Source organism: Pagrus major, chromosome 12 (assembly GCF_040436345.1).
Source record: "Pagrus major chromosome 12, Pma_NU_1.0".
In the NCBI taxonomy this organism is placed as follows: Eukaryota; Metazoa; Chordata; class Actinopteri; order Spariformes; family Sparidae; genus Pagrus; species Pagrus major.
This window is the reverse complement of record NC_133226.1, coordinates 18592505-18664593: the sequence shown is the minus strand read 5'-3', so window position 1 is coordinate 18664593 and position 72089 is coordinate 18592505. Positions and strand designations below refer to the sequence as shown.

The 72089-nt window shown below is 40.7% G+C and overlaps 4 protein-coding genes across 17 annotated transcripts in view; 1 reads left to right on the top strand and 3 right to left on the bottom strand.

The window, feature by feature from the left end:
* prrc2b (proline-rich coiled-coil 2B) overlaps positions 1-179 on the bottom strand; it is a 22918-nt gene extending 22739 nt beyond the window's left edge. The window contains 1 exon segment of the mRNA XM_073477372.1: positions 44-179. The gene's annotated coding sequence lies outside the window, so the exon portion shown is untranslated.
* Positions 180-4609: 4430 nt separating this feature from the next.
* On the bottom strand, positions 4610-11665 carry LOC141005519 (inactive phospholipid phosphatase 7). The gene is made up of 3 exons (XM_073477373.1): positions 11558-11665; positions 10633-11421; positions 4610-6076 (listed from the first exon to the last, which is right to left on the bottom strand). The coding sequence occupies exons 2-3, from the start codon at positions 11150-11152 to the stop codon at positions 5688-5690; spliced, it is 909 nt and encodes a 302-aa protein (XP_073333474.1). The 5' UTR covers positions 11153-11421; positions 11558-11665; the 3' UTR covers positions 4610-5687.
* A 1521-nt stretch (positions 11666-13186) lies between these two features.
* On the top strand, positions 13187-23085 carry fam78ab (family with sequence similarity 78 member Ab). 2 transcript variants are annotated; one of them, XM_073478304.1, is made up of 3 exons: positions 13187-13693; positions 14520-14823; positions 22392-23085. In XM_073478304.1, the coding sequence occupies exons 2-3, from the start codon at positions 14561-14563 to the stop codon at positions 22915-22917; spliced, it is 789 nt and encodes a 262-aa protein (XP_073334405.1). In that variant the 5' UTR covers positions 13187-13693; positions 14520-14560; the 3' UTR covers positions 22918-23085. The 2 variants fall into 2 exon arrangements, with proteins under 2 accessions (XP_073334405.1, XP_073334404.1); XM_073478303.1 differs by lacking the exon at positions 13187-13693 and having other exon boundaries at positions 14498-14823.
* A 15918-nt stretch (positions 23086-39003) lies between these two features.
* Positions 39004-71859, bottom strand: nup214 (nucleoporin 214). 13 transcript variants are annotated; one of them, XM_073477611.1, is made up of 37 exons: positions 71696-71859; positions 71006-71201; positions 70764-70918; positions 69988-70186; positions 69825-69895; positions 69655-69718; positions 69371-69474; positions 68515-68621; positions 68289-68355; positions 67641-67764; positions 64396-64554; positions 63008-63446; positions 62771-62892; positions 62526-62632; positions 62078-62161; positions 61033-61182; positions 60266-60424; positions 60052-60155; positions 59787-59966; positions 59279-59367; positions 59097-59183; positions 58487-58795; positions 58188-58355; positions 57681-57792; positions 54891-54954; positions 53504-53573; positions 53262-53346; positions 52779-52831; positions 51132-52670; positions 48899-48966; positions 48596-48791; positions 48361-48513; positions 46437-46472; positions 46061-46232; positions 43645-43790; positions 42421-42463; positions 39004-39821 (listed from the first exon to the last, which is right to left on the bottom strand). In XM_073477611.1, exons 1-36 carry the CDS (start codon positions 71735-71737, stop codon positions 42426-42428), a joined length of 6018 nt encoding a protein of 2005 aa, XP_073333712.1. In that variant the 5' UTR covers positions 71738-71859; the 3' UTR covers positions 39004-39821; positions 42421-42425. The 13 variants fall into 13 exon arrangements, with proteins under 13 accessions (XP_073333712.1, XP_073333706.1, XP_073333711.1 ...); XM_073477605.1 differs by having other exon boundaries at positions 42430-42463; XM_073477610.1 differs by having other exon boundaries at positions 42430-42463; positions 48614-48791.
* Between the last annotated feature and the right edge of the window lie 230 nt (positions 71860-72089).

The window sequence follows — 72089 nt, the reverse complement described above, 5'->3', positions numbered from 1 at the left end:
CAAAACTGGAGGTTTGACACAACCATCCGCGTCCATAACTCACCGATTCAACGTCTTAGTGTACCTTCTGATCAGTGACAGTGATATATTTCCACAAAATGTTGTCTAATCAAAGGATGGATGGCGATTGTAAAGCCCAATCTTCATAGGTTGAACCGATCGCAGTGTTTTTGCTGGGGTCCTACCCGGCCTGGAAATGAACGGGGCTGTGTGTAGGCTGGATCGGCTCGCCTCAACGTCATACGTCACAGAACGACGTCGGCTGGAAAAACGTGCCGAGCGCCCCCTGCCGGTTGATTTGAGCACTTACACAAACACTTTAATTATTTTAAACTATATTCATTAGTTGTTTTTTATGAATAGAAGATTGTAGAAAGTGTCACTGCAATAAAACACAAAAGGACACTGACATTTAATTAATACAAGCTGATTAGACTAAAACATACTTCAGTATCCACATTCTCAGAGAGTTGGACCGCATGCGTTGCTTTTTTCTTTGATTTATCCAATGTTAACATTTACATTTCCCGTGTGTAAGACATGGTTAAATTCAGGAATCATATTCAGAGAGGAATCTGTAATCTCAGTGGCCACATTTTCAATCCACTGGCTCCTTGTTGTATCCTCTTAAAAACATTTATTTTGTTTTCCATTAAGTTCATTTCTGTACAAAAAGGCACAAATTGTCAATTATTTTGTGACACTTAGCTCAAGTTTAAAAATAGAAGTGTCCATGTATATGAATCCTAAAGACTACATTTTATCAGTAGTTCACAAACTGTTGTTTTTTTTTTTTTTATCAAGATATAAGAGAGATTACAATCTTTTACTGACTCTAACCAAAGTCAATCCTATAGATTCAATTTCATGACTGTTTCAGAAAGTGAAAATATTATTTGCTAACCTAAACCAAAGTGCTTTTGTTGCCTAAACCTAACAACAAACCGGATGCAAACCCTGGATTCTAGTATGACAGTTTTGGTATGGTTGCCATCCACTGTAACCACCTCCCTGCAACTCCAGTGCAGTTCATAAATGTCATGTTTCATTCAGTGAAAGAAATGTGCCATTGGCAAGAGAGCTAGTCCTGCTGAGTCATGAAAACAGTTCAAACTTGGCGTCCATGTACACAAATCCTGTAGATTATGTTTCGTGACAATTTCACAAACTGCCTTGATACTAAATTATGTTAAGCGTTTTGTATATGACAAAATAATTATTTTCTTATTATGATTTATTCGTTTCATACAGTATGTCTGATTCACCAGCAGTCTCTGGTGCCAGAATAACAAAACCTCATAAAAACATTATTAAAAGTTTTGAATGTACACTCGTACATACCCTGCAGACTACAGCATACGATATGCGCTGGATACTTTCCATCTCCTGATACTACAGAGCTCAACCATGAACGTCAGTGAGTATGTGTACAATCACATTAGTAACCCGGTTTTTAGTCATATCCTGGCTTTAATCCCATTCTGGGTATGACTGAATCTGCTACTGGTATGATCGATCTCTTACTGAAAATGTGTCTCTTATTCAATTAATCTGTAACAACATCTGTGGAATTACGTAAAAATACATGACATGGTATTCATTCCTCTCACATTAAATCAATAATGGATTTCCCCCCCTTTGTTCTCAAAAAAAAAAAAGATTTTATTGCACTGGAAAATGAAAAAGGAAAAAGAATCAGTTCTTGCTTCTAGTTTTACAATTATCTACGTATTTACTGATTCACTCTTGTTTTTTCTATTTCTAAAATTCTCAAAATCTAAAACAAAAAAAGGCATCTACGTGTTTTTTATCAACAGCACATCTGTTTAACTTCACAAGTCTGTACAAGGAGCAACGTCTGCTGCAGGAGCTCTTTGATGTAGATAGGATAGGACAAAATTACATACAACAAATTAAAGGGATTGAATTAGGTAATCAGCCTGAAACAGAGATGCAGAACATTTAAATGTAGGACAATAATGACTAAAATCTAAATGTTATCCCACTGGTGTGACTGTTTTGTCTTTTTGCATTCTACATTTTTTAGATTAATCTGCTGCTTTTCACAAGGTTGCATCATCAGGTTTTTGCTCTGGTTTCTTTTTCGAGTTGCAAGTAAACTAATGGAAGGCAACATATACCAAAATCAATACTAGCCAAATCAAATCAGGACACAGCCAGTCAGATAAGACTGGTTCCTGGAGATTTCCTCTAGAGGGAGCACTTGTCTTACCCTTCTTCAACCATTCATAGCAAAAGATTGCAATCTATTCTTCCATTGATTCACCAGCTGGTATGTGCTTCTTTAAAATGACAAAAAGTCAGTCAAATTGGTGCTGCTTCAAAGTCACATTTATACTGCACAGATATAAACTACAAACGAAAAAGAATGGTAGTATTTTATTTATTTTTAATCCCAGTGAATAATCATTTCTAAATATACTAAAATGGAAATGTGCCTGACCTTGTAACTCGCTCAGAGCAAATACCTGCAGCCTGCACAGAGGTCAGTAGTGGCGCCTGGAAGGTTGTGGTGTCTATCTATTGTATATGTAACTCAGAGCACAGAGCATGAAGACACAACAGTAGGGCGTGTGATGTCTGTTGAGTCAGTGCATGTGGACCCTGCAGAATCAGGCCTGCGAGCACTATCAGCACTTACTCACAGGGATATTTTGGGTACATGCTGCACAGGGCTGGGGTGGCCTGGAATTTGGCGCAAAATCAAACAGACCACTGGGACAAACTGTAATTTGGTGATGCTGCTCGTGTTTTAACGCAACATTAATTCAACCTTTATTTAACCTCGAGAAACTTCATACAACATGGTGTCAAGTCAGACTGCAGATTCATAAATATCACTTCCTCTTTTAGTAAAATATCCTCTATGTCTTTGTGTGCATACAGATTGATATCGACTGTGTTCATGTGGAAAGTCTATCCGGGTGGTGGCATCGATAAACATGAACAATCATACTCTGGGAACCAAGAACATCCACAGAAAATCTCATTTGATTTTTCAAGCTGTATTAGTCAAATGTTGTCATTATATCTTTGCTGTGTACTGAATTGAAATTGAGAATGACTAACCAACCAGTCAACTGATAAGATACAGTGTGTGTGTCAGTGTTTGCAGCAGTGGTACTTAATAAAAAAAAAAAAAAACTCCTTCTTCGTTCCACTTTGAACGGTTTTCATATTTGTGTCTGTCTTGTCTGCACTCTTCAGTTTCTGTCTCTGCTGCTCTACACATCAAATGTTTTTGTTTTTTAAAATGAGGAGTTACTTGGTCCGAATGTCCTCCAGATGTTTGGCAACTTTTACGAAAAACTATCAATGCACGCATAACCAGGTAACACATAAGAACGTAAACTCGTACCCTCAGACTCTTTGTGCCAGAGAGTATCTTTTTAAAAGCAGTTTCGGTTCCTGCTGTGCGAACTGTGTCAGAGCACACACCACTGCATATCCTGTCAGATACTGTGACAGGAAGCTAGAGTCAGTGGCTGTGAAGACACGTAGCTTTAATGACAGTCACAATCATTGCTGCATCAATACATGAATGTTTGCTCTCTCATACAAGTAAATAATGTGGTCCACAATGATATTAATGCAGCTACAGGCGACCCTAATAATACTGACATCTGTTGATGACAAACCACTGGAGAGTTATGTGGGGTACACCCCTGCTCTGCATACTGCACAGAAGAAGAAGAAGTGTAGTTGCACTGCAGCTGCTCTGATGCAATCAGTGATTGAATAACTAAGTACATTTAATCAAGTACTGTACTTAAGTACAATTTTGAGGTATTTGTACTTTACTTGAGTGTTTCCATTTTCTGCTTCCTTATACTTCCACTCCACTACTATTGTACTTTTTACTCCACTACTTTTGTTTGACAAATTTAGTTGCTAGTTAGTTTGCAGATTACACACAAAAGTAGTGTAATCTGCAAAGTTTTTAGATTACATGCAAAAGTATATAGTATAGAGTATTTACAAACATATATGTTAATATATGTATAACTTTTTTTTTTCTTTTACTTGTACTCTTGATACTCAAGTAGATTAACTGCCATATACTGACCTTTGGTACTCAAGTACATTTATTGCCAGAAAATAACTGATACAGTAACTACATTTAATATCAGATACTATAAGACTATAAGACACCATAAATTACTTTTTTCCTAAAATGTTCAGCTGTCATCATCTTCACTTTAAGTTTCAACAAACCACACTTATTCATTCTTTAGCTGACCAAGTTGTGCCCCATCTGATGATTGGAGCAATTTGTTTCGCTTTCTAAACAGGCAGTTAAGCTTCCTCTCGGAGTCAGCTGCTACATGAATTATTGAATCACGTCCAACGGTATTTTTGGACGACGCATTCTGGTCGGCAACACACCCACATTTAATTTTTTAAAAATTGCAAAAATGTTTGCAAATCTTTGTTTTGTAGATGATCCGATTCACATTCACAGCTACGTTTACAAGCAACCATTATTCATCCTAAAAATCAATATAAAAACTTACACTTTTTGACTATTATTGACATTTTTGCATTCACACATACGAATAAGAAAAAACAAAGGCATTCGATATTTACTGACAGCCCACCTCGTTTTATTCATGAGATGGAGAAACAAAGTAAAAACATGGTATACAGATCCCTGTACAGAACAAAGCAAACTAATGTACACAAAACTGTATTTACACACCAAACCAAAAAAAACCCAACAGGTTTTATTTAAAGGTCCATAAAAAACACATTCAGAAAAGAAAGGTGTAATTGGTTAAAAATTGATATTTCAAACGGATATTTTTATTTTGTATGCCAACATTCACACCACACACACGCCACACACACACACAGCCACACGCTTCAGTTGTTTTGTAGGGCACTGAATCAAAATCACTGGCAAACCGTAAACATCTGTTAATGTGCAGACTGCAGCAGCCTGAAATAAAAGAGCTGATGAGAAATATCTGCTATAAAACAAGATTTAAACTCATAACAGCATAAATGGCACGCTGAAAGAAATTGTATTTGACCCCTTAAGAAAAATATTAAATGTCTTAAAAAGACGTCAAAGTAAGTAATCCCATCAGAAATGTACAAACATTATTAGTCACGCCAGTTAGGAACAATCACTTTAAATATTTCAGTGTTACATCCAATATTACACCAAACTCTATTCAGTGTTCAACCCCAAACTAAAAACACAGATATTTTAAAAGAAAAATGAGAAAAGAGGAAGAGGTGACAGAGAGGAAGGAAGTGAAAGGAGGAAACGAGAAAGAGGCACACAATGTCGAGAGAGAATTTGTCATATAGAAAGAAATCTAAGTAGAGTAAAATGTTTTTAAAATGACCTTAATCCTACACGTTCATTTTCACCAAATCATTGTCAGTGTGCAGTTGTCTTGAGATGATTTAAATCAAGAAGCAGTGGAGGTGTGTGTTAGAAGATTTGACTTACTAGCATTATGATGGTCTTGTAATGTCTTGTGACCTGCCTGTTTTGGGCGTTACATGCAAGCCAACACCTGATTCCCAAATGTTAATGCTTTTCTGTTCAAACCCTGCGATAAGAACTTCAGACCCTTGCAAAAATAACTTCACAAGACCCTGACGCTGCGAGGTTAGTGTATCAAATAAGCCTGACGGAGTCTTCTATCAAAAGCTCAGAAAAAGGGGCTCCAGCTGAGCGTGCTTATGGAAATAAGAGTCTGACAGGTGCTTGACGAGAGCCATACCGACTCCATCAAGCTAAAGTGGAGCAGGCCCAGCGCAAAGCCACACACCATGTCAGTTAGGTGGTGTCTCCCCAGCAGCACCCGGGACATGCCCACCAGGAATGCCCACAGCACCAGTAGGATGCGGAGCGGCACAGCCAGGACCAGGTGGGACAGCAGGAACTTGGAGACCATAGCGGCCCGGCTGGCGTGAGCGGCCGGGAAGGAGTAGATGTCCATGGCGACGCAGTCCAGGAAGCCCGGCGTCATCTCCCAGGGTCCCCTGCGCTTCACCAGTCTCTGGACTCCAGCCACAGTCATGACGTCAAGAAGGAGGGCTGTCGTGGAAAAAGGCAAGATCCTTTACTTTAAACTGCCACCAATACAATTTAAGTTAACAGAAGTATTATTAGCAAAGTGTGAATTTTGAATTAAAGTTTTCTGGCGAGTGAGGCTTTAGAGTAATGTCTGTTTGTGACCCCTGATGGAAGTTCAACCAAAGAGTGATTGTTCCTCCTTAGATTGTCTCATCTGAAGGATTTTTAGAGGCTCAAAGAGGGGGAAGTATTCACTATTTCATTAGGAAAAAGCAAAAAATAGGAAAAAAAGAAAGCTCATGGGAAAAGGAAATGGACAAATGGGTGCCCACATCTTTACAGAGACCTGTTTCCACCACAGCATCCTAGATCAAGCTGTTTCGAGCCGACAGAGCGCAGGACTACAGCGGGACGAGGAGAGGCGGACTCTGTGTTCACGTCATCGATGCTTGGTGCTCACACACAGTCAAAGTGGATGGATGTTGAAAGAATGCACTAAAACATGCACTATATTTATATTGTACAATTTGTGAATGTTTCTTAATGACAGTGTTCCTTTTAAAAACAAACTGTCTCAGTGGAAGTGTAGTTTTATCTGTTAGTCTTCAAATAAAGCAGACAACGACTTTAGCGCGTATGTAAACAGATACCCAAGTGACCAAGAATAACCAATAAGGCATACAATACGAGTAACATTTGCTTTGAGTCAGGATGCCAGACATTTACGGATGCCTTTTATAGCTCCATAGCCCTCCCAAAAATATCTCCTCCATTGCCATCTTTAACTTCTGTTCAAGTCTGCCATCTTCAGACACACTCAGCCGGCCCCGTGCTAAGTAACTGTCAGTTTTCTGACATACTGGTTACACTGCCCTACTTCTAATTCCAGTCGCCCACTCCCTGTCCTAATGGGGCCATTATTTTAATACCTGCTCCTTAAAGGCAGGGTACTGAGGTGGTGTTACATTCATGTTTACCAAAATAAAAGTCTGAATGCTGAAGGAAGCTATGAAGAAAGAGAAGAGAGAAAAGACAGGAGCTCAATGAAATGAAAATGTGAGTGAGGACATGTGGTGGTTTCCCCTCTGGCAGTCTCAAAAGTACTGACAGGAGGAAGAAGGTGAGCCAAGAGATGATGTATCAGATTATCAGCTGGAAGGACGAGCCTGTTTGTTGTGTCCATCTGCTGAGTAATGTTACAGTGACAATCATCAAGACATCAAATGACCCAACTCATCAGGAATGTGTGGATAATTGCGCACAATTATGGTTTTATTTGTTATAATTTATGTTTTTTCCTGAATATCTCAACTTCCTCCAATAGAATTTTGTGCTGGCTGAATGTGTGACTCCTTCTTCCCAGTCAGGATTTTTGTTCTGCAGTGCTCTTACTGCGGACAGTTTTACAGCATGCTTGGCTGTGAAACATTGTCAGGACTGACAGCACAACTGCAGTCAGTGCAGTGTCATAACATGTTTGAAGTCAGCCCCCAGTCAGCCGGCAGACAGTTATTGATCACGCAAAAACTGTTTTGAGAGGCCGAACACTCTCCATCAGCGAGTCAGATTCTGGGTGCCGCACACAGATATGCTGTTGAAGGAGAAACTGCTATAATGAGAGTGGAAACTCCAACCCTGAGATTTGGAACAGGTGTGTGATAATTGGTCAGGCTGGTGCAGATCAACTTGCATTGTGAGGAAATCCCACAAGGCCCACTGTATAAATACCTGAACAACATTGTGTACCTCGCTTCTCCTGAGTTTCTTCTTTCCAGTGTCGACTGTGTATTAACACATCCAGCAGACAATGAGCAACATTAGCTTTCATGCAGAGTTGTGTTTGTGTGTAATCGCTCTCCCTTTATCTTTGTTTTGGTCTCAACCAACTCCTGAGAAAATATATGTGTCTTTAGCCGCAAAACAGGGGCATAATCAGGAATCTGTCTTCTTGAATTTGTCCTAAACTAACGACTGGGTATCTGCCTGGTCAGAGTTGTGACCCGAAGCAACTGTTTGGACTTTTCTTTCCTTTATAAAACACTTTAAAACCTGTACAAGTGTTTGCAAACCAACACAAGAATGGACAAATTTAACCATCTGAAATGTCCAGGATGATTGTTATCAACAAATGTAAATGGGCTGTGTTGCAAGAGGCACATTGCAGCCATTTTTTTTCCTAATAGTTGAAATTGTTCTGGTATTTCACTCTCAACCAAGAACACAATAGAACTGAATCCACAATATAAAGCATGGTCTTTTAGTGTGGGAATGTTTTCTGTAAGGACCTTGCTCATGCATAAATCAATGAATTGGTGCAAACAGCACCTTGTCATTTTAGCTTGTATCTTTCCTATTTGAACAAATGTTTAAATAAGCGTGCATGATATGAGGTAAACATGGATTCTTTGAGAAAAGGAGTCACTAGGTCAATGGAGCAACTACAGTACACAGAAGAAGAAACCAGAAAACACCGAAGCAGAACTTCACTGAAGTCGATAAGGATGGGAACATCCTCTGCACCGTCAAGGTCTGCTCAGTATTTTAGACAGCCGCAGTCAGTGCGTGACTAACAATGTTTTCAAAACACTTTATGGGAAATATTCCTGCACTGCACCGTTCATACGCTCATGACAGTGTTCTGAATTAAACCACTCCTGACAGGCCAGTCTTGGCTGATTACTTTCCTGGGTCAGGTGAAAGAAAACAAAACAGAATTTCAGCGAGCATTTAATATTAATTCCTCACCCACTGTTCAGGGTGTTCGTAGATTTCCTCCTGACAGACCTAAACTGACTAGAAATTATCCTGGACCAGCAAATAATAAACAAGCTGAACAATGTCCCCAACACAATACAGCAGTGTCCCAAATCCAGAGATTTACTGGCCTCCAATCAGAGCTCAGTGTAGCTCCAGCCAGGAGATTTGTACTTTCTACTGGTCGATAATCTGTGTTTGGGTCCAGACTGCACATGTGCATTTGCCTGCACACACACACACACACACACACACACACACACACACACACACACACACACACACACACACACACTTATTCATTATGAAAAATTGACCTCTTGTAGTCTGCTCTTTGTTGCATAAACATGTTGAAATAAAATATATATAACACTACTGCTTAACACTTCTCTAACATAGAGACAAATGAACAGTTCGGAACTGACAACACAAAAAAAGAAGAAAGAAACTAAATGAAGGCGAGGATATATTTAGGGGATCTTCACGTATAAATGCTTGAGAATGCATGAGCAGGCTGTATTAGATTGTATTGTATTGTTATATTAAATACTGGTAAGGTGTAACTCATAACAATAAGTTAAACCAACACCTCTCTGACATAATATCGACAGCAACTGAACATAAGCTCATGAGAAGATGATGATTAAGATTCATAAAGGTGTCTTTGATGGGGCTATTATTATTATTATTATTATTATATTAGACTATTTAAATTTTTTTATTTTGTACATCCATTATTTGAAAAGCTCCTGCCATTAATGCAGCATCTGTTGGATACATAGCATATCTAAACTTCATGAAAAGTTTAACACTTTGTGATTAATCTCATTAATTGTCACCTGAATGAGGCCATTCAACGCGTTTGTAAATGCCTCCTTCTTCTGGAAACTGTCTTCTGATGCAGCCCAGTCACCAGAATAAAAGACACGTCCACATTTATACGGGTCGTAGGCTATGTACCATACTGACATTTATACTATATGTGTCATATCACGTTCGCGTTACATGTTTATGACCTCACTTTCATATCAGGAAGTGGAGGGGTTTGGTGGTGGAGGTGAGTGAGAAAGCTGCCAAGCCAGTGACCACAGTTCAAGACTGTGTTTCAACATTTGCAAGTGTGAAACTTCTGGATATTTTTAAAGAGAGCTCGGGAAACTTTCCATCAGTGAAGTCTGAATTCGCTGCCTTTTCCTCTGCTGTTGAGGGTCAGTCAACACAATATATAATGTGTCACTCAAAACAATGTAAAACAAGGGCCGTGCTGTGTAATAAAGTGTCTGTTACCACTTTCTAGTAAGTCATCTTATGAAGTATTTATAGGTTTTAGCTACTGGCAACGGTGAGGGAGTATTCAGATCCCTTACTTAAGTAAAAGTAGTTATACAATACTATAAATACTCTGTTACAAGTTAAAGAAATGATACTTAAGCACAAGCACATCAGTATAATCAGGAAAATGTACTTAAAGTTTTAAAAGTAAAATAACTTAAAGCAGAAAATGGCCCTTGTGACTTTTAGACTATTATTAGATTATTATTACTTGTGCATTAATGTCATAGGAGGATTTTAATGTTGTAGTTGATTTGAGCTTATTTTGAATTATTTTGTATAAACTACAAGAAATGATTATTGTCAGTCTGGATTCATGCAGAAAATGGAAATACTCAAGTACAAGTACCTCAAAATTGTACTTGAAGATAGTACTTGAGTGAATTGACTTAGTCAGACTCCATCCCTGGTCATTAATGGCCTGCTTCTCCTGCCTGGTGCATTCTGGGTATTACTGAACAGCTGGTTGGTGAGTGTGGTGTGGCATTTACCCAGCAGCAGGTTGACCAGGACCTCTTGCCCGGCCAGAGTGTTACTCCTCGTGAGACACACAATGGTGCCAATGATCCACGTGATGCCGTGGCCTGTGAGCGCCAGCAGGGCCACCATGGAGCGGCAGCCTCCCCATGGGGACGACGTGTAGGCGCACACCCCCATGCGCTTGGACAGACAGATGTCAATGGCGAGGAGGGAGTTGATCGCTATCCCCTTGAATGAAGGGTTCAGCTGCATGCAGTCCTCCTCTGGCATCTTGCCGGGCTCTCTCTTGTCCTTGCTGCCACTGTCGATAGGTTCCTCACTCGGTTGGCTTGTTTGGTGCTTGACTTGACCCTGTCTCCTTGCGCTGCCTCGGCTCTCCGAGGGGCCGCCGCCGGCGCTGCCTCCTCCTCCGCCGCCGCCACCGCCGCTGTTGCTGCGGACGGGCTGATGGTTCAGTGACATGAACTCAGGTCTGCTCAGGACGCTGTTCCTCTCCCGCGCCCTGGCTCTCACATTGTAACTAGAGGGCATGTTTTGGATTGGGCCGAGTCCTCCTTTTGTGGGTGCAACAACCGATTGTCAATCTCCGGAAGATAATTCAAGTGGTGCGAGTCCACCACCACGGTGAAATGTCCCAGGATAAACCCCCTCCAGCAGCCGTCCTCCCCCTCCTGTGGCCTTAATAGATATATTTAGACCCACTGGAATGTGCGATGGCCATGCTGTTTATACCTCGACCCATGCACGCTGGGAGAGTGTATTGAATGGCATCTGCCTCGGCCAATCCAGCGAAACGAGATCTGCAGCATGGAGATAAAATAACAACATGAGCATCTCGTTACGCCACAGACACACAGCTAACAGGTGATGTGCTGCTGCTGCTGATAAAAACAGGCTCAGTGTGGAGAAACGCAAGACGCGGTGTTGTCTTCTTACCAGGCGAAGGATGGGTACGAAGCATCGCTCCAAATCTGCCCTGCAGCCTCCATCACACCTCTGATGGGGAAACAGCGAAACCGTCAGCCAGTCACATCAACAAAGGGTGACGACAAGAAGGCAGCAGCAGCCAGTGCAGCATTTGGTGCTTCTTCCGGATGCGACGTAGTTTACGCACGGTGTCGATTCAACATCTGCGGTGCGCTGCGCTGCGGAGCGGAGTTCTCCAAGGTGCTTAAACAGACAGCGCACATGATGTCAGGCTGTCAGCTGCACACAGACACAGCCAAGATTTATTTAAAGTGCTACTCAATAAAAATAAATTGTGATAAAAGGAAGCGAGAAAGTAGATAAGTGAATAAATATATTATGGTTGTTTTGTGGCGTGGCCTACAATAGACTGATCACCACACAGACTTTTAACTTAAACTTTCACTTTCATATGACACCACAGATCAACATATGATAGACCAGATTACTGATTACCAGTGCAGCTTCCCCGAAAAACCCTTTATAAAATCAGTTCAAATAAACTTTATTGTCAGGAATGTTGATGTTATGTCATATTTTTGAAGCTAAATTGGTTGAATATTGACAGGGACAGAGTAGAGCTTCTTAGTTGTACCAGCTTATCTTAGCAATAAGTTAACTTAAGTAAGCCCTGTGCAGGAACATCTCTGTTAAGAAAACCAGAGTTACCAGAGTTAAGTGTTGGATTAGGTTCATTTCCTCTAAATAATAACTTATAACTCAATATTATCATTATTAAAGTGTCATTAACTAACCTCCAGGTTAAAAGCTGAAGGCTATAAGGAATATGATCCAGCCTGTAGGCTATGCTGCTTAACAATAAGCAATAACAATTATTAATATTTTTAGTATATTTGTCCTTGAATACGCATAAACATGACAGGTCAATGGACAAAATACCACAAAATATCCTCTTCAACACTGGCAGGCTCTGATAACGTAATAATCATACTAGGAATGACGTCATACAAAAGGAAGTGAGCACGTAAATAAACAAATAGATAAATAAATAAGTGTGTTTTGGTTGTTTTGTGGAGAATAACCTCCAAAATATGATTGATCGATAAGAAAAGAAAAACCTTTTGATAGCCATGACAGCTATAGCAACAACACATGATCGACCATATTGATAACTGATTACTGATAGGCTACTGATCACTAATTACTATTGTCATGGATTTTGATGTTGTGTTGTATTTTAAAAGCTAAATTACAGTTGAATGTTACATATTAGTAAGTCTAAACAAAAAAGAATAGTTAAATAATCACAAGTTAATATAATTATTGAGTTATCATCAATTTATCTCCAAGTTATAACCTGTCAGGAGTGTGATAGTCAGTAAAAAACACCTCCTAACTCACTCTTATTATTATTACTATTATTATTATTATTGACTGCGCATGCGTATAAAAGGTCAACGCGCAAAACGCCACTAAACATCCTCTTTAACATCACCACAGAGGCTCTCGATCTCTCATATCAGCCCGTTCGTTTCCAGCGGACATCGCCCTGCCTACATTTCCCAGCATGCCTGCCCGCTCAGAGCGGAAGTGTCGTCTCAGAGACACTTATAAAGCTGCTTCCCAGGCGGCTGAGATAGACCAATGCGCAGCGGGGTGAACCTGCCGTGGCAGCGATGGGACGAGCACGGAGAAATGACAGCCCGTGCTGGAATCTAGGCTGAAGAAGTGCATCCCATCCCAGACAGACAGGACTGTCGGCTCGGTCGAAGTATGTGACGGCTGGCAGCCCTCCCCTCCAGAGTGGTGATTTTTATTTTTTATTTTTTATTTATTTTTTTTAAAAATCCGAGAATGGATCCGGTGAAATGGGTGCTAAAGTTGACCCGGCGGTGTCCTCTGGATGTTGCGGCGCTCCGTCTCCAACTCGACTAGACCTCCCCGCTGCCTCTCTTCTCTGTGGGACGGGGAAATGATTTGCGGCTCTGAAGGGGGAGAAATAACGGGAGCCGGTGCGTGCGGGAGATAACGGAATTACCTCTCTGACCGAAGAACTGTGCGAGCCGCCGTCCACTCTGAATTTCTTCCAGGATTTCGCCCCTTTGCCGAGGACACTGGAGACTTCCCAGTGAATTTGTTTTATAGGTAGACTCCTTTCTTTTTCTTTTTTTTGTGCATGTTGTTTTTGTCGGCTAAAAATAGACCCCAATTCGCGCAATTGCACCGCATGAGCCGTTAATCCGCACATGTGTGTGTGTGTAAACGTCCAGCTTCACGCTCATAAATCGCTAAATTACACTTTTTATGACAGAGAATTGAGGTGGCTGCGGATTAAATGGACAGCGGGCTGCTTCACACAGTGTGAGCGTCACCTCTGAGCTGCCATTTGTCATTTATATGTCCGCCTGCACTGTCCAGCACATTTTCTTTTCTTTTTTTCTTTTTTTTGATTACGATTCTTGTCAGCAGCTGGACTGTGAGCTTTAGTCCAGGGGATTATCTGTTAATGACATAAAGAATCACACAACAGAAGAGTAGGAGATGTAACATTAGTAGTTTTTGTTGAATTATTTAGCTCAGAGTTAACTTGAACCTTTTTACGCGCAGCTTTCCAAATGGATGCACTGTTGCAGGGTCAAGTCCCGTTGTGAGAAAGCACATTTATGAGGCATTGACTTGTGACTTGACAGCATGGAAACATCAGTGCACGGGTAAAGAAAGCACCTGCGCTTGTTTGGTGAGGTTTACGCACCGGAAAGCATGCGCTCTCCAAAGCTGATGCTTCTTTCCTGAAACAGTTTTGGATCACAGATGCATGGCTTTTTATAAGACTGTCTGCTATAAATGAACACTTTTTTTTTTTAATCTGGTGAGTTTTTTCTTTTTTTTTCTTTTTCTTTTTTGAGAACATGATGTGGATCCAACTTTGGTGATTTCTTTTTGTTTTCCATGCGTCTCTCTCCTCCCCCAGAACTCTGGACGTTGTTGTGGATTGTGTTGCAATTTAATGCAATGGGCTGCATCCAGAGTATCAGGTGTAAGCCCAAGAGTTTCCGAGACAGTATCATCGTCCTGGAGGTGAACAGCTCCATTGACCCCAACCCCACCAGCATCGACGAGTCATCCAGCGTGGTCCTGCGCTACCGGACACCGCACTTCAGAGCTTGTGCCCGGGTCCTGGTGCCGCCAGTCGCCGGTAAGGAGACATGGACCATCGGCTGGATTCAAGCTTGTAACCACATGGAGTTCTACAACACGTATGGAAACAAAGGGATGTGAGTATCATGGGTTTTTTTTTTCTTCTTAATGTGTTTTCTGCCTTTGTGTATCATCACTGTTAGGTGTTGGGCATGTGTGAAGCACATTTGGTTGAGACTTATACCAAGGATACATGAGAAATATATATATATATATAAGTGCTTTATGTAATAAATATTGAACACCAATAATCATATTAATACCCAAAAGTATTCAGTTGACTGTCATATGTGACAAAGAGAAGCTGGAAACTGTGACCGAAGAGCATTTGTTCATCATTTTTCTTGCAAAATGACTGAAATTATGAACAGATTATCTAAAATAGTTGCCAATTCAGTTGATTGACTAAACAATTAATGAATTAATGGTTCCAGCTCTAGTTAACATAAGTAAATAGTTTTGTTGTCTTTACATACATTTAAATCATGAGCTTTAGACATCTTTTGGGGAAGTGCGGAAGTGCTGCCAACCAAAATAGAGAACTTGAAGTTTCGAAAATTACGGCCAGCAAATTCTACAATTAACTGTTCCTGATGTTAGAAGAGGAACCATTTAAAACAGATTGGACTCAAAGGGGCAATATGTAGGAATTTTAGTTTAAAACCTTCAAATACTGCTTTGTATTGTGTTGCAGAGATATCTACTGTATAGAATGCTAACCAGTTAGCTCTGGGCCTGAAAGCCTTTCTCCCAGCTGTCAAAAGCTCCAGTGCTAGGTGGCCAATTCTTACATATCTCACCTTTAAAGGGTAACTCCACCTAATTTTACACTTTAAGGTTAACATTAATGTTAACAGGTCTTGGGGAGTACTACTGCATGTGTGGAAAAAGTAGCCTTTTGTGGCTCCAGTAATCTGATAACTTGCCTCCAGTGATGTCACTTAGTGGCTAAGCTGCATTGTGGGTAATGTAGGGACCAGGTTTTGAAAAAGAAGGAAGCATGAGATGAAAAAAACAAAAATCTTTGGTTTGGGTTTGGTCCAACCGTGTTACAGGAGTGTGATGCTAGACCAGTGGACCGCTTTTTAAAACCTGGAGCCTACTTTACCCACAATGCAAGTTATCCACTAGATGACATCACTGGAGGAAATTTAAGGGTTAAAGTTACCCTTTAAGGAAAAGAAACCAGACTCAAGCCCATGATGCACTTGATACTAATGATGAATTATAACAGTGTTAATCTTCCTGTTTTCCATTGCAAATAATGCCAAAATTATTCTACAGTGGAAATATTTTTGGGTAGTGAAACTGGTCTGTATCTGGGTTGCCTAGCATCAGTCTGTGCCCTGCAATCAAAATATTACACATTAATGGAGACCTGTTATGCTTTTCCATCATGTTTGATATAGTTCCTTGTGCATGTAAAAGATCTTAAACGTTAAAAAGCGCAAAGTCCGCGCCAACAGAAGCTCCTCTCTACCACAGAAACACTGCTCCTGAAACGCCTCATCAGTAGCCCCGTCTTAAATTCTGTGACTTTGTGACATCACGCTACGTCACGACGTCACACATTCACATAATTTATGCCTGGCAGCTAGTTTGGCACGTAAGAATGAATTTAGCAAAGCCTCATTCTTGTTGTTAGCGGTGCTGGCTCAGGCATGTGTGAGCTGACCAATCAGAGGAGACTGGGTATTCGGGAGGGGTGCTTAAAGAGACAAGAGCTAACACAGTGTTTCAGCCTGAGAGGGAATACAGTACTGCATGCACAGTGGGCAGTATGAGGAAACTGATGTGTTTTTTGAGCACTAAAGCTTGTAAAACTATTCTAGTAGTAACCCAAAATAAAATAATGAACGTATAAATTTAGCATATCTCCTTTAACATTTGTATTCAGGAAAATAAGGCGGTGTTATTTATAAAAAAAAGTAAAATAAATGAACATGCCTGTAAGTGCGCTTCTCTATTCAATCAGTAGCTCAGCCATCTACAGTATGTGGGCTTGTGTCTGCATGCCTGCAGGCTACAAAGTACTTCAGAAGCTGACAGATATGAGAGCAGGAGATTGTGATGGAAAATAATTGCAGTAACCTTTCAGATCCCCCCGCTTGTCAATACACAGTTATTTTGCACCGCCAGTTATAAACGAGACAAACGTGGGCAAATTCGGCTTAAAGAAAATATATGCTCCTGACGCACAGTGGTTGTTAACGCGTCTCTTTCTTATTCTCTGTCACTCTTCTTTCTCTTTCTTTTCCAGTGTGAGAGAGCGTGTGTGGGTGATATTGGTGTACTTGTTAGACAAACAGCGTTCATCTTATATCCTGTAGTGGGAAACCACAAGCTGACGAGACCCAAAATATGCTTTATCTGTAAGATATTGCAGCTGAGGATGTTTGAGTGCTGCGTGTCCAAGATTAGAGACACAGTCCCCTCCCCAACACACCCACCCCAGTATGGCCCTGAATAGGCTACATTTGTGTGTGTGTGTGTGTGTGTGTGTGTGTGTGTGTGTGTGTGAGGGAGAGACAGTGAGAGAACCTTCAGTTACTCTCTAAAAGTCCAGTATGATGAATGCCTTTTATAAACTGTTTTTCAGTTTACAGTAATTGCCTCTTTCTTCCAAGCTACACTGTTGTTTTGCAGATATTTACTCTTTCATCTGACTCTTTTGTCAAGCACATTCAAAAACATCCAATTTTTAAACATAATATAAGCAAAAAAAAAGCAGAATAGCCTCCCATTTTGAAGCACAAAGCATAAAATTGGAGGCTAATTGCCATTGTTGTGGGCTCGACTGAGCTCACAGTAGAGGAATGAACAGATAATCAATATTATGCTTTTCTTCTCTTATTTTTCAAGTTGTGAAAAATTCATTTAAAAACTGCACAAGCAGCTGTCCAACGGGATGCAAGGTAGTGTGAATTGAAAAGGATTTTTTTATTCTGAAAACATAAAAAGCTGCCACACCAGAGGGGTCTTTTGGGTTAATTGCCGCCAGCTATTAAAGAGCAAAGCTAATCTCCGCTTTCTCATATGATATAGTTCTAAAGAAATGATCTGTGGCCAAATTTCCGCCAACAAATTCAATATTAAGTGATAACTTTTTCAGAATACGATAATATGGTACAGACAAACCACCTTGACAAAGAACAAAGCTTATTTATCATGGAGACTCAATGCGTTTAAAGATAAAAAAGCAAATAGGCAAATATCAAAGATATGTTTAATATTATTATTACTATTATTAAAGAGGGAGTGATGATCACACTAATACTGCTTTTAAGATAAAAAGTTGTACCCATTAAAGGGAACTACTATTTTGGACTACTACAAGAACAGGTTTACATTCCTCAGTGCTCAAAAAACACATCAGTTTTCTCGTACTGTCCAGTTCAGCAGCACTTTATTCCCCCTCTGTCTGAAACGCTCTGTTTTACCTCCTGTCTCTTTAAGGGCCCCCCAAGTAACCAGTCTCTTCTGATTGGTCAGCTCACACATGCCTGAGCCAGCAATGCTAAGGACAACAGAGCAGCTGTGCTAAATTAATTCTCATTGGCCAAACTAGCTGCTTGATATTAAATCATGCAAATGTGTGACATGGTGACATAGTGTGATGTCACAAAGTCACAGAATTAGAGGCGGGACTACTGGCGAGGCGTTCCTTTTTCTTGACTTGACTTTCAAGACCTTTAACATGCACAAAAACCTAAATAAAACACTGAAGTAAAGGAAAAAATGAAAAAGCATATTAGGTCTCCTTTAAGTTGTTAAATGCTGCTGGACTGTGGCTCTGCACGTTCTCCAGTGCCTCTCTCCACCCCGCTAACAGAGAGCAACAGTAGCTAGTGTTAGTTTAGAAATTGAGTCCAGCACAACACAGAAGTTCTGCAAAAAGAGGTTTTTAGTCTGACTTTGTTGTAGCAGACCGTAGTTTTTGTTGAAGACAGTTTCATAGAGTAGGACTGAACAGTGATCATGAGCAGGATCTAACCAACATGGATGTAACTGATACACACACATATAGAGCACTATATATAGGGGTGTTGGTATGCACCCACCCACCTTTTGCAGCAGTGTTGTTTGACCCCCGTCACTCATGCATTAAAAAAAAAGGACTTTATATCTCATCTTATTCTGATATTAAAGTAAATGATAACCTATTCTTGATGCTCATTTTTTAAGTCACTTTTAGGATGCAGGAGATGAGTCTGCTCTCACTGCTGAGATTCTCATACTAAGTAGTTTCTTTGATGGCAATAAAGCTTCGGCGTGCCATAATTGGACAGAACAGCCGAGGATGGTTATGGGGATGATTTCTCTGTTGGCTGTGGATGATGTGCTCGGGATTCTGGACACATTCATCGTCTCTCCACCTGTTTGTTGTCCCCGTCTTTTAGAATGGCTTCAGCGAGGTACAGTGTTGTAGGTTTGTTCGGGATGTGTGTATTTATAAACGGGTTATCCACAAACACACAAGCATACGGAGACACTTGCCAACGTGTGTTGTAAAGGTGCTAAAATAGGAAGTGTGGTAGAGGTGAAAAAAGAAATTAATATTTATATGCTGTAAAAGTTTTCTTACAATATTGTTTCTAAAAGCATGACACAAAACTTGCTGTCAATATTCTTTAAAGAGCAGCGCGGTAGTCACACACATGCAGGTTGTGAGGCTTAATCGTGCTGTAATTGGTTAATTAATTGCATTGGCACCCTATCGCTTCGCCTCGATTCTTACAGTTCATCCAATTTCCACCATCTGTGACGGAGATAATCACTCCTTTACTTGTAACTCTAAACTATTTGCCCGCCAAATGCAAATGAATGAGTGAAATGAGCAAGTCAAAGTGGGAGAAACAGGAAGTGAGCTGTTTCAGCCGCGCCTAGTACAGACACAAAATCTCAGTGATGCTGTTTTGCAGAACTTTTTTATGTACTGATGTAGCCTGGTCAGTTTCAGCTGGTGACATTTCTATTTAGAGATAAAATGATAATAATAACAATAATAATAATTTAAAAAGTAGATATCTTTTGGATGCATTTAATGTGGCTTCTTATACTCTGTAACATGTGGTGGTGACATGGTGAATTGGTTCAGTCAAACCTTTGCTAAAGAGCTTTCACTTTTGGTAGTGAGGTGTCGTTAAAAAGGGCTGACTATCACTGGTTCTGTGCACAGGAAACTGCCGCCATGTAGGCCTACGCTACTACAGCAGCTTCTCTTCAGTCGCTTCATCAACACCACTAGTCAGGTTCAGATTGTGTTAATTTGAACTGTTTTTAAATGAAACTGTAAACTATATTATTTTTTTATACAGTTGAACTGTCAGTCTTTAATTTGGTTTGGGCAAGTTTGCATTCGTAGCTTCACCAGATGCTTGATGTTACAACTGTTTATCCATGACTTTTAACTGTTTATCACATTTTGCTAACTGTTAATCAGATACTTTTAGCTGTAAACAGCCATTTATCCATGAAGTTACTGTCAGCTATCTCACCATTAATCATCCAGCTGTCAATTATTTATTCATTACTCTCAGCTGATTATTTTGACTGTTACCCATTGCTTTTAGCTGATTAATTCAACTGTTTACCCATCAGCTAGGCCCATGTGTTTTGATACTACTTATATGTTTCCACTGTTTATCCATTGTATTTAGCTTTCTTTGAAAAATGTACCCATTACTTTTAGCTAACTATTACTTTTTACCTATTTAAATTTAGCTAACCGGAAATGTTTAAATTTCTAATCTAATGTCAAATGTTAGCTAAATAGCTTAGGCTAGCTTTTTATTTATGCAATCATTTTGGACAAACAGTTTAAACTGCTTGAATTCCTTTAAATCGTACTTGTATAGGCTCTTATATTTACCGTGTATCCAAAAAATTAATCTCAAAGCCAACTGTTAAAATTTCTTTTAATATAAACGTTAGCTATCTAAGCTGGGCTCCTTTAAATGTTAGTTATCTACTGTATCTGAACCACTGAGGCTATCCAATCAATTGAGCTAACAGTTTGAACTGTTAAATCCCCTTTAATGATGGCTGTTAGCTAACTGTAACTGTTTAAATTAATTTTTCATGTTTGCTATCCACTGCATTTCAACCATTTATCCATTACTTTTGTTACAGCTCACTCAGTATATGGATATTTCTTTTTTGTCAAAGCATAATTACATTTCTTTGACCTGGTCCACAGTCTTTAAACATAGACTGTCCCCTTGAAACTGGAGAAGAAGGCTACACCCTGGGTTTGTGAATCACCATCCAACATTTACAGTAACTGACACGCTCAGGAGTCACAGTTGAGTAATCTCTTCATTGAGTTAGTTGTTTCTAACATCCCTGCGGTTCTGTTACAAACACTCACCAGTTATTGCAGACCATTCGGTTGTGACGAAGCAGGGAGTGAAGACACAAACAGGAAGTGAGCCGTATCTCTGCAGCGCTTTCCCCACTCACGTTCAAAGTTTCTCCTCTAGGCTCAGCTGCATGTGTGCTCGTGAGGCCGTGTTGTGTTTATGTCCGAAAAGCTGGAGATTTATGTGCTCGTAAATAATAAATTAGAGAAGTTGAGAACCTGGTGCAAATATTCACTGTATGAATATATTGAGTATTGGAGTAGTCTAAGTTCATGGCCACATGGAAAAAAATGCTGCAAATTGTTTTGGAGGCACCAGTTGAGAGGATTATGTGATTTTTCTGAACAGAAATGTAGAAATATATGCACACACACACACACACACACACACAGAACGGCCAGGCTATTATCATGCCCGACATGCTAATCTCACCCCCCGGGTGAATACATAAATCACAATGTGAGGCCAGGCCGAGCAGTGCAGTAAGTCCTGTGGCTGGTGATCACACTGTTATCGTCTCTGTCCTGCTGATCCTCTACTTCAGGGAATGAAAGGTAATCTTTTTCCTGCTGTGGGCAGAAAATCGATAGTCGGACAGACCAGAGGTAGCAGGTCACTTAAGTCGTGCTGCGTCGCCTGCTGTGTGTGTCACAGCATTTTATTGTTGTATTGTATTTTCCCTCAGCAGTTTGAAAATTGGTGGAAAAAATCCAACTGTGAGGTTTTTGAGTCAGCTCCCTTCTTTCTGTCATGTGTTGTTAGATATACAGGCGCTTGTCAAACCATTGAGATGCAAATTTTCTGCTATTTATACAGGAAGGATGAGACCTCAGAGCTTTTTATATGAGGGATCTTTTGGTTTGGAACTTAAAATATAATGATGTTTTTTTAGAACTTGGGGTGTTGTCTTTTTTGTAGTTTTTTTTTTTTTTGCCACGATTTCTATCAGTAATAGAAATCAGACAGGTCAAGAACAAAACATTTAAAGGAGAAACACAAAGGCAAACAGTATCAAACATTCATCTCAGTTTACAGACAACTTCCTGGTTCAGTTTTGGCTTACTGCACTCGTGCATGCAGGAGTTTTCCTGTGCAGCGACACGCACACACACTTCAAATAATGCTCACTTCCAGTTTTGCCTCCTAAGGGAGTGGTTTGATAAAAACTGGCTTCATTGTTGTCGTGTTATCATAACCAATAGAAATGATGAGCCTTTAATTCAGCCTTTTAATGTCTACAGTCTCCATTTCTGAGTAAATCCTCATCTGTGACTCCTTTCCAGGTCGAGTTGGGAGCTCCCCGACCTGCGTGATGGCAAGATTCAGGCCATCAGCGACTCAGACGGGGTGAACTACCCGTGGTACGGCAACACCACGGAGACCTGCACCGTCGTAGGCCCCACCAAGAAGGAAAGCAAGTTCACCGTTAGTATGAATGACAATTTTTACCCCAGCGTGACCTGGGGTGTGCCGGTCAGCGACAGCAACGTGCCTCAGCTTAGCAGCATCCAACGCGACCAGAGCTTTACGACCTGGCTGGTGGCGATCAACCAGGCCACCTCAGAGACGCTCGTCCTGCAGACGATCCGCTGGAGGATGCGGCTTCACATCCGAGTGGACCCAGAGAAGCCTTTGGGACACAGGGCCGCTCTGAACGAGCCCCTGGCCCAGGAACAGCCCCAGATCCTGGGCAAGAATGAGCCCATCCCCTCTAACGCCATGGTCAAGCCCAACGCCAACGATGCCCAGGTGCTGATGTGGCGGCCAAAGAATGGTGACCCTGTGGTTGTCATACCACCTAAATACTGACCTGTTTCACTGACCAGACTGGCCTTGGATACCTTAACAGTATCATCTCTTATTTCTTCTCTTTCTTTCGTTCCTGCTCGTCACCAGCTCTCACTGCTTTAACCCTTCCCCTCCTTTTTTTTGCCTCTTTATTCTTCTCTCTTATGTTTTAAAAAGACTGACAGAGGGTTAAAAAAAAACAAAAAACAAGCAGAGACAAATGAAACCAGCTCTGAGAAAAAAGACCAGCTGTTGCTTTGAGGTTGGGGGGCTTGAACACGTTTTTAAGACTGGAGCGAACAAAACTGCAACCATTCTACCTTCAAACTGGGTCGGGTCGCACTGTGCTAAACGAAATCATTGCAAAAACTAGAGAATTTCTGTGTTTTTTATTTTGATTTTATATTTTGGCTGTCCGGGCCAAGTGTTATTGGGTTTGTGAGTGTGGGTTGATTTTAAAGTATTTACATGACCATGTCTGCGCACGTGCTACATACATGGATATGCACAAAACCTTGTGTATGAATACCAGTTGTGTTTTTATTTATGGGCTGGGAGAGAGTGCATTCAATTTTTGTTTGTTGTTGTCGTCGTGTGCTTCACGCGACGAACCGCAATCGGGTGACATACATAGATTTTAGTACTTTTTTTAAAAACATGCGAGACATTCAATCCATGCTGCCTTAAGTTTACATCGCTTTCCACTGCAAACTTTTTTAGCCTTAAACTAAGTGCAATGCAGTATTTTGCTCATTTGTCCCGACTCTTCCAGACTGTTGGTGCTGGCGTGTGTGGGTTTAGGACAGGAACGACACCACAGAAGAAGACTTTTGTGTTCTCCGTCGCGTTTACCTGACAAATGCATTGTCTCACGAGCACAACCAGCATTATGTGTAGACACAGTTATACAACCAAGCTCACTGGTTGTGTTTCAAGTGCATTATGCAACAGGAGAGATGAACAGAGAACAACAGCGAAGCCGACCCTCGTCGATAGCACTCAACGCAGCAACGTGCAATAACAACTTCAGCAAAAAGCAGTCAGAAGCACTCCTCAGTTCACCGCGTTTCATTCACTTTATTCTGTTTATAGGCGGTTGTGGCTTTCACCTCCAGAAAACACATTTTTTTCGTTGTATCACTCCATCTCAGGGCCTCGTTTTTCACTTCCTTCCCTTCTCGTTTTTCATCCATCCTGTGTGGCCTACTCTTTCTTGCTCAGTGTTTGCGCACACCGAACAATCAATACTTTGATTAATAAGCAGTCACACACGGGGCAAAAAGCTCGTAATAACTGGAGAATTAAGACAGCAGGGTCCCCTGTATTTATAATAGTTCCTCTAAAGCAACAACACCCCTTTTTCTTTCTATATTCATCTTCTTCATCTAAACCAGTGTTCTACCTCCCATTCCTCCCGTCCTCCCCCTTCTTCTTTCTCTCGTTTTTATCTGTTGTCGAGGCTGAAAAGCAGAGCAGGAGGCATGCAAGTTTGATCCTGACTGCTCGGTTGGCATATAGATGACCCACTTCTCTGCTTTGCCAGTTGTAGCTCTTTCGCTGCAGAAATGTGGGGCTTGCCTGCCTTTACTTCACCGCCAGCCAGTGAACGACACAGACAGGCATAGAACAAGCAGCGCCGGTCAGCTCAATACCAGTGTTGGATGAGACGATGCCCACTGGAAACTCTTTTAAAAAAGTAGAGCGAATGGATGAAATTGGCCAAAGTGTGAGTCAAAAAAGTTGTTTCTGCTAATGAGCTCTGTCAGAGTTCGTCCTGTCAATGGCCAGTTATTCTCTTTCAGATGTTACAAACATCTTACAAGTCCAGCGTGCCCGCCGAGTCCCTGTGTTTTTGCTCCAACCAAAGAAATAATTTGCATGCGAGTCTGACCCGCTCGTGTATTTCACAAAGATCAGTAAGCTGCTGCTGTTTCAGTGTGCTAGCATCTCCTTACTATCGACTGAACAAAACACTTTCATCCATTACACTTGGTTCAAAACACGTTTGTTTGTGTTTTATCGAATAGTCTGTCTATTACACCATTACAAAGCGGAGAACTGTGTGATTTTACTCTGATTACGCTGATATTCCAACCAAAACTGCATAAGAATAGCTCAACATTTCGGGGAAACTTTGCTATTTGTACGAGAATCAGACAGGAAGATTGATACCACTTTCATGTCCGTGTGCTAAATATGAAGCCACAGCCAGCAGTTAGCTTAGCAAGACTGGAAGAGAGGAGAAAGAGCTAGCCTGGGTCTGAAAATATACCTACTTACACCTCTAAAGCTAAAACTGTCTCATGGCTAGCTTCATATTTAGCCCATAGATATGAGAGTGATATCAATCTTCTCATCTTACTTTCAGAAAGAAAGCAGGTATATCCCAAATTATCCTAATATTTCCTTAACCAGGAGCTAAAGTTGGAGATCCATGCAGATTAATGTAGTAAAAGTCAAACAATATCTATCTGAACCAGACCTCAAACATCATGCCACTAGCTTTTAGCTGCTTTGTTCACATTGTAACTACATTACACCCTCCTGCTCGGCTCGGTTCACGCGTAGCCTAACCGCGATAGCCTCTGCTCCAGGCTGGGTCGCCGGGTGTTGGAGGCGTAGGGGAGATGGAGAGGAGAAGTTAAAAAGGCTATTGGGGGACTGCTGTCATAATTAGATCTGCGGTGACACACTTGCATGCCCTAGATGGACTGAACTGTGCCGAGTCGTGCTGTGCAACGCAAGGGCTAGCTCGAATCATGGGTGAGGTTTACGTGAGGTCACATAGCAAAGGTCAGGGTCAAAGTGTTTGTGTGTGTGTGCGGAGTCCTAAAATGTATTTGTAGACAGTCCAGGAGTGGCAGTGGGGGGGAGGAATATGAAGGTGGCAACAAATTAAATCTATTTAGACGTTAAAGCCGGCTCGAAATAACGTTGACATTTGCAAAGCACAACTTGCATGTCAACCGAAAGGTGTTTGAGAGAAATCTGCCGCCGATATTATGAAGTCAATGACCTTTAACCTAACGTAGTATAGGGGACATCTTTGCATTGTGGACTGTCTTGCTGCGATGACGTTGTGGATAGTACTCAAGCTGGACTATGCGTAATGTAATTAAACCTTGACATCCACAGTGGCACTCACTGTGTGTGTGTGTGTGTGTGTGTGTGTGTGTGTGTGTGTGTGTGTGTGTTCATGCGAGCCTGTGTTAAATCCCATTTGAGGGATTTGGACGGGATGAGGAGTTTCAGTCATGTGCTTTTGCTGTTGTTGAGTCATTATTTCTACTCTCTCTCTCCACTGTCTCTCTCTGACACACACAAACAGACACACACAGACACACAGTGCAGGGAATGTAACGTCCTTGTCATAAAACAGGGACAGAGCTTGCCCTCGCAAACACACACAAACACCCTGAGGGTAAAAAGGAGCAGGCCTGGCGTGGTATCTGATTGTCAAAGCAGTGTCACATTGGGAGCGTGAACTCATTTATCAGCCCCGCACGTGGACCGTCCGAACACATGCACATGCTAACGAAGCCATATGCACAAACACACCTGTTTACAAACGAACAGGGTGTGATATACGTGTCTTTTCTGTTGTTGAACTAGAGAAATTGAAAGTATCGAGGCCATTGAGAGGGTGCCTGTCAACTATCAGCAGCGTTTCATGTTTTATTGTAGGAAAAGGGCACTAATTGTTTTTCTGTGTGTGTGTCTGAATTTGTTGAAGATGTGTTAATGATGTGTATTTCATGTTCACACAACAGAAGAACTCAATTGATGCTTTACGTGCTTCCTTAACTAAAGCCACGAAAAACAAAAGCCGCACATTGTTCGTTTGCTGTATGGAAGGCAAAAAGTGCCAAAATTGGACAAAGCCAAAACTATGCAGTAGGACATTGTGAGTGACATAGGCCTGTTTTCAATTGTTTTTTGATTGTTAAATTAATTTAGCATATTTGTATTTCCGAGAAACGTTACAATGCAAAATGTAGCAATGTGGAAGATTCTTTATTGTCGTGTTTTCTGCTCGTAGGGCTGTGCCAAGTGAACGAGAGCCTCCTCTCCTAAACCCACACCATCACAGTTCTTCTGAGGGCTGCTACCTTTGCTTCAGATCTTTATGTTGTTATTTAACCCCCCCATCAGTGAATCATCATCCCCTTATTTAAACCAATAAATCCAGTTCACACCAAGGACCACCTGCCTTCATTTCCTGGCTTTTACATTTGGTTTTATTCCATGAAAAATAAAAAAAATCATCTCGCTATTCTCCTTACTTCAAAAAAAAAGAAAAAAAAAAAGAAGTAAAATAATCCCATGGTTTAAATACAACCCCTAAATGTAGCACATGAGGTATAAAACAAGGGACTATGTGTGTTTCTCATTTCGTTTGGTTTGTTTGGAAATACAGCACTGAAATAGTTAAAGCAGTTTGTGTTCTTTTGTTCAGCTTTGACTTTTACACCAATACTTGAAAATGGGTCAGTTCTGGCAAATATTTAAAACTGTGAAAATGCACAACACTGGGGAAACAACACCCTGGAAAAAATATATATAAAAAGGTCTTTTTCATGAATGAATAAAATGTGCAAATATTGTCTGTTGTCTTTCATTTTCTTTTAAGCTTACAGTGATATCCAAATACAATTTTTGCATCATTAAATATGTTTTTCTGTCCCTTTATCCAGATCTGGACCAAAAGTTAGTGGGGTCTATTCTGGGCTGAGACTCATCTGTCATCCAAGTTTGGTGAAAATCCGTTCAGTAATTTTTGTGTAATCCTGTTGACGAAGCAACCAACAAACAAACATCCTCGTCAGAGATATTTACACTCCATGAATCTCCTCGTTTCATCCATACACGTGTCCCTTCAGGGAGGTTTCCTTCCAAAATATGTTGGCCTTTGTGTTCATTCACTCTGCACAAATCAAAGATCCCCTCTGAGCCAGGACAAAGAAATGCAGGACTTAAGTGCTGAATTGAAAAATCTTGAAAAGGCTGCACGCATACGAACAAACCCAGAGGCTACACATACATGGCTGAGCACATGATGTGCTGCGTGCCACAGTCAGCCAACAGATTTCTATAGCATCAGAAAGGATGTTACTGCTCTATATGGGTCTCTTTGAGCCGATGACGGCGATTAAAAGCAGTAGACGACGACACAGTAAAGAAAAGACATGTGGAGCGAATGAATGGGATGACATCAAGATAGGATGTAAAGGAATAAGACAAACAACACGGTAGAGATCCTTTCATGGTCAGGGATTATGATGTAATGTACAATGTTATCGATAAGACCTTTAAATTTAAGATACATTTCATAAGATGAGGCACAATGGACCAATGACTCTTTGTATCGCACCAACACAGAATCAAATTAATCAAAATGTATGAGTCTGAATTAAGTCATTGAAATGCAAGAGGATGCACAGGTGTGCTGAACAGCGATAATAGCGGAGGGCTTTTTTTCCCCCACTCCTCCTGCACTGCACCTCCATTATCACTCTTTAAGGAGTTCTCAAACGATTGCAAACTGCTCCACTGGGTTCTCTAGTTTTGACTTCATCACTCGATATATCATATTACCACATTAGGCACGTAAGGACTTAAAAATTAATCTCTGTTCTACAGCATGAGCAGCGAGCTGATAGTTTCTCTCTCAGTACAGGCTCAGAGTATCACTGCAGATATGAGCGACACTGACTCACACATTTTTAGGACAAGTTTGGGGATTTAATCCACTGGTGGCTTTAATGAGAACTGCGGAAAACTCTGGATAACAGTGAAGTAGAGGAGACTGAGTAAAATGTGATATACCAAATAAAGTCCAGCAGCAGCTCCTGTATGTCCAGTTGGACCTGCAGCCTCTGTCTTTGCTATCCTGGTCACATTCCTGAGCTGCACATTCACAGCTATACTTGGCTCAGAGTCTGCGAGTGTGCCGCAGTGTCTCCCTGCATACATCCACCTGTCCCTATTTGTAATACCAAATAATCACTGTAGCACTGTATCTTTGGCACCAGACGTTACTATTAATACTCCCTCAGTGCCAATGTTAGAGCGGCAATAGCTCTTCATCATTCTTTGAGATCTGGGGGATAAAGCTGGGGCTTATTAGCCACTGATCCACAGAAATCTACTGGCTATTTTGGTTTGAAAAGACTTCCATCGCTACCAGGATTGACCTCTATATAACTTTGTTGCATGGAGCAGGACGACTTTATATTTCACATTTCAGCTTTCCAAGTCAGGGAGGACAAAATACTCACATTTCACCTGTTTATTTGGCTCCATCGTCACAATAGATAAACGCTAACGCATTTTTCTTTGTCCTCCATGACTTGGAAAAATTAGATGTTCTGCCCTTGATTTTCAAAGTTACTGAACTTGCAATTATGGACGTATGATGTTTTCTCACATTCAGTGCAATACATCTGTAACAGACACTTAATTAGGGGTATGTTCCTGTTTTCTTTGTTTCTGACATTTCTGGGGTTTTAGCATTGTGTGAGGAGTTTGCACTGTAAAATTAAAAACATACGTATATGGTAGTCATTATAAATCATTTTTAGTTTCCTTGGTAGGTAAATGGTGAAACGATTACTTGTAAAACTACAGTATCATTTAAACTAATGCACCAGCGTCACTTACAAGACTTTGTAAGTGCTAGCTAAGTGGGCTAAGCAATAATAATAGTGTTAGTAGTATTGTATCAGTAATGGTTCCCACATCATTAGCCAATATAGCATGCTAGATCCTCATGAATAAATGATACACTGTGCCAATCGCTCTAGAAAAGAGGATTAGCGTCACTTTAGCATGGAAAACATCAGATCTTCAGAAGGTATCATGGGAGCTAGGGATAAGGTGGATACCTGCGCTATTGCTGCCTGATTGTAACCCCTCATCACCCTGGACCAGCTAAATTTAAACCTCAGTATTTAGAAACAACAAAAGATTTCTATTAAGCAACAGATTCCTCTTCAGCCACAACATCAGAAATAATCACAGGGTTTCAAGTTAATTTGATTTGTGACCCTTTAACACCACATTGAATATAATTAAACAACCGTTTTATGATCATAATGGCCACAGCATTAAAGTATGATGGAAAGCCAGTGGGGAGGATATGACCTAGAATTATTTTTTATCACAATCACATTTTTCTTTTTTAAGTACTTTCCAATAATTCCTGAGTGGGCTAACGATACAATTAATTAGATTAATTCAACTGTCCTGGATTAGTCACTTAACTCCACTTTTTACGGAAGCCCTAAAGGGCCATGCATTCATACATTTTATTTCTTCCGTTTTCCCGTGATAACGAGTTAATTTCATTTGTTTTCTCGAGATCTCGAGTTATTATCTCGAAATAACAACTGCCGTTTTCCCGAGATAACGGGATGATTTTCTTGAGATCTCGAGATAACGAAACTTTGTTTTCCCGAGATAACGACATAATTAATTCGCCATCTTGAGAAAACAAAACGATAGTGTAGTATATTAAATCATTGCAGGAAACATCATTCAGTGTAGCAATGTCAGAGGAGCAGGAGCATATCGATCACCGCGTCACATATCTTTTCAATCAAGGCCTGACACAGGCTGAAATAGCATTTTGCCTTGCTATTACAGATTATATAGACATTAGTGTGCGTAATCTAAAAAGACGGTTAGCAAGGCTTCAGCTATATTGGTGGCGCAATCTAAGTGAGCCTGATGTCGTCGATCTCGTCATTATCTCGAGATCTCGAATTATTATCTCGAAATAACAACTGCCGTTTTCCCGAGATAATGGGATAATTTTCTCGAGATCTCGAGTTATTATCTTGAAATAACAACTGCCGTTTTCCCGAGATAATGGGATAATTTTCTCGAGATCTCGAATTATTATCTCGAAATAACAACTGCCGTTTTCCCGAGATAACGGGATAATTTTCTCGAGATCTCGAGTTATTATCTCGAAATAACAACAGCCAAGATCTCGAGATAACGAAACTTTGTTTTCCTGAGATAACAATATAATTAATTTGAGATCTCGAGATAATGACTGTGATATGATAGGCCTGAGATTGTGGAGACGCCCGGGACCTCGTAGCTGGTCAGCTATGTAGTTAACGACGACATCAGGCTCACTTAGATTATATAGCCGAAGCCTTACTAACCGTCTTTTTAGATTATGCGCACTAATGTGTATATTATCTGTAATAGCAAGGCATAATGCTATTTCAGCCTGTGTCAGGCCTTGATTGAAAAGATATGTGACGCAGTGATCGATATGCTCCTGCTCCTCTGACACTGCTACACTGAATGATGTTTCCTGCAGTGATTTAATATACTACACTATCGTTTTGTTTTCTCAAGATCTCAAATTAATTATATCGTTATCTCGGGAAAACAAAGTTTCGTTATCTCGAGATCTCGAGAAAATCATCCCGTTATCTCGGGAAAGCGGCAGTTGTTATTTCGAGATAATAACTCGAGATCTCGAGAAAACAAATGAAATTAACTCGTTATCACGGGAAAACGGAGGAAATAAAACGTATGAATGCATGGCCCTTTAGGGCTTCCGTAACTTTTAGTTAATATTAGTCATTTTTAGTCATTTCCAGCTATGGCGTACAAGAAAGAATATCAAAGATGTTTGTAAATTAAATTCAAGTCTCTTTAAAACCTTCTTAGGTAATTTAAAGGCTATACCCTGCAGGCAACATTATGTAACTGTGATTTAAATGTAATGCAGCAAAGTAGATCAATCATTGTTATGCTAAAGCCAGCCAGTCACATTGCATCCCAAACAGTTATGTAACAGCTTGGCATTTAAACAACATGTACATCAGGACTACATCTGAAGTGTCAGACACAGCCATGAATAAGGACAATAGCTGCTTACCGTACAGTATAATGTGATTTTCCACTTAAATTAATGATAGCCATTAAGAGCTGAACATCCCACAAGCTGGGACAGGGGTACTTACTGGACAACTTTAATTGTCATCAGGGTAATTACAGCATGTTGGATCCCACACCTCCCACACTCTGCCAAGGTTGTTGTAATAAACCCAGACATCACAAGCAGCTCCGCGGGGAAAGCATCTCGATCTGTTACACAAGTTGAACCGAGCTCTTCGTGAGACCTGCACCTGCCTCGCTCATTTCTGTGAATATTAATACCTTCACTCGTATGAATTAAACATAAGACTCAGTCCCCTATCATTTCATAGTTACTTTACTTTCTCTCTCTCCACAGTTGAACAACTTAAAGGAGCTGACAAAAGGTCGGGGGAAATCTGGTGGGATGACGACAGGTCTAAAATAGGTGGGGAAAAAGCAGACAGAGCCACATTTTTAATTTTCTTTTGTAATAATTTCAAGTGATGCCATTAGAGAGTCATTTCAGTAAAAAGCCACCGTAATAATTCTTTACGCCGCCAGTGTCGACTGCTTTCGGATGAACCTCCTCCCTTTTCCATCTCTCAAGTGGTTTTTCTGAGTGTCAAGAGTAGTCAAAAACATCCAAACATGTCGTGATGATTGATGGCAGTGAGGACAAAGTGTGAAACATTCCTCAACGCCATTTAGCTTAGACAAAATTCATGGGCGTGGACTGTCATGTCTGGTCATTCCACGCTGCTGTGCCAAGTTTAGCACCTCCATACATCAACAGCCAACTGTCCTCCGACAAAAATGCACTCAATTCTTGTCAAGTTTCCTCAATAGAAGAATTGTTGGTACCAATTTTCAGCACCTTTTGGAAAAGGGTTTAAAAGCTCAAATATAAAAAGAAACATTAGTTGTCGGGGTTTGGACATTTATTTTCGCTGTCATACGTTACTTTATGTCAAAATCTAAAAAAAGGAAACGGGGAATTATTTCCTCCCATTTGCTCACTGAGCTAAATCCAAGAAACAACAACAGATTAGGTCTGTGCCTACATTAGCCGGCGGACTCTGGCATTATCCGCAATCAAATGTTTGGATGTAATTAATGTAAAAGCTTAGCGATCACATGGCCCATGAGTCCTATACTTATCTTCTTTGGCCAATCAGAAAACAGCCATTGGAGACTGTTAAATAAATGCACTCTAAAAATAAAAGCACGCAGATGTTGACATGTTACAAAAACAGTGACACTTATTTTGTAGATGCACATTAAGGAGATGAGACGAGAGCTGTGTGACTAACATGTAACTGTCTCGAGCTCATACTGTTGGTGCTGAATCACTTGTCTCATTAGCACACCGTAACATTTTATTTATGATCAAAAACAGGAACAAAAGAAAACAGGAATCATTTTAGGGGTAGTGGTTAATTTATGAGCCCCAAATTTGTCAGTGTAACACATCTGCTGACACCAGCAGTGTTTAATATGCATTCATATGCAAGATGCTTGCTTAGTGGAAAGGGGAAAGTCCTTGATTCAGCAAATAAGAAAATGAAGTACTTTGACGGAGACTCGAGAGGTCAAACTGAAACGCTCTCAAAGGGACGGGATGCAATCAAATAATAGTCCAAGGAGGTTGGTTAACAATGCAGAGACTTTTAGGTTCAGTTCTCGGACGTCAGCGCTGTAGAAACAGGGAATGCTCACCTGAGTGGGAAATGTAACGGTGATGCACTCAGAAGCCAGCTGTGGCTACACTTTCAAAGAAAAACAGCCTTTGTGTCATAAGCAAGCGGCTGACCTCGAGTGCACTTCAATGTAAGTGAACGAGGGTGCAAGCAGCATGTACAAGCTATCTGCTATAAAGGACCCTTATTATGATGACAGTGAAGAGCAGCCGGCTGAATACTGTCAGAAACAGGAAAAACACAGTGTAGCAGTGTAGGTGTGTGGATGTACGCCGAAACCTCTCAGCTGCTCCCGTCAGGCAGATGTTTCAGAGCACCTCCGGCTATGAAGAGAAACTTCCAAACTCATTCATTCCCACTGCAATACCCGAGTTAAACGAAATCAACTGTTACCTGCTGTTACTTTTTAAAGCAGCTTTGCACTCCAGCTCTTATTTATTCATGGATTGCTTGTGTTTTAATGCAGTTTTTGGTAAATACCAAATACCACATATACTCAGTTCTTATGGAGGGATCGATGGTAACATTGAGCAGATACTTGAGAAAACAGCTATGTTTATATGCACCCTTATATTCCATGAATGATCAGCATAAGAGCCCAAGCAGAATTGAAATGCCTCATTTAACCACCTCATCCAGAAGATCAGATTGAGTAAAGGCTCAATCCGATCCTTTCTCTCTGGTTGGAATGAATACTTTAAGACTTTTCGAGCATGTTCATCCCACATAGGTGACGTTGCTCCCAGGAGCAGCAGAAACGTGCCTGCAGCAAAACAGAACTGGTCTGAGACCGATGCAACTTTTATGGTGGAGATCTTGAAAGAGTTAAGGAGTACTGAACGCCTCGATGGTCAAAAGCCTCGAAACAACAAGTCGTTCACACAAGTGTTCGAAAAGGATGAATGAACCAGAAAGCAAATATTGTTCAGAGGACACAATGTGAGTCCATGTTGAAAATTGTACTAACAGGCAGAGCGAACAAATTGAATTTTCTGAATAAAGTTGAAGAAAACACTTCTTATTCCTTTTCTTCTGTTATATTTCTGGCAGATTGGACGCTTCGCAGCGTGGACCCACTTTGCACATGTCAGAAAAAATAATATTCTGATTAGAGGAGACCTGTTATATGTTTTTTTTCCCTTTCCTTCAGCGTTTTACTTCGATTTTGTGCATATAAAAGATCTCGAAAGTTAAAAAGGTCAAAGTCTACCCCTACAGAAGCTCCTCTCTCCCACAGAAAACACTGCTCCTGAAACGCCTCGTCAGTACTCCCGCCTTTATTTCCCTGACTTTGTGACATCGCACCGCGTCACCATGTCACACATTTGCGTAATTTATGCGTAGTGGCTAGTTTGGCACGCAAGAATTGATTTAGCACAGCTGCTCTGTTGTTGTTAGAGGTGCTGGCTCAGGTGTGTGGGAGCTGACCAATCAGAAGAGACTGGGTATTTGGGAGGGGGGACTATAAAGAGACAGGAGCTAAAACAGAGCGGGAATACAGTGCTGCAGAACTGGACAGTACAAGAAAACTGATGTGTTTTTTTAGCACTAAAACATGTAAACCTATTCTAGTAATAACCCAAAATCAAATTATAAACCTGAAAATGAGCATAATATGTCTCCTTTCAATCAGAATGGAAGACATACTGTCTGTGTAACCACATCTAATGTCATTGCAAGCCATGCACCTCCACATGGCCCCTGTTTTCCTTCACCTGGCTGCTTTTTACGCTCTAATTTTAGATGTTCGCTAATGTTCTCATTTGAATAATGGGAATGGATATAAGGAATGGGGTTTGACACCAGCTGCTGCCTCGGTTTCAGAAACGGAAAACTTTCTTCATCAACTCTGTGACTCTGGTAATGCTCAAAGCCTCCCTCCTGACATCTGTGATAATGCCTGACATCCACGATCAAGTCCATTAGATAAGACCTTAAGCCCATTCTCGGTAATCCATTCGCAGGCAAACTAAGTGTTAAATTTGCATGCACCTGTTTACGTTTCGCCGCATGTTAATGGAGATGGAGTGTCGACTCCTTCCCGTGGAGGCAGAGCTCTTTTTTCTGGACACTTCTGCGAGACTAAATGGAGTTTGAAATTAAAACTCTCAGTGAAAAGCTCCTTTGAAGTATCAGGATAAGTAATGACACTGAACTGCCTAATCCCTGTGAGTCAGTTAAAGACAGAGGGGGAGAGAGGGGGGAAAAGGGAGGAAGTGAGGCAGGTAGGTAATTAAAGTTTGGGAGGTTGGGATAGACTTCTCGGTATGCCAGTGTTATTAATCAGGCATTATGTTCACGTCAGTGCAATGCTACAATGCTCAAAGCTGTGGTTAGCATTTCAGCATGAATACCAGCATACAAAGTGATCATGTCCTTATATTTCTGCAACCAGTACCTGCAGGACTGCGTGACAGCAGTGAAAGACGGGACAAACACACAGCTGGAGGTTATGAGTGGGACGTCAGAGCTATAATAGAATACAATACAATTGATAAACTTAATTATGTGTGGACTATGAGAAGTGGAGCATTAAGAGGCAGATTTATGGGATGATTTGACAGGAATCAAAGATGTTAAACAAGATCACGAGTCTTCAGTCATGCTAACAGCTCAGCAAGTACTCTTCCTCTTCAGAGTACTTCTCGTCTCCACTCTGAACTCTGAATGTTTGTACATGTGTCTTTTTTTGGGCTACGTTACAGCATCTGTTTCACCCTGACCCTGAATGTGTCACGTAAACCAGTGCTAATAAGAAAACATGAAAATCTTAAATATTGCACCTTTAAAGTATTAAAACTGGTGTTTTGGCCTGAGTGAAGCCTCAGGGGACCATGAATGATCGTGTGTGAGTTTAATGTCAATCCTAGCAATAGTTGTTGACACATTTCAACCCAAAAATGCAAACGTGACCACCAAATTCATGATGATTCATCCTCTGTGCATCATTCATATCTCTACCAGACTTCATGGACATCCATCCAATAGCTGTTTAGAAATTTTGGTCTGAAGCAAAGTGGTGGACCGACCAACAAACCAACATTACCATCCCTACAGCTGCTAGTGCGCCTGAACTTAAACTACATGTTTACAGATCAATTTGATGTAATATCATGAATACAGATGGTCTGACTCTTATTTTGTTGCTCTGCTTTCTGTTGACCTCACTTATCCTTGTTATTCGTCTTCCTGTAAAAAATTTAAAGACGCCTTGTTAAATCTTTCAAACTCTGAGTATCCACAGGTGCCGTTCTTCAGATGGGGGAGGAGGCCTTCGAAAAATGGATCTGCAGTGCAGCACCCAGTCAGCACGGTGAGAGGAGAAACAGCGGGGCGAGGTCTTCCCTGTTTGTTAGTGGATTATTGGATTAGGATTATCTGTGCAGTCAAAATTACCCATTAGTGCAAATTGCAGCAGGCTCTTTCAGAGGAGCTGGTGCTCACAAACACACACTGTACTGTTCCCAAACACTCACCGGCTGCTACGTTACGTACAGTGTGGGAGACACATGAGTGACCAGATTGAGCCCCAAGACCCAAAAGATGCAGTGACACATGTAGAGATGATGAATATGTCAGCGAAGCGAGGCGGGATGTGCTCAAGAGCTGCTAATCATCACTCACTTAAGGGGGGTGGGAGAAAAAGAAAAAAAAACAGAGGATGAGGGTGGGGGTTGGGGAGGGGTGGTGGAGCTATTTTTATCTGGATTCCATGAAGACAGCTGTCATCTTCCCGAGTGTTTGTGAGACTTTCCTGCACTTTCCATCACCGGGAACGGGGACACAGGGGACCAAGTAATAAGTCCTGTCACTGTGGAGTATTTCTATTATATCTGTGGTATAATAAAAAATAAAAACTCCCCCAACATTTAATGCTCTCATCCAGCCCAGTTGTGGAGTGGGTGCTGAAAATCTCATAAGCTCATCCGCTTTAGCTGAAAGCATTACAGACTTTGGGCTCGGTAACTGCCCGTGTGCCCGCTGTAATCTGCCAGCGTGTCCATCTTTACCTGAAACATCAGACAGATCTGGTGCTGATCACACATCACTGAGATAATGTCGTCTGTTCAGACAAAAATACAAAACTAATTAGAAAACATTTTTGTTTGCCTGATTGGTTGACCAATCCCAAAAACCCCCCACAATTTCCTCATTAAAAACAAAACATAGATTTATAATTGATTTATAGCCAATGGCTTCAGTCAGAGATGTGGACGCGAGTCAACTTGATGACTTGATGTTTTAATGACTTGACAGAAGACAAATGAAGACACAATCTTGACTCGTGAGTTAAAGACTCGAATGACTTGTCTGCGTTTATTTTATGTTTTCAGTTCAGTGGTTTTAGTATTACTAAAGTGATATGCTGCCCCCTATTTGTTTTAAACATGAACTTGGCAGGTGGCCCAGTCTTACACACCATACCTTTATTACCAATTTAATTCAGCGTTGTACCTTTTGAACAGGTTAGATCAGTGGGTTTTAAGCTTTTTGTACCCGAGGCTCACCTGTATTCATATCTGTGCAAAACAGCCTTTATAATGTGTTATGCAATTACTCAGTGCACGCTTAACTTTGGGATTATACCCTAAAGATTTTCTTGGGGTATAGTATTTGTCTCTGTATTAGGGTTAGGGTTATATAATTATTATACAGATGCCAATTCTCTTTATTAAATCCTGATAATGCAGGTTGGGAAAAAAGTGACTTGCCCAAAGAACAGATGACTTGGGACTTGCTTGAGAATTGGATCAAAAGTCCGGCTCCAGCCTACAGTTTCTATCTATTTAAGACTATTGGGGAATGTGGATTTGGCCACTGGAGCAGGTGGCTGCTTCAGGTCACTTTTTTTTATGACCCTGACATTCCCGTCCCACTTCAGAGCGACCAGGACCTCTTCCCACCCGTCTGGTGTGAGGCGGGTGGAGATAAGGGTGGACAGGGTGATGGTGACGTGCCCCCTCGCCCTACCACACACACATAAGCTGGGAAAATAACTCGATGGTGGCCACAACACACAGGCTGTAGATCCCCATCAGCATTCTCCCACAACCCAATTTAGCTCCGAGTCAATGAATTCTTTACTGAAGATGGAGGAACGAGCTGCATATCAAGAGGGACTTAGCATTAATTAGTGAACTGTCTAAACATGGCCCGAGGCTTGCTGCCATGCTATTCTTCATGCCACCTCAAATTAAATGTGTTTGGTTTCATATGGCTAATATTCAGATTTCATCTTCCTCTCCATTAAGGAAATACTAAGCTTAGTTATACGCTAGTTCGACTGTGATGGTGTGAAGCGCTATTCCAATGTTTGTCAAAGGTGTTTCAGCTTTTGATAAAAAATTGTACAAAAATCAACATATTTATACTTTTCGAGATTATCTGTCGGTCATCTCAGGAGAAATCTGCAGGCTTTAAAAAGGAAACTTCACTATGAAAATGATTCACTACATTCGGGAGTCACATTATAATCAGATTGAACAATGTGTGCTTTTGTTTACACTTTCATAATCACTCGAATGAATCAATGAAGCATGAACACGACTGCTTTAATGAATACAATTTTGAGAAAAATAATTTGTTGGAGAAATTTCATTTAATTTACATTTGTCACGTAAAAATATACATCACGTGTGGGAATGCAAAGAGGAAGAGAAAACAGGACTTTTTCTATCTCAAACCACAATACTTTTTTTAATGACAGCTGAAAATATGGTGTTTGTTTCATTTTGGTACACTCTTCATGAGCTTACATGTTTGACATTCTGTAACTGAACGATGTTTTAGACTGAAAAATTGAAATTTTCAGAAGCTTTTTTTTTTGGCATTTCCATGTTTTAATGTGCAGAAACAGTGACTTTAAAAATGCTGCAGCCAAAACCCCACTGGAGTATGAATGACAACAAGAAAACTGTAAACTGACAAGTCTGTAAACTGCATCAATGTGTAACAGTACACAGCGATTTTCGTTTCATAAAACTGTTTTCAAAACTCTCAGAAACATTGAAAAAAACTGTTTTTCCAGACACCCCACAGGACACATCTTCTGCTTCTATGAACTTCAATAATAATCAAGTATGGAGAGAATGACTGCACACTGCACGAAAACTTAAGTTTTTGTCTAAAATGTACAAAAACGTTTCTCCGAAAAGAAAATGCTTGTAAATCTTTCTTCTAATTCACTCTATTTAACCCAAAGTTAATACAATCTTCCCCGTTGTCCTTCTATCCGCTGTAAGGCACAAAGAGCTTGATTGCAGAGATATCTGCGGCAGTGACGTCCGGCTCACGGAGGTTTCATAAAACTAACTTCTCCAACTGGAAAATGTCTGAGGACCTGATCTGAAAGGAGAATTCCAATGACATACAAAGCAGGAAGAGGTTATTCAAAAAGAGATTCAATGCTTTAAACACCACACGTAGTAATAATATTATAACGAGTAACCCTGTCAAATCTTCCTTTTGATGTAATTGATGTAATGGTGCTGTCATTAAGATGCTGAATATTGGAGCTAAGGATTTCTGGGCTTTTCAAAAACTTTCTGAAGTTCAACAGATATCAAACATAAATGCAAATGATTTTGAAGGGGCATCATTCAGAAAATGAATATTCAGCTAATATTCCCATTTACAAGGAGCTGTGCATCTTCCCACTAATATATTGTTTATCAAGTCAAAATATGGAAAACCGGGACGGCTGGAGCCATTTTCCTTATCTGCGTCAAAATAAGATGATGACTGACTTGTTCGACCATGAAAACACAGCGTCATTCAGCCACCTTCTTGAAAATGTCAATGAAAATACGTGCACATATCCTAAAACCTGTTGATATCCAAGTCTTGTGTCATAAGGTTTAAAATTAGGTTTGTTTCTCCTTCCGACCAGAAATGTATATAACCTTTATTTCATCAGGAAGTCACACTGAGATTAACATCTCTTTTACAAGTGACACCTAGACAAGACAGGGTCAAAATAGCTGCACGAAGGACATAACAAGTCAAAGATAACATCAAATCACATCACAATAGCAGCAGTAAATATAAAAATACATTTCATAATACAATGTGGGCTTTTCTTTAAGGCATGCATCTCACACTGGTGGCTATGTGGTTTGTGTGCAAGGCATCCATGAAAACGCACGGAGCTGACTGTGAACAGGCAAGTGGATGTTTGATATTTTTTAGGCTGATGCTGATACCGAGACGTGAGATATACTGTATAATGAAGGCAGGATATCTTTATTGACGGTTTAACAATATACTTAGTTGTCTAAAATGACATCAGTGCACTGAAACAGTTTACTTAACTGGTACTTTATATTATAAATAAAAAATAAAAAAAAACATAATAGCGGTAGACCGATTTTTGGGGGCGATATGCAGCGTTTTCCTGATTATCGTTATTGGTGATCGTCAGATTGCCGATAAAATAGACTAATTTAAAAATGTGCTACTTTGGCTCTGATGCAGCATCCTCTCCCAAAATGTCTTGCCCACAACAATATCTGATTGGTAACACGTCACAATTACTAGCCTATAAACACTGAATAATCTAAATCTGCAAAGTAACTAGTAACTAAATTCATCAAATAAATGTAGTGGAGAGGAAGTATAAAGTAGCAGAAAATGGAAATACTCAAGTGAAGTACCTCAAAATTGTACTTTAAATCAGTACTTTAGTAAACTGTACTCAGGTTTCATCACTAGTTGTTCTAAATTTAAAGACTTTCATTTTTACAGTGAATAAATATCGGTAACAAATATCGGTTTTCAGTCTGCTTGATTTCTAATAATCGGTATTGGCTCTGAAAAAGCCACATTGGTCGACCCCTAATACATAAAGTACCCCACACATCTTTTTCTGCATTATAATCTCTGAAAAAAAGTTTTCATATCTTCACATATTGGACAACAGATGCAGATACTGATATATCGGTAATAGGCTAATACAGGCCAATTATATCAGTCGGGCTCTATCGCACACAGCTGTAAAATCCCAAATTGGATGCACTCTCTAAATGTGCTGTGTACAAGTCAAAATAATGTCCTAAAACCAAATTCTGAATAATAATTTGGAGTATCCAAATGGAATATGCTGTTTACAAGACCAATATCAAATTTGGCATATTGTCATATTGGGAATAATAGCGTGCATGCAAACGTGGCCACTGAGCATACTGTTAGAAGGAAGGAAAAACTAACAAAAGAGCGAGGCAGGAGGATTATTAACAGTATGTGAATGTGTCCAATAGGCTGAGCCGCGTCTCCACACACTCCTGCACACTTCAGAGTGCATTCCACTGGAACACACCCCGGGGAACGCTGGCTGCCATGTGACACGTAGCGGCGAAACGGTGGGAGAGGCAGCAGAGGAGAGGGGAGAGGTAGAGAATGGGATGGAGGGAGGAGGGAAAGAAATGGTGAGAGAGTAGGATGGGGATGAAAATGTAATCGCAGGAGGGCAATTAGTAAGGAAGTGCTGCTCGAGCGTTCAATCATGCAGGGCAGGTTTAAGGGACAGCTACTTTCCACAGGGGGTCAGAATGATGCAGCATATGCATTATTGTACAGTATTTACTGTGTTAGAACAAGATTTTATTTGTTTATTTATGCTTCTTTTTATTTAAGGTTGAAAGCAGAGAAAAACCTTTCTATATTTCAATGCAGTGAATTAGCAATAAAGCTCCATCTGACTCTAAATGAATAAAGAGGAAGAAAAGGAAATAAATGAGGTCAGATGAGGTGATGGTGGTATAAAATCTGAAAAGGTTCAATGGGGAGTCGTGTTGTGGAAGCAAAATGTGAGCTACAAGCACCACAGGCACCGCGCACTGGTGAAGCCAGGGAGAAATATGGGTCTGTCTACTCATTGGTAGACACACATACTCACAAACACACACACACATATAGACAGACAAGAATTAAAAGTAAATGTGATGACCTCACTTACTGGTTTGCTGACCCGAAGGTACCTCCAGAGAACCCTACAAAAAAATAAGGGAGAAGAAGTGATTAATTTGGTTTCTGTAGCAATAAAACATTATGACTGTCAGTGTGGCAGAAGATGAAAACTCATAATCCCAAAACAGATCAGTGTGTCTGTCTGACAACGTGACCTGACACAGGCAAAGCTTTGCCACCCAGGGGGCTTTGAACGACAGAGGCGGAGAAGGTTTAGAAAGATGAATGGACAAAAGGGGCAACTGGACAGTCTGATGTACAGTATGTATATGACTAACAACAGAGCCATTATAGGCTGCAAAAGAGCCAGCTAATGAGAGAAAAAGGGAAAAAAAAGACACCCAGAAATTAGTGGGAGGTAGACGGCAAGAGAACTCTGATCTGCTGACAAATCTGGGTCATGAATTCCACATTTCTGAATCTGATTTGCCGCAGAATGTTTCAGCAACCGTCAAGATGACACGTAAAATGTCAAAATGATGCTCACTTTTATTAGTGCATGAACTACTGTAGCATCTCAGTAGCAGGAGCAAATACAGTATAGTACCATTACAGATGTAAAGGAACTCAGGTAACAATTAGGGCCGCATGATGAGTCAAAGAATTATCAAAACTGCGATATGGCAGCAAGATTTTTCAGTGAAAATGTAAAACCGTGATGCAAAAAGGATAATTCCCACAAATCCCGAACCTACAGAAGCCATAAACGACCATGGGTCAAACATATTACTTTCTGTTTTCCCATGATAATCATTATATTATTTGCTTTATTGGGATCATGAGTTATTTATGTCATAACGAGATTATTTATCATGAAAAACAACTTCATGAGATGCAGTGGACCATGACATTTTCATCTTAAGTCAGTTGCTACACTTGTCAAGATGCCATGTATGCATGCTGGCATGGCACTGCTGAACTCTTTAACATCAGGCCTTTAAGTTATAAGAGGGAATAAAGGATAGGAATCTATCCTGTTATCTTGGGATAACAAAGCTTGTTTTTTTCCATGATAATGACATAAACAACTTGTGATGTCAAGAAAACAAATAATAATTAACTTGTTATCAATGGAAAACAGAGGAAATAATATGTCTGACCTGTGGCTGTTTAGGGCTTCCATATGAAGATGATGTGGGAAGAATAGAGAGAGAGAAAAAAAAGGATGGGTGGGGGGGGGGGGCAACTGAAGTCGTAGTCTCACCTCCTGCCTGTGGCTGCTGTCCAAAGCCTGAGAAGCTGCTGGGCTGACTTCCAAACCCAGAGCCCTGCTGGGCCAGGCCCCCGAATGACGGAGCGCTCTGATTGGCTAGGGCGCCAAAGGACGGGCCGCTGGGAGGTGAGGCAAACCTGAAAACGGAAGCAGATGCAGACAATGATGTAGCACTACTGCAACTACTGAATTAAAATTAGTGAAAACAAGAGAAGAAAAACCAAGGGTGAAAACAAGAGAGATTAGAGAGAAATGACTATAGTACGTATGTTTCCTGTAAACATGCCAGTAAGGAAGAAGGTGTCAAATGGTGTTTGTGAGGATTGAGAGATGGGGGTTTAAGCGGTAATCCCCTCAACAGGACCCACGCCCATCGACTCCCAAGGGAGAGTAAAGGGAGAATAAGCAAAACAGACAGAGAGGGAGTGAGAGAGAGAACAGGCCAGTTTAATCTGCAGGCAGCAGTGAGATTATCTGAGGCGAATAATCTAGTCCCGCACAGTTTTGGGCTCATTGCCACGTTCACTGTAACAAAACACGTGCACATTGTGAACACACCATGATGATAAAGCTGGAGAAATCATTAGAGTGGAAATGATGGGAAGGAGGGGAAAAGATAAAATAATCCCTGCTCCTGTATCTTTAAATGAAATCTCAGTTGGAATGGGGCTGAGTTGCTGGGGGCTGTAAAGAATTCCCCACTTGGTAAGTTGATGTGGAGGTACGATTTTAAACTTTAAACCTTCAGTCTTACCTGTTGGAGTGAGAAAAAAAACAAAACTGTGTCAAAACAGTGTCAAAGCATCCTCTCTTAGTAAGCAGAAAAGATTTCAATGGGGCCTTCAACCCTCGGTCTACATTTGGTTTATTTTAGCACTTCCTCACTATGATGTTGATGAGTGTTTAACAATGTGCTGAATGTTGCCCTTCATTTGTTTTATGTGTTGTGCTTGTGTGATGGTGCACTGAGCGAGAGATCACAGATGTTCAGACTCATAAAAAACAGAAACAAAAAAAAAAAACTGCTTCACGCTGCAGGCGAAAACCTGCTGCTCCTCTCTCCCCTCTGTATTGTACGAAAAGCCTGGTGACACTGACGTTATCAAATGTTTAGTGACTGCAACAATGTTATAACCAAAAATAGACAGGTGGGTTTATTGTGTGACTACTTAAAGCCTGTTCACACCGGACAAAAACTCACGAACACACTAACATCTGGCTGTTCTCTTTGATGGGAAAAAGATACAATCTGCATTCATTCCAGGGTCAAATGAGGATGTGTATGCGATATGTGTTTAACGGCTCCAGCTCTCATCAGCAGTGATGAAACATGAAACCCGGGGGGACATGCTTATATTCTACCCTTTTCCAGTGCAGTGCTATGATGCACGCTGAAGTTCTTTGGTGCGTAAATACTTTTCCAATCCTCTTCTGTTCTTGCAGAGCTCAAACATCGTTCATTTGTTTCCTTGGTTTCTTGCAAGTTGGTGACGTTGAACGTGACACACCAGGAAAAAGGAAAAAAAGCTAAGTTGTCGACTGGTAGTGGGAAAGGAGCCAAGGTTTACCGACGTTTATAAATCTGCATATATGCACTAACTGTGGTGTAAAAAGTTTGCCATGTAAAGCTTTTACTGATTTTGCTTTGAATGCCAGAGCCATTTAAACCAAATATACTTATACAAAATTCACAGAGGAAAGCTGGGAAATATTGAAATATTCCAACTGTATACTGTAAAATTTGAACAGGTCATCAAAGCATTACCCTATATAGACCGCCTTAAAATCAATGTTAATTAAAGACGTGCTAGTTTGTTTAAAAAGTACTAAAACTGAGCAAAAGCGACCTGTTGTCTATACTGCCAAGTGAGATATCAATATATGGGCCGATATGCACTCATTTTTGCCAATTATCCCTCAAAGGTAGTCATGAAACACAAAGATATGTAATGGAGGCAGGATATTTTACAGTTTAACTATAAACTTAACTAAGTATTACTAAATAAAATATTAAGAATTTAATAATAGTAAACTATCCAAAACATAATGTTTTATAATTTCATAGAAAAGTGTTCCTATCGGCGCATATCGAACAACATATACACCAATACCGATATATCTGTGATAAGCCAATATTGGCCGATAGTAATATCGACAGACATATCTGTGGGGCTCTAGAGTCAACATTGGCTAGCTGGCTGCTAACTTTAGGTGATTGCCACTCGTTTTATACTATGTAATTAAGGATCTCAGAACCTCATTAAGAAGAGAAGGCAAGACATTAATTTATTAAAAAGAGGTACAAGCTGCTCAAAATCAGTATTTTGCATCAAGCATGTCTGTGTGTATATTTTCTAAAAAGTAAATCTTTTTTCAGACCTTTCACAGAACATATAAAGTTTCGTACCCAAATCCGCCCATGTTGGACGCTGCTGTTCCCTCTCCGAACACTTTACCAGCGGAGGAACCAATGTTGCTGTTGAAGGAAGCGTTTGTGCCAAACGCTGCTCCACCACCGAATGCTGGGGCACTACCAAAGGAAGGGGGACTCCCAAACACCGGAGCGCTGCCAAAACCACCTGTGGAGGGGAGAACAGATAAGTGCTTAAAAAAGGGGTCGTAACAGAAAGCAGTGGGACACAGACAGGGAGTTACAGCACAGTTTCTATAAAGAAAAGATGACAAACGTCAGTCACGACGATGTTTCTGTGGTTTGGTGCAACTATTGTTTATTGACACAGGATATTGCACCTTTCCATGTGAAGGGGTATTTTTCTACTCACTGGGGGTTCCTGGGTTGAACAGTTCTGCTTGGACTCCTGTGTAAATATGAAGAGACATATATTCTGCATGTGGTCGGAATCAGGGTGGAAACTACCAAAAAACTACTATCTAAACAGATATAAAAATGAGTTTGTTAAGCATATTTCCACTATTGTTTCATGGTTGAGCATGGTGATTACACTCACTAAGACCGTGACTGTTATCGTTTTGGAACAACACACTGTGCCAGCTTAATGTCTGGATGAACACTTCAAAGCCTCAGAGGTAGGAGGGAGTGGCAGAGGGAGAAAGGGTGGTCTGAAATTACAGCCTGGCTAGCAGCATGCCCCAGTAAATAATTGATTGAGCTAATGTAACAAGATTACATTCCCTGTACGTAGGCCAGTGATAGGGCATTAGTGTGCCGAGTGGTACCAATATCGCAGTGGAGCTGAGGGATGGCTTGGATGGCTGCGACTGCTATGACTTGATTATTGCCAAGAACTATGAAAAAAATAAAAAATAAAAATCAAATAAAGAAGCTCATTTTACATCTTAAAAACATGCTAACTTGTTAACTTAGTCTTGGAGCTTGGGTGTACAGGAGCCAAGTTTGCAGTTGTAATCGTGAAAGACGGCGTCCTCTTTTTTTGTATTTTTACAAAGTTTACTGAGGACAGAATCAGCTGCAATGACTGACACAAATACAAATTGGCATGTCAGTCCTATTCAAAAGCAGTTTTAAAAGCAGTGAGACCAAATGAACTGCATGACTTGACACTTAAACTCGTGGATGTTGTTTATCTGACAAACAGTAACTCTTGTTCACGAAGCAAAGCATAACAAATCAACAAGGACAAAGCACACCATCAGATTATGCTTATTTCAAGCTGTCTTCACATGCTTTTCACTGTTACAAAAACCAGATGACGGTAAGTTGTAGCAGGAAACTGGATCATTTTCTAACCAAGCTTGACAAATTGACCCTTTTTTTACCCCTAACACTGCAGCGCTATTAAATGGTGATAATCCAAGACATAGGTCGCTCATTTAAATGAAATTATGAAGCTTAAATAGATCATTCAAAGCTATCTCTGACTCATCACACTGTGACTTAGCAGTGTTGAGAGGTAATGTTGCATCAGCAGTGTTCAGGCAGGTAATATTGGAGTCTGGCTACCTCACTTTCTGCTCTGCTGGGGCGAGAAGATAAGGGCACTTGCTGTAGCTCAGATGATAAAGGAGAAAGCAATGTCAAGAGTCGGCTGCTGTGCAAAATGCGATTATGTAAAGGTGCACAGGGTTTCTATCGCAGCCGTGCCACTATCACTGAACCTCACACATCACTAACCCAGAGGCCCCTGAGCTAGACCCTGACAAATATGACAGAATAGAGGATATCAAACATCACTGATACAAGCCCTACCAGGTGAGGGTGTGGAAATTCTGTTGTAATAACAGCACTATTTACAATTGCTTGGCCCTGTGCTCAAATCTAATTAAGAAAATTAAACCCTTCCCCAAAGAAGTATGAACAGCACAAGTCTGGTCTGAAAATGTCAGCAGCATAAATCACCTGAGAAAATGTTAACTGCAGAGTGCAAGCAAGCATCACTTTCAGTGAGTGGATGAGGGTATATTTAGGGATATGCCCTCTTAGTTTCAGCAGGGAAATGTGTGCGAGTTCACTGCGTTCAAAATAAACTCACAAAATGCCAAGAAAAAAAAACATCCTTACACTTTTCCTTACTCAACAGAAACATAAAACTGTACTCCCTCTGATTTCGAACTAAGATGAGCGTAACTGCCTAATTAACTCAACTTAACCCATCTTTGTTAGTCCAGCATTTACCACCTCTGGCTTGGTTGAAATAAATCCTTAATTCACTGAGGTAGATGTTAAAATTTCCTGGCTCTAGATGCTGTTATTCCCCGCTGCCATACCTGGTTTCGATGGAGAAGAGAAGGAGCCAAATCCCTGGGATGCAACGGTCCCTCCACCAGTGCTGAACGTCCCACTAGGTTTCTGCTCACCAAATGACGTCTGTCCAAAACCAAAGGTCTTGGCACCGCTATTCCCGAACAGACTGCTGGCACCTAGAGGAGAATTAGCAGATGATTAATGTATCTTCTCAAAGAAACTAAAAAGGCTGTACTTTTGTAAAACAGTTACAACAACCTTGTTGAGTTTGTTCACCTGTCTGAGCAGGCTGCCCAAACCCTCCGCCAGCAGCAGTGGCGCCAAATGGGTTCTTGTTGGCAGCGTCTTCGCTCGGTTTACCTCCCAGGCCACTGAAGAACCCTCCACCAGCAGCTGAGCCGGCTGCATTGGCTGGACTTGAACCGAACAGACTCCCACCAGATGATGGCTGCTGCTGCGAGAGAAATGCTACTTATACAATGTGTCCAGAAGAATGAGAACATTTTTTTTTTACAATGTAAGACAATAATATTCCCAGGTAGAAAAAAAAGGGGATTATACCTGTCCAAATAAACTCCCACCACTGGGTTGTTGGCCAAACACCGGCTGGCCGGACGAGCAGCCAAAAGCTGTAATAAGAAGGAGAAAGACATTCAAGACTGATATATCTTCTGTTACTCTACACTACTAGATATGTAGATGGTGATGCCACATCATTTTTTAATAGTCACCACTGACAGCTTCCTTTTCTTCCCACAGAGTCATAAAACATAATGAGCTGACTCTGGAAACTCGAACCCCGCCTTAATATCTGTAGACATGACAAAGCTGTGCCTAACATCAGCTGTCCACAGAGACACACACATTCCCATACTGCTTTGGGAATTCAGAGAATGTTTGGGAATGGGACAACTCCCCTCATGCCACACTCCTTACTCAGACTGCCACACCACACCTCAACCCGGTGACAGGATACTACAGACAAAATTAGCCGGTCAGCTGAATGAGTTGAAATTATCACACAGCCTCCTTGACTGTTCACTGCCCTTACAGACATAAAATTATAAAGAGAGTTGTCAGACATGCGCTAAGGCACCAGTCTGTAAGATTTAGGGGGATTAAGGGGAAGAACTGTAATATAATTCACAATTACTTTTATTTAAGTGTACTCCCCTGAAACTAAGAATCATTGTGTTTTCATTACCTTAGAATGACCTGTTTTATATCTACAGAGGGTAAAGCAGGTCCTCTTCCGAAGAGTTCTCCATGTTTCTACAGTAGCCCAGAATGAACAAACCAAACACTGACTCCAGTCTAGAAAGGGCCTTTTGTGTTTTTTGTGGCTACCGCAGGGGAGGGTGAGGCAAGGGGTGTTCAGTTGGTTGCAATCTGCAACCACACCACTAGATGCCATTAATTCCTACACACTGGTCCTTTAACGGTTTGTAGCCGTCGTAGACAACAGCGCTGTGAGAGACGACAGCGTTTCTGGCTGACTTGCTTGTTTTTCTGGCTGACTGGTATGAAATTGAGAATTCTGTTTACCCCATTACTTTAAAAGCCTGAAGGTGTTAATCTCCAATTTATAAATAGCAACATGAAATGATTCCAGTGTGAATTTGGTGAACCGAAACCTATTGCACAGCTTCAGAACAGACAGGTTCAGTGCAGCACTAACCATTATGTGAGACTGAAACTATAATTTGTATATGCCATAGCACGGACAAGAAAACTGAGAATGACTTGACATAAAGAACATCTTGGAAATATATTATATCTATACCAAATAACAGTGAGAGGGGCAGAGATGTAAAGGGGGGTAAAGAAGGGTTGATAAAGAGGTGAAGGCAGAGAGCACTGCAGCAAGTTTTGGCAAACATTGTCAACACTGTTCGCTACATGCTGAGAAACAAGGAACACCTCATAATCAGCAACACTGATGTTATACGATTTAGAGAGTACAGATCTGGTCAGGCTTTTAGCAGGTAATTACTTCAGCTTTTGCAATTTACACTATTTAAGCGACTGGACATTTTTTTTTATGGCTTGGTATGGGCTTGAATCAAAATCTGATCCTTTCTTTACTGTCCAGCCTGCTAGCATTCTCCTTTGCTGCAGCCTACAGTGTGAGCATTTTGCTGCATATGCAAGTCAAAATTAGTGTGTGCATGTGCAAACCAGGTAGCTTGAGTGACTCTGCGCTTGAGTTCTGGCACTGGAGTTGAAAAAAATGCATATCTTACTAGCTTGGATGCTAATTATAATTAGCAAAAAGCAGTGTACAAAACATGCAGGGAGCAGCTTGTCACTTTTACCCGGCTCTGACAGGCACTTTTAAAGGTTAAAATGACAAAGGTGGGTGGCGGTAGGTAATTTCAGCTGTCTGATATGCAAGCTGGTGTCTGTACTCAGCCAAAGATCTTTTGCGAAAGAAGACGCTCAGTTCTGTGACACCACTGTACAATCGAGAGGGGACTGAGCTTTTCTGTAGTTCTAACAAATCAAACAGAGTGATACATCCTCCCTCTAGTGGATCGGGTCATGTTAATCTCAGGGGTCAAAATCTCCCAGATAAACTCTTATTCATTAACACTCTTGGATTAGGATCAGGGCCAAAAAAAAACTTGATAGGGACACCTTATTCTTTACAAACCACTTGCTTCTACAGCTATAGTTCTATTGTGTCCCACATACATTACGTTTAATTACTCAATGGAAAAGAAAAAATGTTAGCCCCAAAATCTTACCATATTTTACCATATAGTAACCAGTAGGAAAGAAAGTGCAGACTCACACTGACCTGAGGGCTGTCCAAAGCTGAATCCTGAAGATGAGGATGTGGTGGTGTTACTACCAAACACAGACCCTTGCCCAAATCCAGAGCTCTGGCCGAATGCTGGTGCTGTGCTTTGTCCAAACAGCCCTGAGCCAGTGCTGCTGGCTGTGTTGGCACTGCTTGTGCCAAAGGAGAAGGAAATGGCATTGCTCGCAGTAGCAGCACCAAATAGTCCTCCTCCAGTAGTTGCACTGTTAGAATTAGCTCCAAACGCCGACTGGCCAAAAGAAAAGCCACTGGCCGATCCAGTGTTGCTGGCCGGCTGGCCAAAGCCACTCGCCTGGCCAAACACGGGCTTGCCAAAACTAGCTCCAGTTGATGCACCGAACCCAGCTGAGCCAAACGCCGTAGATACTGGGGCTGCAGGAGCTGCGGGGGCTGAAGGAGCTGAGGACGCTGGAGGTGCAGCAGGTTGCCCAAACACAGTGCTAGCAGCAGTAGTTGTTGTACCGGCAACAGTCGGGGTGGAGGTGGTGGCAGCCGCAGGCGTTACTGTGCTGATAACTGGTGTTACCTCAATGGAGCTGCTGTCTGTCGTTGCAGGGGCAGGCTGGGTAAAAATGGAACCTGGTTTGTCAGAACTGGGCACCTGGAACGCTGGTGGAGCGACCTGGGCGACAGGTGCTACAGCAGGGGTGGGAGCAGCTGAAGTGGGCACTGGAGCAGCGGTGGTGGTGGTGGTGCTGTCCGGGGTGGCCTCTACTGTGGGAGCCGCACTGGCTGGTGGTGGAGGGGTTGCTTCAGCTGGTGCGGTGATGGAAGAGGGAGGGTCAGGGGTAGGTGAAGTTGCGGCTGGAGGAGGTGTGGGTGTTGGTGCTGTGAGTGTGGCTGCTGGGGTCCCTGTGGTGGCAGCATCCTCTGCAGGCTCAGGTACTACGAGGGGACTGGCTCTCTCTACAGCAGGTTCAGCAGCAGGTTCTTTTTCAGGAGGCGGGGTGGGTTCAGAAGGTTGTGTGGGCGCTTTTGGTTCCTCTGAGGAGTCAGAGGAAGCCGAAAGAAGACTGCTGAAAGACGTAGGTAAAGCTGAGGTAATAGAGCTAGGCTGGGGAACAGAGAAGGCCGGCTTGGGGGTTGATTCAGGAGGCTTGAACAAACTTCCTGTTGCTGCCCCCTTGGACAAATCGGCTCCTGTTGCATCTTCTGCAGATTTTTGGAGACCTGCACCGAAGCTAAACTGCGCTGCTACCTTGCCCATACCAAGTCCAGTTTCCCCAAAGGCAAATGAGGCAGCAGCGGGTTTGATGGATGAATCTTTGGCTTCTTCTCCTGGGCCCACGCGTAGTCCAGAGAAGCTGCCCAGAGTTTCTCCTCCAACTGTCTTCGGGGGCTGTGGCTCTATCCTGAGGGCAGTTGTGGTGGAGGTGGGTTTGTCTGCTGACGTGTTTGGAGGCAGCGTTGGAGACGCAGTGCCAAGAGCACGGGAGAATGAGTCTTCTCCCGGTTGGCCGAACATCATCTTGCCATTTCCGCCAAAGGAGAATTTACTCACATCTTTCACTGGAGAGAGAAACGAAAAGAAAAAAAACAACAACAAATATGATGAGGGTGTTTAAGTTTGAAACCATCATTTAACAATCTGATACAGAGCTGCTGTACTGTTTTTACCTTGTGACATTCCAGCTCCCTGTGAAACTGAAGGAAAACTGAAGCCTGTGGACCTGCGAAAGAAAAAGTCACAAGTTTCTGTAATGTGACAAATCTCTGTGTGTTGTTAAGAGGGAGAAATTACACAATTAGGAATGAACCATATTCTTCTGGAAAAGTACACAACACATGATATTCCTCTAATAGCTACAATGACCCAGTTTTATATGATGGATTGGTTAGTTGGTTGGCTCAAAATCACATCCTGTTTGGATAATTAAATGAATGTATACAACCCCAAGAGCAGGATGAGTCATCAAGAATATTTCAAACTTTTAAAGGAAGAGAAAAGACCAAGATTTTGATTGATGAATGCTTGTTTTTGACATGAAAGTTTGCATATTCTTATTTAATTTTGACCTGATGATAAATAAATGCAACATGAAATGTAAGTGTGTTTTTTATATTTTAGAATGGCACTATCATTTACATAAGCTGACTCACCCTGATGTGAAGGAGAACCCTTTGCTGTTGCTTTGATCTGCTGAGCTAGCAGGAGCCACAGGAACATCTGTTTTGGACGGTTGACCTGAAGGACACAAGTTCATCACATTGCAAAATACCAGAATTAATGTGTGCACACCTATCAGCAATGTTCTATAGTGCAGTTTTGTTTATGTGTAAAGAAATCTTAGCATCAGGTAAGAGGGAAAACACTTAAGCACGTACACCTAACCAGTCCTTACCAAACACAAAGCCTGTCTGTGGGGTGGTTGTACTTTCAGTGGTCATCTTCTGGATACCTTGGGTAGGATTCTGCACAGACAGATTTAAATTGGCAGTCATTATTATGGCTTAATTCTGCAAAGACCTAACATTATGTATGAGATTAAAAAAAAACATTATGCAGGTTAAAGTGCAGGTGCAATAAACTGCAATCCTTGCATGCTGCTCCTGTAAAAAAATGTTTTTTTCCATCTTGTTCCTACAGTTTAATGCTTGAGCTTCACTGTGCAGAATGATAAATGTGCAGAGTTTGACACATTAGGGCTGTTTTCACATTTTCTCTGAAGTCAATAAAAAAACAAAAACAAACAGATTTTAAGAGGTGGTCTTACAAGCATGATTTGTGATTTCACAAATAGTCTGAACGCCAGTCCTAGTCCAATATTGAACATACACAAGTGTGATATGGAAACTTGAAGCCTCCAGTGAATATACACTGAGAATGGACTTCACAGTAATGTAGGAGACATTTTGTGTTCAACAGTTCAACTTGTGAAATGAAAAATATTTGCATATTTCCACATATATGGAATTATTAATGAGGGAAAACCTATAGGTGCCATTTTAAGGATTTTAATATGGTAATTATACTTTTTTCTGCCAAAAAACATGTCAGTCACAGGTTAGAGATTTCTTTGTATGCCTTAATACATGTGTGGAGGGGATCTTTAAAGCAGTTTTAAAGTAGAAGCATGTGTGTTTTTGCACTTGTGGCTGGAGATCAGTATGTCTAGGTCATTCCCATTAAGATGAACTTGGGCTCGAACAGTGCTAAACGTTTTTTCGAAGAGTTCCCCCGTCACCCAACTGCAATTTATAACATCAACATAGGAGGGAGCCGGGACATTTCTCACCCATGCAGGGGTCTCCTCTCATGCAAAGCCATCAGCAGTCTGCGAATTTTGGCAAGTTGAATGTTCTTTAAAGTTGCGAGGAGAGGGACACTGACACTGAATTTGCTTGGTTTTGAGTGATTGATTAAATAATAGCATGTGAATTGAAAACAACTCTACTTGGAAATCTCCACCACTGCAGAAAGTCAGTGTTTTCATACTTCTTTCAACTAATTTATCTGTGTATCAGAAAGCATATCAGGTGTTCCTTTAAGTTTATGTGCTAGAAGTGGCTGAAATGGGCAAAAAATAATATCCTCAACTCTGACATTTTCATGTTTCATCAATTCTGTAAAATATTTGAAGTGTGAGCAATTCAAGATGTATTTAAAAACTATTTAGGATAATGATAATGTGTCACTTAAATGACAGGTACATGTCCATAAAGCTGTGTTGATGAAAAAATATACGAAAAGATGAATGACAGCTTGGCAGTGACAGATATAGTACTCACTCGTTTGGCCTGGTTGGAAGCAACTGTTGCAAAGACCTGAGCCGCTGGATCTGGTACTGATGAGCTGGGAAGGAGAGCACAAGAGGAAGAGGAAGAGAGTGTTCAGGTGATATTTTCATTCTGCACACACGAACAAATATAACAAACACCTTACTATTTTGTGACGTGAGATGTTGAGGTGTATTAAAATTAGGTTTCAGCAAACAAAGACTGGTCTGTGTTACGAAATACTTTTTTGTGCAGGGCTGGACTAAAAACTGTATATCGTTTCTCTACCCTGTATAATCATAGTATGGCACAGTTTTCATACATTTTCACACTTTATGTCTAAAAATTTAAGATATTTAAACATTCAAACATTACGTCATCTGTCAGTGCATGGAATTTTAAATTCTTGGGAGCATATCACTTTGAAAAATCTTAAGATTTTCTGGTTATAGTTAAATAACAGAAACAAATTGGTTTTCTTTATCGAACTGGGAACCATTTGAAGAAAAGTCTGAACAGTTACTGTTCGACAGAGATATAGAGAACATTAGCGTGGATTCAGGGAAAAGCCAAAATTTTTCCTAAGCATCTTACTCTCACAATGCCTTGCTTTGCAAGTTTGTTATTGTGAGCAGGCTTTATTTGGGAAAAGCCCCAAGGAGGGATGGCCTGCCGAAATATCACACACAAAAATGGAGCACAGCCCAGTGAGGCAGAAACAGTCAGGTGCAGGAGACAGGAACGGGCAAACAAGCTACTGTGAATCATGGAGTGAATAAAGAGCCAAATGAAAGACATGACGAAAGGGAAGTGAAGAGGATAATGGTATAAAAACAGACCATCAGACAGACAAATTCATTCATATTCGTATTAGTTTTTGTTTTGGCTGAATTATCCAGCATATTGCTTTCTAAATTAAACCATAAAATATGAGATTATAGTGTTGACTTTCAGCTGTACCTCTATTTGTACAGCCCCCAAGGATAAATAGGCCTTCTTACAATATGCACACAATGAGCACATGGACATATCCAAGACATCCAAAAAACAGCACATCTCAGTCACCGTTTCATTTAAAATGCAGTGTGCTAGAGTAGAACCACAATAATACAATACAGACCACAGCTGTACTGTGTAACAGACCGTCCTGTATGTGGCAAAGACAGGATCATACACATCGTATTCATATAAGGGAGGTTAATAAGGTAAAATAAAATTATAACAGAATCTGTAACTCTGAACAGGAAAGAAAAAAATGATGAGCATAAAGGGAATATGTAAGAGATGTGATGCTTCAGGAAAGAAGCTGTGATGCAAATGTGAGATTTCCTCAAAGACTGCTGGCCTCTAACAGTCGTGTGCATTGGCTTAGATTGGGTGGAGTCAGTGACCTGATAAATCTATACTGAGGAGACACACTCAAAACAAACACTGGACCCCTCGAGGACTCACAGTGACAGACTGTCTACTCACTGTATCACAAATAGATCCAAGTGGATACAAGCTCGAACGGCATAAATATTATACAACATGCCTAATTTTAAACAGGAAATAAATAAACAGGACAGATTAGATTAATAAGACAGATAAAAAGTGCTTTATCTGCCATGTCAATTACAATGTGACCTGTACCAAAAAGACTGCAATCCAATTCAAAGTGAAATCCATGAAAACCAGTTAAAACGTAACTCGACTTTGAAGCTTTGAAGTACCAAACAGCAAATCTGTGAACGGTGACTCAGGAGCTAACATCTTAAATGTGTCATCTGTGCCTACAAACTACAGAAATTTGATTTGTTACTGTGTTTTTTTTTTTCCTTCCCCCAAAGTAACACAATTTTATAGTGTGTCTGCCAAGTAGGTTTGTCAAAATCAGTCCTAGTACCCTTCCAGGTAACTATGTAATTATGTAACTAATTCCAATAGGTTTAGTTATATCATTGTCACAGTATGATATGAGCTCGTATCAAAAATACATCACGAAACCTGGAACCATTCCTGAGTTGAACCGTCTCCAACTTATAAAAGTGACTGTTGTATTTTGCACTATGGAATGGGATACTGCATTTAATCTGAGAGCAGTCAAAGCTAACAAATACACTGATTCTTTAAAGAAAAAAAAAGAAAAACAATGATGATGGGCTGGATGCATGCTGTGTCTGCCTCATTACACGTTTACTGAGCCAGATTTCATACTGTAAACCAGCTTCAGTCACCGGAAACTGATTTAAACACATCCTGCTATATAGCTATATATCACTGAAGCTAGAGCCTGACCGATATATCGGTTGGCTGATCGGCTGATATTGGCCTAGTACAGATATATTGGTATCGGCTTATATGTTGAAAGATATTGGCCAGTATAAAAACGTTTTGTTTTACTGAACATAATGCTGAAAAACATTCTTGGGGAAGTTAAAATCATTAAATTTCCAGTGAAATTAATGGTTTCAGTGCACTCGTGTCATTTGAGACCATAAAAGTTTATCATAATCTGTAAAAGATCCTGCCTCCACCATATATCACTGCAAAAAATGTGTGTTTATTGGCCGATACATCAACGATGAACAAAAAGACAAACACATATTTGCGTCTACAGAAACATACAGATTTAGCTCCGTATGCTACATGCTACTTTTGTGGAAAAAACCTCAATTTTCCTTTACTTTCTATACTCACTGCTTTGTCTTTACCTCCCTCAGTCTACTCAAGAAACTATCACCTACTGAAGTCAATTTCATGACACGACTTCAAACAAACAACAACAAAAAAAAGAATATCTACATAGTTTTTGGTCTTTACCTCATGATATTAGCAACAGGGACAGGAGTCCCTTTGTCCTTGAGCTCCTGGACATTGACCACCTGAGGAACAGTCTTCAAAGTGGACTCTGTCAGGGAAGCACTGACAACAGCTGGAACACACGCAAACGAATATGTGAGAAATGTAGCCTACATACACACACGACAAGTGTTTATATTAAAAACAGAACATGCCAGACAAGTGTAATTCAATGAATTGAATGTTTTCATGGAGATTTAAGCCTGGTTTGAATTATACTGATACTAACAGGTTAGTAAGTGAGTCTGAGGTATTTTGGGACTTCAAGCTACCAGTTTCACATTATTTGGTTTGGAAGTCTGTGTCTCCCCCTGGTGTATTATAGCAATCATAGCAATGTAATATTATACAAACAGCTTGCTAAGCACAGTTGCCCATAATGACTTAATTAATGTTAATCACCATTTAAAAATAAACAGATAAATAATTATTTGCAATTGCAGGGTGATGAGTGCATGTTTTTCCTACCTGGCTTCTGATTGGCCATCTGCCTGCGTAGAGCAGCGGTGGCTGCAGCCTGCTGGGCAGGCATGGTGACAGGGATGGTCCTCTCAGCTGGTGGGGCTCCATGTTTTACCGTCTTTGTGGCGAGAGCAGTGCTATCAGCCCCGCTGAGGTTGATCTTATTGGTTGGAACTGAAATATCAACACAGTGAGCAACATGTTCAGCAATGTCGTATGTCTGACATTTAAAAGCAGTCATCCTGTAGCTTTTAATGCTGCTTCAAATCTTTGATGAATAGCAACAGTTGGTATGATTTACTCACCAGGGCTGGCAATAGGACTGAGTCCAAAACCCACACCAGGGACTGAGTGAATTTTGGTTAAAGGCGTGGACTGGATGGCCCCGAAGCCTGGCTGGATAGAGGGGGTCCTCACGACTGTGGGGTGGCGGGGGGTGGACAATGCTGTAGGAATGACAGTCATGGGAAGAGGCTCTGGCTGTAGTTCTTCCTCTTCCAGCTCCAAATGAGCTGGGTGAGGATCCAGGGACTGGGACAGGGAGGATGTAGAGCTCACATCATCCAAGTCCTCATAGTATTTGGGTGAAAGGAAGGCTGAGCGAGATAGGTTGGCTGGAAGGGAAGGGATTAAGAACATCTAGATCAACAACAAATGTAGTATAGCTGTTTTAAGGTGATATTTTTACATTACAAGACAGTCTACTCTTGTTCAACAACCCTCTTCAAGTGAATATTGACGTTTTCCTTGTGAATATCATTGAAGTACATTTCAGAGTTTATGGTAAAGACTAACTACATTTCTAAACTTTCATGCAGCCACACATTTCTGTAGTCCAAATTTACTGACTGGAAAAATAGATCAATTTCCCCGCCTACAACACTTGTTAAATTAGTCTGAGCAGGATATGTGTACCTGGTGCAGTCGAGCGGACAGGAGGCATCTGTCCCTTTGAGAGAAAGTTACGCAGCTGGGACTGTTTAACTGGTGATATCTTGACTGCTGGAGAAACATACAGTATAAAGTTAGTATGTTGAAATAAATAAATTGAATATCCTTTATCATGTTTATCTCAAAAATATTACAAAGATTGATACCTGGAGATTTGGATTTGGTTTTAGGAGGGGTGGTGTCCAGCCTGGCTTTCAGGAGTGCATCCCTTAAACTCTCAAGCTCGCTTTCCAGCCTGCCATGACACACAGAAACAAATTGTTTGAATATTAAAATATGACACTTTTTAAAGAATTATTTCAAGTGTACTGATGCACACAATTATAATATCATATAAAGGCTGCAACACTGAAAAAAACAGTGCAAGTTTAATGTTATTCATGGACTATGGCGATTATATTTTTAGCTATTATTGCATCCAGTTATAAAAACAAAAGTTAATTTTATTCAGTTTTAATTATTCAAAAACTGTTCTAGATTTACATTGCAGCCCATTTAAGTCAAGGTTAACTTGAAATATGAAGTCTATGATTCCCAAACCTACACTGCAGAGTCTCTCTTCCCATAACAAATAAAAAATCTATTTAAACATGTAAGACTCATTTATCTCATTAAAGGTTTCCTCATTCCTCCATTCCCACTTCGAGCTCTTACCCAGCAGTTGTTGCCGTAGCAGTATTGCGGTTTATAGTTGGAGTGGCAGTCTTGTTGTAGAGGCGCAGGGAGGTGAGTTCCTTAATCAACTGGTCCAATCGGTTTTTCTGCTGGTTGATTATGTAAAGGTTGTTGGCCAGTGTCGTGAACAGACCCTCACGCCCCGGCACGACCATGTGTCTGTGAAGAAGAGAAGTATTTCATTAGAAAATGACACTTGACCCAAAATGTTGTCAGTACCAAATACTCAAATAACTGTGTTTACTTCTGCTTTTTCCTCTTCTCCAGGTGTTTCTCCCATTCCACATCAAGAACGTCATTCACATCTTCCACAGCAAACAAAACATACTGGTACAGCCTGCGAATCTCCTGAATAAAGAAAAACATAGCATAGAATACACAGAAGGCTTTGAGTAATTAGGCAATTTGTGTAAAGCCTTCAGGAAAAGCATCTATTCATGCAAACTTCTGCTTTTTACCTTAAGCTGTTCCTCACTGCGTGGGTCCAGAGGTTTTTTATACAACAGCTGTCTGTAATTTCTGTCCCTGCTCAGCTCACTATGGGCTTTGGCTTCTTCTGCCCCAGCAAAGCCCTCCAGCAAGGTGGTCTTCAGTGTACCAATGTCCCCATGGAGAGACTGCAAATCAGAAACAGAAAAAATAGGCTTAATTCAACAAGGAGATCAGAACTATTAAACTAAATCAACAAATCAGTTAGAAATGTATGATAATGTACACACACTATAATTCTGCCAATAGAGGCTTAAAAGATTTGTCAGTCTATTGGTTGCAAATAAATGTATCAAAAAGACCAACACATGAAGTTAATCTTTTGCTGTTTGAGGGAAACATAGATAAGACTAAAAAGGCTTCTCTGTATATGGTATATACAATAGACAAGTCGTACAAGTCAATATACTGTGAAGAACAGAACATTTAGACCTGTCCAAAATACTACTTTTTGTACACTTTTCAGGGAGACGAGCAGAACCTAGGCTACATATTTTTAAACATTTTAGCTAGCTACCCCTGCCGCAAGAGAAGAAGATGGTACACATGCTTTTTTTATTTATCATAACACCATGAACTTGCGGCAGTGACTTTGTTATTCTAAGACCATCGCATTCTGAGTAGGAGGCAGCTGTTGGGGGTAGGATTTGGCTGCTGGGTGTGAATTTGTTAACAGGGATTTGGGTCAGCCGAAGCAAAATCTGAACATGTTTTGGTTTTGCAGCCACGGTCTTACCTCTGTTGTTTCCTTAATCTCCAGAGTGAAAATATGAAGGTCCTCGGACTCCTTCCTCAACTCCTTCATCTCCTCAATGGTGCCAACCTTGAAGTCGGCTCTTGCGCTTCGTGCCTTCAGGTCGTCTAACTCCTTCTGGAAGTGTGCAATCTGATGACAAGTCAATGAGAAGTTTAGTTATTTGTAAATCCTTCATTAGATTTTTTTAAGCCCTTCCTAAGTTGTTTGTATCTACTACAATACAATACAATAACGTTTCTAACTGTGTAGCTACTAAAGTGGATTGCACCATGGGGCTAAAAAATATGTTAGCTAATGAAGATGTATATGAATGCATTATATGCACAATTTATTTACAGTATTTACGTATTCATATTAAGTGCGTAAATCAGTTTATGCCGCATTAAAGTTGACTGACAATCCTGTGGTAATGTGGCCATGACTTTACTTTGTGTGGTTATTCGTGTGTATCTAGTAACAAGTGATAATCTAAGCTCACTGACATTATTTACTTTAGTCAGATTTTGTTGGTATTATGCTAAATAGTTTCAGATATATTGATTTTTTTAGTGAAATTACCTAGTTTATGTCATTATTAAACAGCATTTTGATCAACTGTCAGGCCAGAAATGATGATTATATTCGATCATCTCTTTTATTCATCAATCACACCAGCTGATATAACAGCAAAGTTAATGTCTGTAGGTCTCTAGTTTTGTAAGATACAACCAGTGTTAATTTAGTGATGCGTAAATCTCCACTTACTAAACACTCACGTTATAGCTGGCCTTGAAGGGCTAACTGATAACATTAAAGCTAACAGTAATACATTTGACGCTCACTATTAACATTTGAACTGAAATTATGTTTCATATCAAACATACAATTATCTGAAAAAGCATCCATATCTTAATTAAAATACCAAAGAAAATCCAACAGTTCATCTACTTGTTAAATTATTTACAGATTTACCATTCAATTTTCATTAAGAGGAAATATGAGCATCGAGTGCGTATGTCGAAGTGTTGACTGGATAATGTCTCACCTCCTCCAATATACCGGCCATAATTGGATCAGAGTCTTTCTTCTGTTGTAGCTGCTTCTCCAGGGCCTTCACACTAACAGCTGCCTGCATTGGAAAGTAGTAAAGTAAGACACACATGAATTATGTATTCCACAAATGCCGCTGTTGAAGTAGTTTCGTGACTTTTTGAGTTGTGATTAGTTAATTGACCTTTTCTGCGATCCATGATAGAAATTGCGTCACGTGCTGCGAATATAATATTTTAAACAACCCCTGAGTAACTTTTGATATTGTGTATTGTACCATTTTACTTTTTTGAATTATTTACTACTACTGTGGTGTGCAGTAGCGTACAGAGAAGGTGAGTGCACAAATGGCGGCTCTGTGCTTTCTGTGTGTTCCTATTGTGATATATGTTCATCTTTTAACATTTTTTTTTAATCATAATATCAAATAAACCGGAGAGGACCTGTGGAGTTTGGACACGGGCTTGGGCTTGGGCTTGGGCTTGGGCGGCCGGAGCAGGTTTCTGGACGATTGTCGGTGGTGTGCTGGTTTGAACTGGACGCACCGGGGCTGCAACACAACCAACAATATAAGAATCACAATCCAAGGCGTTTTAAGATTTAACGAATCCTTTGATAAAAAAAAAAATGAAGAAAGACACCCTTGTGCAAATATAACAGTCAAGGAACTGAGGCATAACATTCTTACCTAATACAGCTGGTGGCTTAGTGGCTGACGGTTGAGGGGCGGTCAGACTACTGGAATTGGAGACAACCGCTTTGGGAAGGAAGGAGAAAGACTGTGGTGCTGGCGTCTCCAATGCTGAAAACCTTGGGAGAGAGAAGACAGATTTATTTGACTGATTTAAGTCTTTAATGTATTGAATATATAGAAATCTCTGTCTCAGTTGGAATACCCTTCGAAATGAGGTCAACAATGATTTACCTCTCATTTAGATTCAGTTTCACAGTTGGCGGGGAGGGAGCGGCAAGGCTCTGGGGTGTTGGAGATGGAGCTGGAGCCACTACTGCTGATGGTTTGATGGAGGGAGTGAAAGAAAATGCTGAAGGTGCTGATGGCGTGTCAGAGGGAGGTTTGGAGGCAAAGGAGAAACCTGATGATCCCATGCCGAAAGGTGTTGGGCCCCCCAGAGAGAAAGCTGAAGGACCAGAGTTGGAGCTTGTGGTTGGGACCGAGAAAGTGAATGATGATGACGACGAAGACACAGGAGCCGAGGGAGCGATGCTGAATGGGGCAGCGGATGAATAGGCAGGAGGCGCTGGAGGAGTGGAAGCAGCTGCTAAAGCAAGACCAAGGTTTGGGAATGTTGCTGGGACAGATGTGATAGAGGCAGGGATTTTGGGAGGTTGGATCGCCAAAGAACCTGTGAACAGAAAAGAAATTTGCTTTCATAACATCTCATCACATGTTGGTCTTATTTTGTCTACAAAACTTGTTTTTGTCTACAAAACAAGATTACTAATTCTGGAATTAGCAATGGGATTAGTGTTAGTGAGAAGTCCACAGCTTTCATGGTAAGATGCTCACTGCCACAACAGTTTGTCAGACTTCAAAGGAATTTGCACAAAAGCTGTGGAGCTTCTTTATTAATGTGTCTGGCTGAGTAAAAACACTGTTTCTTTTGGCTTCCAAAAAAAAACAAAAAAAACACACAGTCCAGTCAAGGATCCCTGCATGGTCTCAATCAACAAATATAATGTGAAAACAATTCAAACTATTGGAAATAATCAGATAAAAACCATACGTTTTGCTTGATAATACCAACAAAATTGTTTTTCTACTTCCTTTCTGCTCTCATCACGACTACACTCACCTTAACTCAAAGCTTTGTATGCCTCATTTGATTATGTTAAAGTGTGATAAGACATCCAAAGTTCAATGGTGGATTTGTAATGGAGTTAAGAGCTTTAATTTTATGCAGAATGATTGTTCCTGTAAGACATTAAGATAAGCTTAATGGGGGATGTAGTTGGGTGCGTGTTTGCTTGACTGACAGGTCTCTCAGGCTGTTAAACTGAGCTGTGGGACTTGTGAGGTCCAACTTAACTCCACAGTACAGCTAATAATAGGTTTATACCAAACTCCACACTTAAAAATGTTCTTTTAGAAACCAACGCATGACATGTCAGCTGAAATATGTCCAATGGGCACACACGCGGACTGGAAGTTCTCGCAAACACTTCAGTATCACTGTCTCAGATGATTATCACTTGAGGAAATATATCATCACAATGTGTGATTATGAATAATTATGCAGCTATCTCAACAACATTTTAGTCTAAAACATCCGTCAAGTTCACTGGCTCGCTTACCTGGCTTGGGCAGTCTCTCCCCCTCCAAGGCAAGGGCAGCAGGGGCTGAGACCAGTTGCTTAACCCCAGGATTGAGGTTGAGCAGAGCGAATGGGCAGAGTAATCCCTCCGTTGATAGCATTAGCATTGTGGGCGCCGGGGGCAAGGTCTTTTCATCAGCTTTATAAGGGCGGAAAGACAGGAAACAGAGAGAAGCAAACTTAAAAGACATTTAGACAGAGAAATACTGTTAAAAGATAATATGTTTACTATAATTTCACAAAACATAGCAACCAGTAACACTCCAGTCAAACTTACTCACCCTCCCACAAACATACTGAGTGCATATCCGTCATTTCCTCCCCCACTGACTCATTTCTCAACCGTCCACAGATCAGACAGCCAAGAAGAATCTCTAAAGCTCACTAGTAGGGAATTTTGTCTTAAGTCTATTAATTAAGAGCCACATGCATAGGCAATCTACACCATGCAGTAACAGACTTTTGTGAGAAATGATTTAGCGTTCTGCACAGATTCGTGCTTCCAAATCACACCACTGCACAAGGGAGACAATTAACAGCAAGTGTCATCTGCTCGCTCTGCCTGCTATAAATGCTGTTTGTCACTTTGATCATTAGAGTGTTGACAGCATCGGAGCACAAAGACTGTATGTGTGCTAGCGCTGTAGTTGTCTCACTGACCTTGGCTCACTTCGCCCTCCAGTGGTTAAAACACGTACTCAGTGTTCAGTGGCACACTGTAGTCGTGAACAGAGACGGCTGTCCTAAGATGCCTCATTTGGTTAAAAAAAACAAAAAAACAGTCCTCACACGTCCCTCTTCTTGCCAAAACCCTTAACTATTTCCTGCTCTTCACACCCACTTTCCTGCACTTTCCAAAATCACGCGGTGTGCTGTGGGCTGCGGACAAAAATGGCAAATCCAGTCTAAACCAACATTTAAATGAAGAAACGGAGTATTCACACCCCTTATTAAAGATTAGTCAGAGTTAATACTAGTCATATCACACACGTCACAAAAGCAATCCGAACACTTTGTACTGTTTGTTCTCCCTACAGCTGCGTCTCACAGCTAAAACTGTTCCTCAAGTATAACTTCATTATCATTACCACTGACTCACCTCTTTGAAGTCGACCTTACATTTTGCATCTACTGTATATTCAGTCCATGCGCTGCATCTGACATTATGTCAGTACATTACCATTTTATTGTCTGCATAAATTCAAACTTATATCTTCCACACACCCATACACCCACACGCAAAAATACATTATCAAGCAAACACAGATTAGTATCATTTCAAGAAATAAAGCGATCCCAAATTCCCCACACAAAACACAATACTGCAGCACCTAACGTTCAGTTTAATCTCAGTTAAGAAACTATAGTTTGGGAGATAAAGAGGAGCAAAGAGATAGAGGGTGAAAGAGGGAGCGAACAGAAGGGAGAGGCACACGGTAAAGCTCATCAGCATTCTGCAACAGGATTGTCTGGGCTTTGTTGTTTGTTGTGGTCCTCTCGCTTGTCTGAGCCATTTTAATGAGTGCGTTTTCTCTCCACAGATAACTCTCTCTCGTTACTCTCCCTGCGCTTTCCCTATCTAATGTCTCACTTTGGATAAAGGTTTTGATCAGACTACAATCATGTCAAAATGTTGCTCAAATTGCAGGTTCTTTTTCTCTCTTGCTTGGGAGGGAGTTCTTAGAGTGAGCGGGGAGAGATGTGACTAGACAGCAACAGCAGCTCTACGTGAATGTCTGGCAGACTTGGCCATTTAAGATAAAACAGTGTACTGAGACGGTAGCTTATCACTATTCTTTACACATGCTGCAATAGAGCACTGCAGTGGATGCTGTATGCACAAAGAAACCTAACGGAGTTCAGCTTCATCTCATCATGACGGGGGTGCTGAACATTAAATGCTGTGGAGCTTATACAAAGACAATGGCATGCAGTTCGAGAGATAACACCAACTACTAGGGAATCAAAGTTAATTTATAGTTTGTAGGAGTCTGAAAAGACAGGTTTTTTTAAAAACAGTAAAACATACAGGTACACTTATCCATTTCAGTAAGAAATACTCTAAGCATGCATGTTCATTCCAACAGGCTTATCAGGGTGGGCAGTATCGCTGGTGGCAGAAGGTGGTGTACAAACCTGCCTAAACTGGTTTAATTTTCTCTTCACTGTCCATACTATCATTTAAAATAAATGTCTGAAAAAACAGTGCATTCAGCAAGCTTCAACGCAGATATGCAACACTCTTTGTAATTAAAAAAAACTGCAATAAAAAAGTGATGTCCAAAAACAAAGTAAAACTTAATAATATCAATTGCAAGTGGGAAAGATCCAATTTAATATCTTAGCTGAGCTGCTATGATTTCAGCTTGATTATGGCAGAGAATATGGTTGCAAATAGGGATGACATCATTATCCTACGTTAGCATTTTTACAAGCTGATGGCACCAAGTAAAAAAATTCATCTAACTAATGCATAAATCCTGTAAATCCCATCCCTATTCCCATGAACAAGCCCTGCACACTGATTTGAAACACTGTCTTGCGTGATTAAAAATGGTAAGCAAGAAAAATCTACCTCAGCTGCACCAAAGTGACTGCAGATTGGGGTTAGCATTTAGCCGAATTCTCTTTCTTGGTGTGCTGGTAGAACTTATATAAGAATTATCCCACCACACAAGATAATTAACAACATAATTGTGATAAAAGGCATTTGACCTTTGTTTAAATGCTGAAAAAAGCTGTTAAAATCCCATTAAAAATACCCCCAATTCTCTAATAGGAAAGTAGAGGCTCACAATTTCTAAGTGCTAAAACATACTTCACCTTGCTTGCAAAATTGGTTTTAATTTGACAAAATAATGATAATCCTTGAGTGAAGGCTTTTATAAAATGAAATTAAAATGGCAACAGACAACTTTTTAGCTGCTACTCATCATTCTGGAGTAAATAGTGATTCTACAGTGTAATGGCTGTAGAAAAGTGACAGTCCTCGTATAGATTGGTGCCCCATATACCTCATCTTCACTTTGCTTATTAATACAACCGGGTGTTCAACTGTTGCTAACGCTGTCTTTGCTACAGTGGTGCCAACAGTAATACCACAAGGAAAAGCTAGTTCGTTTAACATTAAACAACAAACAATAAGCGTATTCACATGGTGTTGGTGTGCAAATCAGGTCAGACAGGTGAAGAAAGAAAGTGCATCGAAAAGACAAATTGACTTACTTATGTGGATCTCCTGCTGGCTGGTGTAGTCTATTGCTAAACCAAGGGGAAGCGTGTCTTCATTTGTCTCAGTCACTGGAAGCTCAGCCCTACTCGCATCCTCCAGGATCCAAAGCTCCCATATCTAACAAAAAAGGACAACAATCTGTCATGGTCATGACAGTCCACAGGCTTCTGATGCATTTACCTCACCCAATACAGAGAGCATCCGAACAAACTGTAAATTAAAGCTAAATAAAATCATCTTTTATGTGAAACAAAACTGAGCATCAGAACTTTAATCAGTTGTAGCTTTAAAAAAAATCAAGACCCAAGATAATATTATTTATTTTACAGTAGAGACAGTCATTTAAAAACTTCAGCACATTCAGAAGCTGGCAAACTGTCACCAAGAGGGCTAGTTAAGTATGTGGTATTAGGTTTGTTGACTATAGATGGGGGAAGCTCTGCTAGCATAAATGACTTAAAAGGAAACTTACTTAATACATCTCAAACACTCATAATGTCTTGTTTGTCTTTCAAAACTGGAATTTAAAATCCATCTTAACGAGAGACAGTTTTCATTTCTGTCTATATTTAAAACAGTTTGTCTTTTAAGATAAAGATTCCTACGAAACATTCTGCTTTTCACTTATCATCATAAGGTACCTTGTCCTCTTGTCTGGCTATAACGCTGACTTCAATGGAAGCTGCTGATGCCGCAAACACAAGGTCCCTGTAGGAAATAAACAGTGAGGTAAAGCAACACATTACACAAATGTGTAATGTCAATTTAAGAATTTGAAGAGATAAATAATGCATTTATTCTCAACAGTAAACATGCTTTTGGGTGCCTACTACATCATCCGTGCCTGTATTTTGTGATCGTTCTTACCAGTCCTCTACGTGGCTGAGGAAGTAGTGGTGTTGTCTCTCAGTGCAGCTGCCGTACACCGTGTCGCTAAAGTTCAGATACTTTGTCTCCATCTTCTCATCCTTCTTCTACAAAACAACAAACAAAATATCACAGTTTGTCACATTCATTGGCTTTAGATGGAAAAACTGAAACTTCTATATGGTGGCAGCATATTTTAGCTGCTTAATAATCTATCATTTTGTGACTTTATCACCCAGTACTAGCATTTATGAAGTGCTTTTTAAGGAGATTTCAAAAGTATCCTGATATATACTTAAATATATATTTATATATTTATAATAGTCCGGACTTCTGAACACCTTTTAACTCACTGTTCTTTGTTGTTCTTGTTCCTTCTAGTTGAATGTTGTTATGTTTGTTTGTGTTCATGTCTATGTCTATGTACATTGTGTGCGAAGAAAAAACCAAGTCAAATTCCTTGTTTGTGTTTCACATACTTGGCCAATAAAGCTGATTCTGATTCTGATAAGCGGAAATATTTAAACATTATTTTAAGGCCCTAACTGCAGCAGGAGCCTCTATGTAACTACAGAGCCACTACACAAAGAAGGTGGTAACACAGCAAAGCATTTGACCATCAGATCTACAAAACATAACCTGGCAGAGAATCTAATGCTATATTTGTTTCTTCACCTTGTTGTTGTGGCCATGTGGAGAGAATATGATCAAACAAAGAAGAAATGTGAAGAAAACAGTATGGCCAAATTTATCTACTGAGGCGATGAGCAAGACAGCATTAAAGACTGGAGGGGTGCAACCTGACAAAACTCCAAATGGATGAATTCAGTGGACTGTGAATGTAGGGCGTACTCACAGGGAGGGAGATCAACACTAGCTCAGGAGGGGTCTCAAGGGACCCATCTGCAGCAGCATATACCACTGCAAACACGAAAGTTCTCAGCCACAGCACATCCAGAACTGCGAGAGATAACAGGAAAGAGAGGTGTTAGCCACAAATGGGATTTCAACACAGCAATAAAAGTAAAATGCAAGTAAATTAGAAAATGAAATATAATGTCATTATAAGCCATTCATAACCCAGCTCGATATATGGCCGTACAACACAGATCCCATTAATGAGTACAGGATTTTCCTTACCTTTCACGGGTTCGTCAGAGGTGTAGAAGTGTGGACATGGGATAACTTTCTTTTCTTCAAGAGCCTTTTCATGAGAGGAGAAAAACATTTTTTCATCTTGTCAGTCACTGGATGCTGTAGCTCTCAGGAAGCAGTAAGCGTTTTAATTCTAATTATGGTGAATTACTTACTGGTGTATACTGACTGACTGTGGCATTCATTTTTCCTGCAGCAACTTGTTTTCCTTTTGGACTCCAGCAAACTGTGTGAAACAAAAAACATCAACTACAACTGAGCCACAACAGAGATAAGAGTACGGGCAAACTCAGCTCGTATGTTTAGAGTCCCACTCACTGCACGTGATGCCACTTAAGGCCGGTAGCTCGGCCAGCACTTTGGCACAGTCAGAGACATCCATAATCTGCATGCTGCCATCAGACATGCAGGCAGCCAACATGGATGCCTGAGCAGGATTCCACTTCAGGTCCTGCACTAGAGTGCCAGGGGGTACTGCTGGCAGCAGTGACGCAAAAGGTAACTTCTGTGGTCTTGCCTAGAAAGGAAAAGAAAAATATATGTTGTTTTAAAAAATCAACAGCTCAAGTGACTAATTTGTGACTTAATTGCTACTGAATTACTTACTAAAAATAACGTATTTATTATTTCTTATATCACTTCTGATTTTGTATTTGTCAGTTGCATACTCAATATTCCCCTCTGCAGTAGAAACGTACAAACCACATATCTATAAAGGCCAAAATAAATCATAGTAGATTAACTATTTGGAGACTTGATTTCAATTTCTGGTGATTAGCTCATAAAAATAACTGCTGCATGCCAAGGTTGTTTCAGTTGAAGGGCATCTGCAAGACTGCCGATTCTCATACTAGATATCTCTGAACAATAATGTTAAAAATTGCAAACGTTTGTGTCAGTCATCTCCATTGGACATCTTTTTTCCTCAAGGACTTTGACGATCCAGAGAGCTGCAACAACACGTTCACTCACAGTACAAGTGTCTCTCTACGTTCATTATACTAAGATGCCTTCATACACTGGTAGAAACCTGAAATAGGCATGACGCATGTCTAATACACTGGAACATTAAATACACTGACTAAAGCAGTCACCTTGTTCAGGAAGGTGCGGACATCATAGAAGGTGAGGGACAAACCGGCCTCCTCGGACAGGCCACATACTGACAGAGTGAGTTCATCACAGCTGAGGGCCAAGTTGTGCAGAGCAAGGTCCACCGTCACCTCTGCCAATGCTGCTATCCCCTCAACTGGGACAAAGAGGAACATTTGAGTCAATTGTGAGGAAGATACATGAATGGAAATCAGGCTAAAGATGTGTAAGGTCATATTCATACCTATTTCGTTGGAGTTGCCATCAAATTTATCAGCAGCCAGGATGTCTCGAGTCAGGTAAACTTTGAACGTCCGGTCGAGCCCAACAAAAGTCAAACCAAATTTGTTTGAGACTGTAAGCAGACTTGATCTTTCTTTTGGCAAATCTTCAGTGGGCTCAAACACTCTTGTTTTCTTCATCTGGCGAAACTGGAAATCCTGAAAAACACAAACAAGCAACTGTTTATTACTTCAGGAAAAGTAGTTATGGGTGGTAAACAAGCTCAATGACTGCCACCTTCACAGCTCACATGACGTTAGCTAATTATGCTAAGGTGTGGGGGTACCATTACAGCAACATTTATTAAACGTGAACAAAATGTGAGGATTTCATACCACACACGGGAGGTTGTTAATTCACCTGACCCCAAGCTAACATTCAACTCTCATGAAGCACATACGATATAGCGTTAAAGTGCTAACAGCTAACGTGCTAGCATAGCTGGTTAAACACAGAGAAGATTAAAGTTAGCGGCTTTTTCTTGTCAAGGCTTTTCAGCCGAGCTTTCTAATTGTTAATTGTGTCCACGTTAGTGATATGGTACTGTAAATGCTTTCGAGTCGGGGTTAACTACACAGAAAACAAAACCTAGCTAGCTAACCAGCTAAGCTAGCCAGAACCTGTCAACACAAGTTGGATAAACAGCGCATACCTTCATTTCCCTCTCAGGAGGGGAGTCTGTGTCGTCACTCATTTTGAAGCACAGAAACTGCTGCTTCTGCAGCCGATCTGTTGTGTTAGTTTATTCCTCCCGAGTCTGTATTTGAGACAAATCTCTGGTGAGCCACATTAGTCTGTCAGGACAGAGGAACACACGCCGCGCGATTTTGCTACGTAGCTGCGTAGGATGACTAACAGATAGCAGAGCAGAGTCCACAGCACAGAGCTCATACTCAAACCTCCTAAAAACAGAGGGGGGCGATTATTTTAAAACTGTCTGGACATATGTGAATAATTTACACACAAAAGATATAATCCACTCCAAAGCAGATTTAAAAAAAAAAACACTTTTAAAACACATTTACAAGCATAAATTACTCCACTTC

Coding starts and splice junctions, on each gene's coding strand:
- LOC141005519 (XM_073477373.1), bottom strand. CDS start 11,152: ATGCCCTCTAGTTACAATGTGAGAGCCAGGGCGCGGGAGAGGAACAGC. Junction 6,077..10,632: donor CCTGGTCAACCTGCTGCTGG/GTAAATGCCACA, acceptor TTTCCACGACAG/CCCTCCTTCTTGACGTCATG.
- fam78ab (XM_073478303.1), top strand. CDS start 14,498: ATGCGTCTCTCTCCTCCCCCAGAACTCTGGACGTTGTTGTGGATTGTG. Junction 14,824..22,391: donor ACGTATGGAAACAAAGGGAT/GTGAGTATCATG, acceptor ACTCCTTTCCAG/GTCGAGTTGGGAGCTCCCCG.
- nup214 (XM_073477605.1), bottom strand. CDS start 71,737: ATGAGTGACGACACAGACTCCCCTCCTGAGAGGGAAATGAAG. Junction 62,162..62,525: donor CCCGTGTCCAAACTCCACAG/GTCCTCTCCGGT, acceptor TTTCCAATGCAG/GCAGCTGTTAGTGTGAAGGC. Junction 58,356..58,486: donor CAGTCCTATTGCCAGCCCTG/GTGAGTAAATCA, acceptor TTGATATTTCAG/TTCCAACCAATAAGATCAAC.